This window comes from Somniosus microcephalus, chromosome 25 (genome assembly GCF_052327205.1).
Source record: "Somniosus microcephalus isolate GS21.2 chromosome 25, FLI_Smic_1.0, whole genome shotgun sequence".
Classification (NCBI taxonomy): Eukaryota; Metazoa; Chordata; class Chondrichthyes; order Squaliformes; family Somniosidae; genus Somniosus; species Somniosus microcephalus.
The window spans coordinates 56600745-56672833 of NC_141011.1; the positions used below are offsets into that span (position 1 = coordinate 56600745).

At 45.1% G+C, this 72089-nt stretch overlaps 2 protein-coding genes across 11 annotated transcripts in view; one reads left to right on the forward strand and one right to left on the reverse strand.

Moving 5' to 3' along the window:
- The first annotated feature begins 7766 nt into the window (after nucleotides 1-7766).
- Nucleotides 7767-25177, forward strand: LOC147100918 (Y-box-binding protein 1-like). Its single transcript, XM_085967526.1, is given in 11 exon segments — nucleotides 7767-7850; nucleotides 7852-7981; nucleotides 10507-10570; nucleotides 10827-10860; nucleotides 17761-17850; nucleotides 18264-18383; nucleotides 19538-19729; nucleotides 21745-21842; nucleotides 22372-22537; nucleotides 24350-24448; nucleotides 24822-25177. Coding segments are annotated over 10 exon segments (1032 nt in total). The 5' UTR covers nucleotides 7767-7781; the 3' UTR covers nucleotides 24419-24448; nucleotides 24822-25177.
- A 34852-nt stretch (nucleotides 25178-60029) lies between these two features.
- The window catches only part of rap1gapa (RAP1 GTPase activating protein a), a 226769-nt gene continuing 214709 nt past the window's right edge, over nucleotides 60030-72089 (reverse strand). For 8 of the 10 annotated variants that reach the window (XM_085967527.1, XM_085967528.1, XM_085967531.1 and 5 more), the window contains one exon: nucleotides 60030-60480. In XM_085967527.1, the coding sequence (XP_085823653.1) occupies nucleotides 60370-60480 (111 nt within the window). In that variant the 3' untranslated portion in view covers nucleotides 60030-60369. Of the gene's footprint in view, nucleotides 60481-61627; nucleotides 61704-66874; nucleotides 66917-72089 lie in introns of all 10 variants that reach the window. The other 2 variants (XR_015073588.1, XM_085967530.1) reach the window with 2 other exon arrangements.

Below are 72089 nucleotides of genomic sequence, written 5' to 3' on the forward strand. Positions count from 1 at the left end.
ATTTGAGGCTAACCAGTCGACATCTTTTTAGATTGATTGGTGTGGGTGATACGGAAAATTCGCCCACGCTGAACTCTCCAGTGGATTGGAAAATTGGCGCTCTGTCTGATCCACACGTCCGTGAGTGCAAATCCCAGCTCGGAGCGCAGGACTGGTGAATTGTGCAGATCCCAGCTCGGAGCGCAGGACTGGTGAATTGTGCAGATCCCAGCTCGGAGCGCAGGACTGGTGAATTTACCACATCTCTCTCCTTTGATGAATAATTGATGGTTTCACACTGAATTGGTGAGCCTGTGTAGATTTACCCTTTCCTCCTCAGGATCTGCATTTCGATAAGAGGCTTGATTTGCAGATTTTGACCAAATGGGATTTGCACGTAATTTGATACGGTATTAATATCACTAACGTTCTGTCTTCACAAAGGAGGACACAAATAACCTCCCAGAGATGTCGGGGAACATAGGGTCTGATGAAAGGGTGGAACTGAAAGAAATCAGTATTTGTAGGGAAATGGTGTTGGGGAAGTTGACAGGATTGAAGGCCGATAAATCCCCAGGGCCTGATAATCTACATCCTCGGGTACTTAAGGAAGTGGCCCTAGAAATAGTAGATGCATTGCTGGTCATCTTCCAGAACTCGATAGACTCTGGAACGGTACCCATGGATTGGCGGGTAGCTAATGTTACCCCACTATTCAAAAAAGGTGGTAGAGAAAAGGCGGGGAATTATAAACCGGTAAGCTTGACATCGGTAGTCGGGAAAATGCTAGAGTCCACTATAAAAGATGTAATAGCAGAGCACTTGGAAAGCAGTGACTGGATCGGACAAAGTCAACATGGATTTACAAAAGGTAAATCATGCTTGACTAATCTACTGGAATTTTTTGAGGATGTAACTGGTAAAATAGATAAGGGAGAACCAGTGGATGTGGTGTATTTGGTCTTTCAGAAGGCTTTCGATAAGGTCCCGCATAAGAGATTAGCGTGCAAAATTAAGGCACATGGGATTGGGGGCAAGGTATTGACTTGGATAGAGAACTGGTTGGCGGACAGAAAGCAAAGAGTTGGAATAAACGGGTCGTTTTCCGAGTGGCAGGCAGTGACTAGTGGGGTACCGCAAGGATCGGTCCTAGGACCCCAGCTGTTCACAATAGATATTAATGATCTGGACGAGGGAATTGGATGTAATATCTCCAAATTTGCAGACGACACAAAGCTGGGGGGGAGGGTATGCTGTGAGGAGGATGTCGTGAAACTCCAGCATGATTTGGAAAGGTTGGGTGATTGGGCAGAAACATGGCAAATGCACTATAATGTGGATAAATGTGAGGTTATCCACTTTGGTGGCAAAAACAGGAAGGCAGATTATTATTTGAATGGTAATAGTTTGGGAGAAGGGGAAGTGCAAAGAGACCTGGGTGTTCTTGTACACCAGTCGCTGAAGGTAAGCATGCAGGTGCAGCAGGCGGTTAAGAAGGCAAATGGTATGTTGGCCTTCATAGCGAGAGGGTTTGAGTACAAGAACAAAGATGTCTTGCTACAATTGTACAGGGCCTTGGTGAGACCACACCTTGAGTATTGTGTGCAGTTTTGGTCACCTTGCCTGAGGAAGGACGTTCTTGCCATGGAAGGAGTGCAGCGAAGATTCACCAGGCTGATACCTGGGATGGCAGGGATGACGTATGAAGAGAGATTGTGTCGATTGGGCTTATACTCACTGGAGTTTAGAAGATTGAGAGGGGACCTCATTGAAACCTATAAAATTCTGTCAGGCCTGGACAGACTAGATGCAGGAAGGATGTTTCTGATGGCCGGGGAGTCCAGAACCAGGGGTCATAGTCTAAGGATAAGGGGTAAGCCATTTAGGACTGAAATGAGGAGGAATTTCTTCACCCAGAGAGTGGTGAACCTGTGGAATTCTCTGCCACAGAGGGCGGTGGAGGCCAGTTCATTAAGTATATTCAAGAAAGAGTTGGATATATTTCTTAAGGCTAAAGGGATCAAGGGATATGGGGAGAAGGCAGGGACCGGGTACTGAATTTGGATGATCAGCCATGATCTCATTGAATGGCGGAGCAGGCTCGAAGGGCCGAATGGCCTACTCCTGCTCCTATCTTCTATGTATCTATGTAACGTGTCGAGTTCTTGTTTCTATGATTTTTCTTTGGTACAACAAAAGTAGCTTTTACCACTGTTCTTATAAAGGTGCTACACTTTGGCATTAGCCTTGCGCTAAGATGGTGTTTTGTTTCTCTGTATTAAAATCAATTTAAACAAATATTTAAATTAATTGTAGAAAATCCATTTTCACTTCGTGGAGTACACCGAACAGTTGGGATATTTTGTTCCATTGTCTTTCTGTACTTGGTCCAGTGGAAACCGGGCAGGTGGGCAGTTAAAATCGACCGGGTGACTTGCCCGTGATGTCCCGCCTGGGCCCCGCCGTCTTCGTTTTTAACCTGCTCTTCTGAATAGGTGGCAAAGGCACCTGCCTGAAGCCAGCGAGGTCCTTCTTTGAATAAGCAGATCAAGCCAATCACATCATCATATAGCTCACGGGTAACTCTGGTCAGATTTCCCATATAGTCGGCACAACAACAAGGAAATACTGGCGCCCACATTCAACTTCGTTGCCTCCATTTGTCAGGTGTGAAACGGGCGTAACAATGACGAATTTAGCAGTGCGATGGGCCGTGCCCGGTTTACGCCAGTGCACTGTTAAATTCGTCCTGAGATCTTTTTTTAGGTGGCCTTGGGCTGGCAACCACCTGCAAGGAACACAACATTGATACTGTTAAAATGAGGGTCCTGTGCTGAAATAATGACCCTTTTACTAAATTAGTGTGTGGGATTCACTGGGTCTTAACCATGGCCAGGAAGTCATTGCTTTAACAGTAATGCTGCAGAAATGGTATTTAAAGGGATGCTCCCCTCCATTAAGGTAACGCTTGGGTACTGGAGAGTGTTTGTGATTTTAGATTGTATTTCTGGCAACTATTTCACTGAACTTGGAGAGTGCTCTTTGGGAGGTCCTGCACTCTTTCAAAGGATTGCCTTCCCAACATTATTGGAACATGGGTATTCTGCTTGGCCTGTCTTTGGAGCTTGATTAGGAGGGGCGGTGGGGGGTGGGGGCAGCAGAGAGCTGCACAGGCTGCCTGAAGAGGGCAGGGCGGAGGAGGCCGTACACCACGAGGGTGTACAAGAACCAGATTTCCTACCTCAACTTCACAGAGCAGCAGTGTGTCTGGTGGCGGTGGCTCTGGTTCTCTGGGGAGGCAGGGTCTGTTTTCTGCCACCTGCTCAACTAAGAATTGCAGCGCAGCACCAGGGTGTCTGTAGCACTACCCGTGGCTGTGAAGGCCACGATAGCCCTGAACATTTATGCATCAGGCTCTCTTCAGCATTCAGCAGGTGACATCAGTATACGATTGCTGTGCACACTGCAATCAAGGAGGCCACTGTTTGCTGAGCGCCAGGAATTCATCACCTTCTCAATGGAGGCTGCCAAGCATGAGGAGAGTGTGGTGGGCTTTACAAGAGTTGCTGAATTTCCTCGGGTGCAGGGGGGGATCATCAACTTCACCCACGTGACCCTGCCTGCTTCCGTATAAGACCAAGCCCTCTACTACAACAGGAAGAGATTTCATTCATGAAATGTGCAACTTATCTGTGACCATAAGGAACAAATTATGCAGGTCTGTGCCTGATACCTTGGCTGATGCCTTCATCCTGTGCCAGTCCTCAACCCAGTCCAGCCAGACCATTGGGTTAGAGGTTGGCTGCTAGGAGACAAGGGCTATTCCCGAACACCTGGCTCATGACTCCTGTCAGGGACCCGGGCACAGACGCACAGCATACATATAATGCCAAAGAAATGAATTACATTTTTGTTTGTTTTCCGACAGCTTTCACCTCGCCTTTCTTAGAACTGAATTCTGTGTTCCTCTTGATAGTTCGAATAATTTCGAGTTTTGACATGGATGTGAAGCTGTGAGGTAAATCATAATATGCAGTGGTTTTGCTTTCTTATGACATTTTAAATATAAGTTGGGGGTGTCTTCATCAGAATTACAATGTTGCCTATCGATTAAAATATAAGAGTTTTGCCGTAAGTGAACAATGATCTTGATGTGTTTTATGTTCTTGATAGTAAGGAACTGAGTAAAATTGCTCTTCGCAGCTCTGGCCATTGTTGAATGCTGTTACCAGGTGATCATTGGTCATCAGCCTGCATAGAAAAGGCGTGCATTCTCTCTGAAAAATCCAGGATATCAGCGATACTGTATTGATTAACAGTGCGGTGCAACAAATGTGCACAGATATTTTACACACCTCCTTAGTGGAATAGTATAGGGCAGTGGGAAATCTGAAGGGCACTTATCTCAGACATTAGAAGAGCTGTGAAGGTTGAGTAGGGGAGTTATCAATCATGTTTTACCCATTGCTGCTGCCACCCTCAAGCCTTTCATTTAACTTGAGTGTATGGGAAACAATGAATGAGATTGAAGGAGTCATTCGAAGACCCAAGATAATTTGTACGCACATGAATGATTATATTTTTGTCATCACACATCACTTGGATATTTATGGAATTAAATAGTTTCTTACTTACGAATGCAAAGAGATTGTGATAATATTCATGTATCTTGATGTATGTGCAACCAGTAGCATGCAGTACCCTTGGGGAACTTACGGATAAAAGTGTTCTTGAGTTTCCAGTTGCTGATGCTGGGTTCTATGTAATTATGTGCCCTCTTGAATAAGGCAAATGTGACTGACTGCAGGTGATGTGAGTTGAGTAACTGATTCTTGCATAGTCCCTATTAAGTGCAGAAGCATAGAAATATATAACTACTAGCTGAAATTAAGATTGTAAATCACTGTGTAGTTCCTCGTAAGTAAATCGGGGAGTGAATCTACTGAGCCCAAATCTGCTCGGACTGTGTGTTAGGTATTTTCTCTTGCAAGAGTAATGTCTCTTCCTCACTCGGTTGTTCTTGTTCAGCTGATGTATCAGAGAGAGATCAATCATTTCTGCAGACTAAGAAGTATTTCTACTTCAAGTTAGTGTAAGTACCACTAGCAAATAACACAAAGTTGTACGCGCTTCTTCCTTCTGTTGTTTCTCCTAATTATGAGCTCAGTTGGCTGTTTAATCACTGGCGTTCGGTATTGCCACTGGTAATTATGGAATGGATCTGCCAAACTGGCAGTAAATATGCTATGTATTTATTAGCTGCTGCCATTAAAACTGATCAACTACTAGTGCACATAGGAAAATCTAGCCCTTTATCATCTTATTTCTGGCACTGCCGTAGGTATATCTTCATCATTGATAGAAATGTAGTCTTCATTTAATCAATGCTTACCTGTTCTGGGATGAAACTCCGGCTTGGTTGGAAGTGGAAACCTCCTGTATTCAGCCATTTACAACTGTTGAACAATACAACACAAAGCAAATGGAAACAACTCACCAAACTACTCTAAACATAATCCACTGCTTAAAATTCAAGCATAAGGTACCAGTTTCAGATTGTAATCGAAGGAGTGACAGTATTTGAACACCACAATGCAGTTCCACAGTTCAAACCATTGATCAGCGTTCTGACTTTGGTGTCAGGATACAATGACTATTTGGCCCAACCAGTCGTGTCGTTGTTTACCCTCCACACGAGCAAATATTTGGAATCATACTGATCATATTGAATGGCGGAGCAGGCTTGAAGGGCCGAATGGCCTACTCCTGTTCCTATTTTTCTATGTTTCTATGAATCATATTCTCCCGTCCTGTTCCCATATCCTTTCGACACATATGCCTTCATCCACCTATCCAATCTAATCTGATGAGATAGTATCTGCTTCCACCACTAACCCCAGAATTGAATTTTCATAATCTCTCAAATTTCTGTCTAATGAAATTTCTTCTCTCTGTTCTGGCCCCTCGGTCTTGACCCCTCAACGGATGGAAACATTCTGCTTCTACCTACCCTGTCCCATCCTTTCATAATTTTAAACATCTATTATATCGCCACACAATATGTGTTGCTCTTTTTCTTTTTAAAAGGCCCAATTTATCAAGTCTTTCTTCGTATTTGTGCTGTGGAAAAGTGTTCCAAAAGGCTGGGGCATAATGGCTGATGGCACAGTGGGCGTAGGAAACGAGGAATAGGCTAACTTAGTCTTCAAAAGGGAATTGGATAAATATTGGAGAAAAAATTGCATGGTTATGGGGAAAGAGCAGGGAGAGTGGGTCTTACTGTATTGCTCTTTGAAAGAGCCGGCGCAGGCTCGCTGGGCTGAATGGCCTCTAGCTGTGGTGTACTATTCTTTGATTCTATGAGTGGAGAATGCGTGTAGAGATGTATGGCTGGAGGGGATTGCTGAATTAGGATGGGGTAAGACCATAGAGGGATTTGAAGGACCTTTTAAGACAATTTGCTGGGGCATGTGGAATCAGTAGAGCTATGGGGGTCTTGGTGTGAATGTTCATAACATAACAAGTGTCAGCTGTGGCTCAGTGGGCAGCACTCTCTCCTCTGATACATCAGCTGAACAAGAACAACCCTGAGTGAGGTTCAAGTCCAGTTCTAGAGTCGTGAGCACAAAGGCTGGCAGTCCAGTGCGGTACTGAGGGAGTGCTGCACTGTCGGAGGTACCATCTTTCAGATGAGATGTTAAACCGAGGCCCCATCTACATTTTCAGGTGGACTTAAAAGATCCCATGGCACTATTCACAGATGAGCAGGGGGGTTCTCCCTGGGGTCCTGGCTGATAGTTATCCCTCAATTAACATCACAGAAATAGATTATCTGGTTATTATCACATTGCAGTTTGTGGGAGCTTGCTGTGTGCAATTAGCTGTTGCGTTTCTTACATTACAACAGTGACTGCACTTCAAAAAGTATTTCATTGAAAAGAAAAAAGACTTGCATTTATATAGCGCCTTTCACGACCACCAGACATTTCAAAGCGCTTTACAGTCAATGAAGTACTTTTTAACTGTAGTCACTGTTGTAATGTGGGAAATGCGGCAGCCAATTTGCACACAGCAAGCTCCCACAAACAGCAATGTGATAACCAGATAAATAGTTTTTGTGATGTTGGTTGAGGGATAAATATTGGCCAGGACACCGGGGATAACTCCCCTTAAAAGATCCCATGGCACTATTTCAATGTCCACCCGAGAGAGCAGCCGGGGCCTCGGTTTAACGTCTCATCTGAAAGACGACACCTCCGACAGTGCAGCACTCCCTCAGCACTGCACGGGGAGGGTCAGCCTAGCTTTATGTTCTCAAGTCTGAGGTTGTGAAAGGCGCTATAGAAATGCAAGTCTTACTATTCTTTCTTTAATGTGCTTTACCACAATCTTTACAGCACCTGGACTGGACATTCCGAGTTAACTTTAGTTTGTTAAACTCTGTTGGGCAGCAGCTGTCCATGTGGCCCAGCCTGGGGCGACTACTGCCGGCTGTGGAAGGAGAGCAGCCCGCCCAGCTGACAGCTGCAATCGGCCAATCAGGAGAGGAGGACAGGCCCTCCCGCTGACAATGGGGATGAGTCACGCATAATTGACATGCCTCTGCACCAATGGCGATGCGCGGCCGGATTGGAGCTCCCAATCACGGCCGTTACAGGTGGAATGTTGGGCGTGAAGAGGGATGATGGGCGGCCGGCTCGGCCAATGGCAGCCGCGCAGGGGGCGGCGCGCACCAATCAGTGAGCGGCGTGGGGGCGGGCCGCGCCGCGGTATTTAATTGAAATTCTCGCGAGAGGCCAGCCATGTTCTTTCAGCAGAGGGACGGAGCGGAGAGCGAGCGGAGAGAGCCCCACCTCAGAGCGGAGCGGAGGGGAGCGGCCGCCACACCACCACACACAGCCGGACAACACCATGAGCGAGGCCGACACGGAGCAGCAACCCGAACAGCAGCAGCAGCCACAGCCCGACAAGCCCAAATCCCCCGGGGAGAAGAAAGTCATCGGTGAGTGAGGGAGGGAGCGGGCCCGAGTCAGAGCCGGGGGCTGGGAGTCGGAGCTGGGCCCGGGTCCCGGGAGCAGGCGGGCTGGTGGAGTGAGTGAGTGAGCCCGGGCTGGCGGTTCCCCCTCTCGGGGAGGGTGAGGCCGGGTCCCCGGGGCGGTGAGTGAGGCGAGTCCGCGGCCTCCAGTAACGGCCGGCGCGGGTGGCGTCGCGCTCGTGTTTGATTCAAAAATCAACCGCCCCCGAGCGCGGGCCCGCGAGACTGGCAGAGCGCGCGCCCCGCGGACCCCCGCGCCCCCCCCCCCCCCCGGGAGCGCGCACACTCCGACCCCCTCCGCCCGCCCTGTGCTGGATGGCGGATCCCCCCCGGCCCCCCGATTCTTTTGTTCTGGCCGCAGTCCGCTTCCTGCCGGGCTCGGCCTCCCCCCCGGGGGTGGGCCCCGGACTGTGAGTCAGTGCCCGGGGGGGGGGAAGAGAGTTCCCGGAGCCGCGGCCTGTGATCCCCGGGGGCCACGTGCTGTGGGCCGCCTCACTCGCGGGGAGTTTGCGGCTCTCTGCCCCGGGGGAGAGCCCGTCTATCGGAATGTGGCTCCGTGTGTCGGGCTGCCCCGAGTGCCCGGGGCCTACTGCTGGTCCCCGGCTTCGCCGCGTGTCCGCCCTGGGACATGTGCCGCCGCCTCGCTACTTCCGCAAACTGGGCCGAGCCTGGAACCCGGCGCTCGGGAGCCGTTGGGCCGCCGCAACGCTCGCCATTGTTTTTCAAAAAAGTCCAAAGTTTGCAGCGAGCCGCGGCGGTTTGGGGACTGGAACTCGGGGCCTTCCACCCGCGAGAGCCCGAGGCTGATCCGCCAGTCCCTCTGCCAATACTGCTCACAGTGCGTTAGTGTTCAGGCTGGACAGAGTGCGGTGTTCCCTTCACACACAGGTCCTGCTAATTCAACACGAGCATTAATCCCAACAGCAAGGTGTGTGAACTGGACGTACAGTTAATCTGCCTGCCCTTCAGAAGATTTTTGAGTAGAGTAAGATACTCTTATCCTATGGAAGCTACTGCAGTGCAAATGTGCTACTATCTAATCTGGATTTTGCAGCTTTGTTGACATGGCAGGGTGCCAGCGAGGATCCGGGAGACTTAACTGGACAGGAAACTTTGGCAGTTGCCAAGAACAAAGCTCACCACTAAATATGTCTGCTGTTAGTGGTGGGACCATGTTGTAAGGGGCAGCTTTTAATAGTTTCTTTGTTTTGGGGTTTAATTCCTTATTAAAACACCCAAACCTGTAGTATCATGTGACCAAAGTCTAAATTAGATTCTGGATTCCTACATGTTTTGGTGCAAATGGGCGCTCATGTGGCTGCTCAGACTATAGCGTAGTCCTTCATCTGCTTAAAAAAAATTGAGGATAAATCGTGGATGGCCAATATAAATCGGTGATATTGGAAGATGAAACCCAAGGTGTTGAGCGGAACACTGGGTGGGTCATTCAGTGAAGCTTACTGCCATCTTGTCAAATCAGAAATAAGAGCAGGAGTCGGCCCCTCGGTCCTGCTCTGCCATTCAATAATATGATGGCTGATCTGATCGTGGCCTCAACTCTACTTTCCTGTCTGCTTCCCATAACCCTTGATTTCCCTTTCTTTCCCAAAAATCTGTCTGATCTCCGCCTTGAATATATTCAATGACTCAGCCTGCACAGCTCTGGGGTAGAGAATTCCAAAGATTCACAATGAATATCCTTGGCTACTGATCACTTCCGTTTGAATAAATGCCATTCCCTTCAACTATTTGGGGGTGGAGGAGCAGTTGAGTTGTTAATGACATGCAGGTAGTTCAGATGCAACAATTAATAAGCCAGATCATGTGATGTGGCTGAATTAAAAAACACAGTTGAAATGGCATGTCAGTTAACTTGGCTCTCACACTGCTGAGTTCAGTCCTTCACACTAATACTGATGTCATCTGCGGTCACTCTGAATACTGATATACAGTGAGCGCCCAATAGAATGATCTTGAGTAAATCTGGCAGTTCATTTAGGCTGCTTTTGGTTTGTCAACAGTATCTAATGGTGTTTCAGGTTAGCCATAAACCTTGATTTTGGCCATCTTCTATGTTTTACACACTTATGGGCTAACTTATTCAGCTAAAGTTTTAATTTTGAGGAATATTGGAGAGGAGCTTAATTCAAGGTCACATTTTAAATGTTTGTGAACACTTACTGTGTCTCTATTTTTGTTTGCTAATGACATCTAACATCAGTTACTTGGGTGTGTATTCACCTTGTGACCCAATGCTCCATGCACCCATCTCTATCCTGGTGAATTTGCAGCCTGGGGTGGTTTATCAGGGGTGTCCTTAGCAATAAACTGCTGCTTATGTGGTTTGGTTTAGCCGATCAGATAGTTCTGGAGGGATTTTTATTGCTTTGTGTATTCCTAAACTATATCGGATGTTGTTTGTTCATTGGGAGTTAAGTTCACGTATCAAAATCGTGACTCAAATATTGGAAGCCATATTTTTCTTTTTCCAGCAACAAAGGTTCTTGGAACAGTAAAGTGGTTCAACGTACGAAATGGCTATGGATTCATCAACAGGTCAGTAAACCGCCTCCGTGCATTGTATTCTAGTTTGGAGGCTTTTGTGGACTGCACTTTTTAATGCTGGATACTTCTACATGAAACTATGCATTGTAAAACTATCAACCATCAGTTTATCAGTGTTTTGAAATGTTGAGTTAAGTTACTGAGAATAAATTGCCCTGCAGATGTGACTGGGGGAAGAAAATTATTTTAGATAAGTGTTAATTTGTGGTACAAATATGTGAAGTATAACTCTTTTTTTGCTTTGTAGGAATGATACAAAGGAAGATGTATTTGTACATCAGGTGAGTGTATATTCTAAGGAATGCATTCATATTGTTAGTATAAGTCCCTATGACTGCTCTCGGGAAAAGTGACAATACTTATGCGCCAGTAGTACTCTAGCAAGCAGTGGCATGAGTCAGGCGGTCACACTTATGATAAATATGCAATATAATGGACATTTATGTAGGCAGGCATGTTGAATTAGTAAATAATGGATTGTATATGCCGAATTTGTTTAAATGTCCTGTTTTCTATGAAATCCTTCACCAAATCCATTTTAATGTTTTCCAATAGGGATCATGTTCACACTCCTGTCCCAGCACGTGCATGGATGTCTCCACAGTATGCATTAGGCAGAACACTAGTGAGCAGTTTTAAAATTAAGAACCCTAAATGTAGTGCCAAGGCCTATAGCAAAGGGCACCACTAGGCTTGAATGGGATGAGAGACTGATGAAAGAATGACTGACTGACTGAATTACATTTACATATCACCTTTCATGACCTCAGAACATCCCAAAACACTTTACAATGAAGTACTTTTTGAAGTGTAGTCAGTGGAACTAAATCAAGAAATACTGCTTTGGTCATTCCAAACTTGGACTGTTAAGTGTCCTCTAAAGCCCCTACATGTCCAAGACTAGGTTCTTTGGTAGGCTTCTCATCGTGGAAGAGGAAAGCAAAAAGAGCCTTCCCAATACAGGAAATTCTTTTTTATCCGGCATCGACGGGACCGGTGTGGTGCCTGCTGATCAAAAAGTCCAGATTACAGAGAGGTATACTGACCAAGGTACGAGAGCCCCGTACACGGCCACAGGTGCAGGAGCCCCGGTTACACAGCACTTGTGCAGGAGTCCCGGTTGCATGGCCACAGATTCAGGAACCCCGGTTACACGGCCACTAATATTGAGTAAAACTTACCTGAACCTACTCCTGAATTTTGTCGGCTAAGAGATTTCTGGATATTTAGGTGCTGGGTAGAAGAGTTTCCTGTATATTGCACCAATGGTGAAGATTAGGAGAGTGTTTCGATTGCAGAATATCTGGCACAAGAGGTAACCAGAGACTAAAGTGTCAAATGGACAAGAAAGCTTTCATAAGTAGGTGGCAGCTTTTTGTTCGACCTAGGAGTGTGAAACCCTACTTTTGACCCGTCTGGTGATGTGTTGATCAAGATAGTGGTTCAACTACTGCATTGAAGAATGGGGATTTGTATGCACTGGTGTCATGTGATCTGAAAAGTTTGTAGAGTGGAATGGCCAGCAGAGTTGGATGGTGATGAGACATTCACGCTGTCCGAAATCTAAGTTTCCCCCTCCAGATCCCTGATTTGTGGAATTCTTCTGTGAATGTAGGAGTGCACACTCCTGCTCCTGGCCTGGTTCCATTCTCTGTACCCTTCTATTGCTGTCCTCTCTGGCAGTCTGATGCTGGTTGTTACCCAAGTTGCCTAGCAACAGAATTTTCTTGATTCAAACCCTACTTGGGGGCTGTCTCTGCTCCTGAAGCTTCTCTAATCCAGTTCTAGGTTGGTGTCCTGCCTTTTGGCTGCAGTGGATGTTATTGTGGCTCAATCTAGAGTAGTATATTCACTTGCCCTGGCCTGCTCACACTCTAGTTCTTGTGACACTGTAACTGGTGGAAACTGGAACGTTCAGATTGCAGAGTGAGCTACAACACTTAATTATGAGCAGGACACGTCGGAATAGGAGTAGGCCATTCAGCCTCTCGAGCTTGTTCCGCCATTTAATTAGATCATGGCTGATCTGTACCTCCATTCCAATTATCCGCCGTTGCTCCATATCCCTTAGTACCCTTGCCTAACAATCTTATCTACATTTTGAGTGTTTCAGTTGACCTAGCATCAAGAGCTTTTTGAGGGCGGGTGTTCCAGATTTGCACTACTCTCTATGAAGAAATGCTTCCTGACATTAGCTCTAGCTTGGTTCAGAGCTCGAGACAAGGGGCTACAACCGGGTTATAAGAAAGAAAAGTTATGACCAATGTTCTCGCTAAGGTGCGCGGGCACGCAGTAATCTCCGGTCCCTCGCAGGCTGATCCCCGGCATTTGTATTGTAAATACCGCACATGTGCAGAGAATTAAAGGGACCGTGCATTAAAAGAAACCGGCCGTGCAGAACAAAGTACAGCTTTCGGGGAACATTGGTTATGACCAGATTTACCAGACTGGCTCTATCATGTGCAGTTTTTTATAGCCTCCTCATGTGAATACTAGGACCAATTCAAATTTAGGACTTAAATTCTATCATTGAAACATAGAAGATAGGAGCAGGAGTAGGCCATTCGGCCCCTCGAGCCTGCTCCGCCATTCAATGAGATCATGGCTGATCATCCAAATTCAGTACCCCGTTCCTGCCTTAGCCCATATCCCTTGATCCCTTTAGCCTTTAAGAAATCTATCCAACTCCTTCTTGAATATATTTAATGAATTGGCCTCCACTGCCTTCTGTGGTAGAGAATTCCACAGGTTCACCACTCTCTGGGTGAAGAAATTCCTCCTCATCTCAGTCCTAAATGGCTTACCCCTTATCCTTAGAATATGACCCCTAGTTCTGGACTCCCCAGCCATCGGGAACATCCTTCCTACATCTAGTCTGACCAGGCCTGACAGAATTTTATAGGTTTCAATGAGATCCCCCCTCAATCTTCTAAACTCCAGTGAGTATAAGCCCAATCGAAACAATCTCTCCTCATATGTCATTCCTGCCATCCCAGGTATCAGCCCGGTGAATCTTTGCTGCACGCCTTCCATGGCAAGAACGTCCTTCCTCAGATAAGGCGACCAAAACTGCACACAATACTCAAGGTGCGGTCTCACCAAGGCCCTGTACAACTGCAGCAAGACATCCTTGTTCTTGTACTCGAACCCTCTTGCTACGAAGGCCAACATACCATTTGCCTTCTTAACCGCCTGCTGCACCTGCATGCTTACCTTCAGCGACTGGTGCACAAGAACACCCAGGTCTCTTTGCACTTCCCCTTCTCCCAATCTATTGCCATTCAAATAATAATCTGCTTTCCTGTTTTTGCCACCAAGTGGATAACCTCACATTTATCCACATTATAGTGCATTTGCCATGTTTTTGCCCAATCATCCAACCTGTCCAAATCGTGCTGGAGTTTCACAACATCCTCCTCACAGCATACCCTCCCACCCAGCTTTGTGTCGTCTGCAAATTTGGAGATATTACATCCAATTCCCTCGTCCAGATCATTAATATCTATTGTGAACAGCTGGGGTCCTAGGACCGATCCTTGCGGTACCCCACTAGTCACTGCCTGCCACTCGGAAAACAACCCGTTTATTCCAACTCTTTGCTTTCTATCTGCCAACCAGTTCTCTATCCAAGTCAATACCTTGCCCCCAATCCCATGTGCCTTAATTTTACAAGCTAATCTCTTACGCGGGACCTTGTCGAAAGCCTTCTGAAAGTCCAAATACACCACATCTACTGGTTCTCCCTTATCTATTTTACCAGTTACGTCCTCAAAAAATTCCAGTAGATTAGTCAAGCATGATTTACCTTTTGTAAATCCATGTTGACTTTGTCCGACCCAGTCACTGCTTTCCAAGTGCTCTGCTATTACATCTTTTATAATAGACTCTAGCACTCATATACTGATCACTTAGGATTCTTTTCCAACTTCACACTAGTGCAGAACAAAGCACGGCTTTTTGAATATATGCCCCCTCATCCTACTCTTAAACCAGGAACATCAAATTAACTTCCTTTTCCATACATACAGTTGTATGAATAGCTTGTTGATTTCACAGAATCACAGAAACCCCACAGTGCAGATAGAGGCCATTTCGGCCCATCGAGCCTGCACCGACACATATCCCACCCGATCCCTGTAACCCCACGTATTTAATCCCCCTAACACTAAGGGTCAATTTATCATGGCCAATCAACCTAACCCGCACATCTTTGGACTGTGGGAGGAAACCGGAGCACCCGGAGAAAACCCACGCAAACACGGGGAGAATGTGCAAACTCCACACACAGTCGCCCGAGGCCGGATTCGAACCTGGGTCTCTGGCGCTGTGAGGCAACAGTGCTAATCACTATGCCACCGTGCTGCCCTGTTGTTCTCGAGCCTTGAGTGCTGAAGGCTGTAACTGACAATACAAAGGCACAGTAATATAACTTCAGTGCAAGAAATCGAAGTAACAGACAAATTTTGATCCACCTTTCTACTATGATTCTCAAGGTGGTACCTATTTCAGAGTAGCAGTGAAACTATTATAATTCCCTCGCGCTGTCAAAAGTTAAATCTATAAAGCATGCAAAATGCCAGTCTAACATGTGTGGTCACTTGGGCATTGTGGGAAGGCGAGGGCATGAAATGTCTGCTGTAGTGCTTGCTCCATTATTGGGTTAGGTGATTGGCAGGGCCCCAGGAAAATAGATTACATTATCCTACTATCTGGGAATTGCCTTTCTTACTCTGTTTCTGAATTTATGCTATTTCTGGCTCTTGGGATTGATCAAACTTTACACTTTTACTGGACTAGTAATCCAGAGGCCAGTGTGGTACAGGAAACTTTGTGTTATCCAGAGGCTAAATGTCCGGCAAGCTCGAGCCACCGGCAAAAATCAGGAGCCGTTTTGTTAGGTTTTTTTTTCTTCTCGTGGCTTTTTTTTCCCCAACAGTCAGGCTCTGCAAAGTCTCTGAAGCTGTTGTTAAGCTACAGAGACGCTTCCAAGGTACGGGCTGACTGTTTAGAAGCTGTTGCTAAGCAACAGTGTTTGTTGTCAGATACAGAGATGAAAAGCTCCGCATGCTTCCACATTAACGCTGGTGTGTCCAGCAGTTTTGAGGGAACGGCAACAGCTCGGTGCCGGATAGCGCAAAGTTTCCTGTACTATGATTCACTGGAGGAATAGAAAAGGGTGCAGTATGAATTGAGAGTATTGATTAACATTTTCTTTAAATAAATAATTTCCAATGGAATACCAATGCATATCCACTGTTGCCTGCAGTTTCTCCTGAAGTGAGGGAAAATGCTGCCAATTTGCATTGATCTTGGTAATCAGACATGATCCAATCTCTCCATTCCTACTGCACTTGTGTGTTTGCATAAAGGACATTTTAGACCACAATCTAGTTCAGTGCCCATGTCATCTTAGTACTGGTTTAGGATGTGATGCTGGAATCTGGAAATTCAGTAGATCTGATTATTCAGAAAGCTTTAAAGGATCATGGTCCATAGCTTACTACACAGCCAAAGTTGAAGGGTGATACTTGGCTTAAAAAGATTGTAAGTGGAAAGAAAGACTGAGGGAAGTAACTAGTTTCTTGGTTTAAAGGTCTTCGCATGAGGCTATTTCAACACATTGAGGATGATGGGGAGAGGACGGGCATTTACAAGTGACTATTTGAGCTTGAGAGAACTTGACTAGCTTGACCAGTGAAGTTGAGGATTAATGAAACAACTTCAAGGGTTCTGACAGATTAGAGGCTACAGGTGAGGGGAAGGTTTATCACGAGCCTTTTCTTTTGTCTAAGGGTGCAAGAAGTATTGGAAGAGTCTCTACGTGAGCAGCAGGTTCCGTCAATAGTGGTAAACCGAGACTTGGCATGTATGCTTCTGGCGGTTATTTAATTGATCAGTTATTAAACTACATGCTCATGAATCCAGGGTTCTGTTCCATGATTAGATTGGCCAGATGCTTCTGTACAATCACCTTTTCAGGTGGCATGTGCATTATTTTGTGATGTGGTCAGAAGGATGGTGGCAGTGTAGCTCGGATTTGAAAAATTCTTGAATCTGCAGTTTATCTAGAGTGCTGAAACTCCAACCGCTGCTTGACAGTTGGTGACCCTTGTCTCCCCTTAGGGGAGAGTCTGCACTTTATTGGGGATACAGAAACTACCTGGGTTATCTTTCAGTAGACTCGAGTATGGTGATGGATTTTGGCTAACTAAGTACCTGGAGTTAAGTTATATTTGAATTTTAATGCAGTTTGCAGTGCTCTGTAAACTCCATGGAGTCTTGTGGTTTGTGTCTGTTATCCCTCTTCCCTGCAGCAAGGGTTATTTTTGAACAGTGAGGTATCTTCAGACTCATTGGCCCAAAATTTGCGGTCAGTGGCGAAGCAACGTCAATCGCCGCTGACCTATTAAGAAAGTTGCCCACAAAGATCTTGCGATCTCTGGTGAAAACTAGCTTTCTTGACCTTTTAATTTGATTAAGTGCTTTCAAAGGGGGATCCTTAACATACAGCAGCAGTGATGTCATTAAACTGTCTAAAGCAGCCAAACACATTGAAGAATTTTCACTGACCGCAAACCAGGAAATAAAAAGCAACTTTTATCATTCACTTTTTAAATTTATGGCGAGCAAAATAAAGATTATGACCTAGACATGGGGTCAAGGTAGAAGCTGAAATAGGCACAAACTATAATTTTATCATAATGGAGAAATTTGACATTCCACAAATATAAAATTAGTTTTTCAGGGCCAGAACGGTTGTTCAGTCAATATGCAGTTTAAAAAAAACCAGTTACATCTCTTAACTTTTTATGGGGTGTTTAAGAGTGTAAAAGGGGAAGGATTCATAACTTCAAGTGATTTCACGGATTGCCGGCTATGGGGAGTTCCACAGCGCAGCCTGTGACAGGACAGGGAATGACTGACCGCAACTTCAGGATTTCCGCGTTTATCTACACGTGCGCTAAATCCTGAAATTACGGTCAGTTTCAGGTGGGTAATGATGGCGCACACTGACAGTTTCACTGTCGCTACCACCGCAGAATCCGGGCTCTTGTATGTTGAGTGATTTACTGCTGTTCTCCAAATAAGTTGCAGTTCCATAATTGTCTAAGAATAGCTGGCTGTGATTTGAAGGAAATTAGGCTTTAAACTGTAATTGACACACTGAACTCTTTTTACAGACTGCCATAAAGAAGAATAACCCACGGAAATATCTACGCAGTGTTGGTGACGGTGAAACTGTGGAGTTTGACGTAGTGGAAGGTGAAAAGGTATTGTGTGCGCTGTAACAGCTTCTCGGCAACTACATTACGTTGTAAATGGCTCAATGTGATTTTTATGCCCAAGTTCAAAACCTTTCTGTTGCAACAAGATATAAGGGCCAGAAGTTTTTAAAAACCCATTTTGACACCTACTGTGAATTGTGTAGTAATTTCTCTCGGTCGGTAATATCTCTGGTTTATAAAGTTACTAAAATAAAGTTTGTATGTCCTCAAATTAGGTCTACTAAAGTAGGATTTGTAACATTTAAACATTTGAGTTCCTACAGCAACACAAAATAAGAAAATACATGGCAGGTTTTCAAACTGAATAAGCACCACTTTAAGTTTGTTTTTTTGTCTGCAGATTTCTTTCTGGTTGTTCCTACATTCTTCAGTTTTAATATAGTATTTGTGCTTTGTAGGGTGCAGAGGCGGCAAACGTCACTGGTCCAGGTGGAGTTCCAGTTCAAGGAAGCCGATATGCCGCGGACCGAAATCGTTACCGTCGCTACAACCCTCGCCGCCGAGGGCCACCACGTAATGTTAGTGTAGAAACTTCTTGGGTTTCTAATTATTTCCATTAATGTTCTGATGGTCTCATTACAGACAGTCTTGCCCTCATTTGCGAGGGCAGCTAGGTACCAATGTTGCCTTGTGGATGTGCCTGAAAACGGAACTGAATACATTTGCTGTCTTCTGGATCTAACTGCAGGCACTACTGGAGATAGCTATGCAACCTGATGTGCATAGAACCTATATAAGCACCCTAGCCAGAGCAGTGGCCAATTGTGTAAAAGACCGCTGGGAATCCACAGCTGATGTACAAACCTATGCAACCATTTACCTTAATCCGACAGAATCTCATTTGTTACTTAATCAATCCTAGCATCTGTTCTTGAATGTACCTCAACACCCTTGGGGAAGGGCACATCTAAATTGAAATTGTAACATTTATTTTATGACACAACCATGTGTGTATTGTGTAAATAGAGGATATTAAATAACACAATGCCACCATGCAATCTTTGGTATATAGATATATACTTTCAGTGTAAAGATGTCTGCCTTAACCTTAAATTAGGGTTTTTCTATTTTGCCAATGTTGCTTTGCAAACATAGCTTAATTTTCCTCAGTGGCTAAAGAAAACAGTTGTGTCCATAGCTGATCTGATACAGTAAATAATTCATTTCTATAGTGCATAAATGTGAAACTGAGAATTAAGGCTAGTCTCAAAGGTACTAGACTGGAGTCCTAAATTACCAAAGTAGTATGTTAAATAGTTGAGTATATGGAAAAAGTTAATTTAATCTAGATTTTACTCTGGTTATGACATTAATTCTAAAGGTATGTGTGCTCAGAGCAGTAGCTTGGATCCTGTCTGTCTGGATTCTTTGCTTTTGTTCAGGAGAGAGTTCTGGATGCCTGGGTATATACACAGAAAGATCGCTCAGTAATTTGAAGTAAAGTAGGTAGAAAAATGTTCAATTGGACAGTTGTAAAACGGGTTTGACATTGCTCAATTTGCATTCCATGCAGTGTGACGATCAGATCAGTTGTGAGATTATTGCATCCAAGGAAAGTCCATCTTCATTTCAGAATTGGGTCATACAGATTTAACTGGCATGTGCTCGAATAGTGTTAGCAGTGTACCTTGGATGCAAAACAATAAATAGCTTCCATGTGATTTTTGATTAGTACCAACAGAACATTGAAGGTGGAGAGAAAGGAGATGGAGCAGAGACAGCAACAGATGGGGAAAACCAAGAGTATCAAAATCAGCAGCATCGTCCTCCGTACAGAAGACAGCGCTATCCACCTTACTTTGTTCGTCGTCGCTATGGTCGCCGCCCACAATATAGCAACCAGCCTCAGGGAGAAATTACTGAGGTAACATACAGGGGATATATTGAAGTGGAGAATATTCTTTGCAAATTTTGTCAGTTGGGTTATTGAAGTATTGGCTATTTTCCAGGTGACTAATGGGGCTGAAGCAGGTAACTTTTTGTTTGCATCCATTACACCTGGACAGGAGGAATAAAGGAATCCTTGCTAGAACCTGGCAATTCATTCATTTCATGAGAAGGAGCTGTTGTGTGACCTATAATTCTTGTTAAGGAAAACTATTTGATCCATTCTAGCTTATCCAGAAAAAACAATCTTTCCTTCCCTGTCCCCAGTCAGAAAGAAAGAAAAACTTGCATTTATATAGCACCTTTCACGACTACCGGACATCTCAAAGTGTTTTACAATAGCATCCCATTGTCTCTTGAACAATTCCATAATTTTTGTCTCGGCCCATCTCCTATATTGATCACTGACTAACTTTGATATCTGTCCTAAATTTGCTGTTCACTAGTTTGAATCTATTATGTAGATTTTACAGCACAGAAAAGGGCCATTTGACCCAACTGCTTTATGCTGTCTTGTATACTCAAGATCGCTTGGTTGAAAAGCCAGAATTCTCCAGTCTTTGCTTATCATTAACATGTGATCCGTCTCGTGGCTCTCCAATGCACTGCTTCCAGCACTTGAATGTCTGTCTTTCCTTGCCTTGATGACCAGCACTATACTGTTTGAGCATGACTTCCTCTTGTACTGTATTGTTTGGACTGTTTTAGTATGTTGGTTTTGTTTGCTCTGCATTGTTTGGACATGTTGTGCATCACGTCTACGACTCTAGTCTTAATTTTATCATTCATGGAGTACATGGGATTTATTTTGCCCAAATCACTTAATTTTTGGAGTTGCCTTCTTTGAATCCACTGGCTCCTAGTTTAGTATCATCTGCAAATTTGCAGAGTTTTTGAATGCCATTGATCTAAAAAGGTTGGAAAAAGTAGTGGTCTGCAACACCAACCCCCAAGGTGCAAATTTGCCTTCAGGAATGGCTGCAACATGGATTAGAGATGGTGCTCACAGGACTGGATACCAAAATGTGTATTTACAGATCTGAATTTCCTGTTGGATTTGTATCTGAAATTTGTTTCCCTGTAACAGAGCACTAATTTGAAGTTTGATATCTCTATGTTGACTTCAGGAAGGGGAGCTGAAGTTGAGTGGGAGGAGGATTGAGGATGCATTTTATGGGTGAGCTTGGAGGTATGGGGAAGGAACTGGATGACGGGAGTTCACAACTAAAGTGGGAGTGAGACGGGGAAGGGACACTGGCAGATGCATAAATGGTCTTAAACCTATGAACGCCTTGCATGTTTTAAGATGGAAAGGAGGTTAAGTAGGCGTCTGGTTTTAGAGAAGCGGAACTGAAAAGTGACTGGTTTTGGTTGAGAGTTGAGCCAGATCAGATGATGGATGGCTACGGCTGGTCGACAAGTTTGCACTCGGTGGGCTTGAGGAAACGCAAGTGGGAAGGGGTGGTAGCAAAGGGGAATTTGAGCCCATCTAGGCAATTTCTGTGGTCTCCCCTGAATTCTCAAGACAACTTAATCTAAAAACTGCTCCAGAGGAAATAACTATTTGCTTTCCCATACTAGTTTTTTTTTAAATAGTGGCTGCAAACTCTGGCTAGTAAGCAAGCAATGTCTCTTATGTTTTCATTTGTTCATTTTTGGCCGCATGGTATAGGTCACCATGCGGCCAAGGAGCAGGCTCGAGGGGCCGTATGGCCTACTATTTTTATGTCACCCTTCATTTTGTTTGCAACCTTGTGTTCACTTGAATTTCCTTTGTGATCTTGCCTGCTTATTTATGGATTCATGACTTGAAATTATTAAAATTATCGTGCAACTGCAATCCAAGCCATTAATAGTTAACTGTTTTATAACCGCCTGCAGTTGAAATTTGTTACTTGACCGTAATTGGTTAAGAATATTTATAATTGTGCCTTTGGGAACAAAGGGGGGAATGTTGATGTTCTAATAGTTTTTATTTTTTTGTATATAAAGGGTGGTGAAATAAATGAAAGCCAAGTTGCTGGGGAAGAAGGTGGTAAACCCAACAGAGGACAGAATCGTTTTAGGGGCTACCGTCCACGCTACCGCAGGTATGCTTCAATTGTGCTTCAGAAAACGAATGCAGGAGATGAAATGTTAGCCTTGCTGTATAGCTTTTATTTGGTTATTGAACTATGCATGCTTTTTGCATGACTCCTTACTGGAAACCTGTTGGTGCTCAGTTATGGTTGGTAATCCAGTAATGTTGGTCCATGTGCATCATTCTTAATGTCTGAAATTGTGTAAGCAACAACATTTCTTTAAACCGCCCTCTTTTTCTCTTTCCACTCTCTCACCACCCCATTGTTACTGTAGTTGAATTTAATTTATGCTGCTGTAAATACTCGGGTGGGAAGTAGGAATCTGTTGTACATCTCTAGCTGCAGTTGGGACCCAGGTCAGGTAGGATGGGCTTATTGCTATCTGTCAAAGATTGCTGGCACTTGAGTCAATATGGGTAAGATTGCTGAAGAGGGACGTGTCAACTTTCATTGAGCTATCAGTTTGCTGATGTTGGGAGTGCAGATATTGTATCTAACGCTGCAGTGAAATTAGTTTCAATGAATTGGTTTGTTGCAGAGGACCCCCTCGCCCACGTCCACCAAGGGAGGGAAGTAGTGAAGAAGATAAAGAAAATCAAGGGGATGGCCAACAAGACCAGCAGTCTCACCCCAGACGATTTCGCCGCAACTACAACTATAGACGTCGTCGACCACAAAACCCTAAACCAAAAGATGGCGAGGAGGTAAGATTACATGAAATACAGTATTTTAAGCACATGCACCTTTGAATCCTAAAATCAGCCATACCTCAGTGTTTTTCAATGGAGGTAAATTTGCTAAGCATATTGCATTTATATTTGTGCTCTTTCTGTTGTGGCTTGAAACTGCCTCTGCCACATTCTTCCCTTTCCATAACCCTGAACCCACATCTTTCACTAGTTCATTTTCTTGCCCATGAGACTCTCCTCCTGCTCTCTTGAGCACTTAACTTCTCTTCCTGGCCCCCATGCTAGCTGATACTGTAAACCGTTACCTCTCCTCGGGTACTGTCCCTCTTCCTTTCAAAGCTGCTGTTACCGCTTCCCATTCATGACTCCTCCTCTTGCAAACTACTATATCATCTCCATCCTCCTGTTGTTCAGCTAAGGGGGACTGGCCTTGCCTGGTTCCACTCTTGTCTATCCAGTAGTAGCCAGAGAATCTCCTGCCGTGGCTTCTCTTCCCACCCCCGCACAGTTAGCACCAAGTCCCCCCCGGATCTATTCTTGGCCCCCCATCCTATTTCTCATCTACATGCTGCCCTTCGGTGACATCGTCTGAAAACGTCTGGTTCCGTGCACACTGACTGTACCTTGCTCGCCCCACCCCACTATCTGCTGTCTGACTGCTTGTCCGATATCCAGTCCAGGATGAGCTGACATTTCCTAATTAAACATCGGGAAGACTGAAGCCATTGTCTCTGACCCCCACCGCAAACTCTGTTCCTTAGTCGTTGCTTCCATCCCCTCCCTGTCCACTGTCTCGTGCTTGCAACCTCTTGTGTCCTATTTGACCTTGAGCTGACTTTCCAACACACATCCTCTCCATCACAAAGACTTTATTTCCACCTCTAACATCACCAGTCTCTGCCCCAGCCTCGGCTCATCTGCTGCTGAAACCCTCGTTCGTGCTTTTGTTACCTCTAGACATGGCTCTCCTGGCCAGCCTCCCATCTACCACCCTCCATAATCTTAAGGTCATCCAAACTCTGCTACCTGTATCATACGTTGTTCCAAGTCCCGTCCACCCATCACCCCTGTGCTCACTGGCCTACATTGACTCCCACTCTCTCGTTTTTAAAATTCGAATCCTTTTGTTCAAGTCCCTCCTTATCTCATCTCTCTAACCTCCAGCCCTCCAAGATCTCTGCATTCCTCCTACTCTGGCCTCTTGTCCATCCCCCCCACTCCTTTCACCCCACCATTGGTGGATGTGCCTTCAGCTGTCTAGGCCCTAAGCGCTGGAATTCTCTCCCGAAACTTCTCTGTTCTCCTCCCTTAAGTTCTACCTCCACCTCTCCTAATGTCTCCTTTGACTGGGTGTCAGTTTTTGAGTGATTACACTCCTGTGTGCACCTTGGGGATATACACAGCTTTTTCCAAATATGAATGTTCGAGAGTTTAAACATGCTGAAAGCTGCTGTAGATGCTGGTCAGGATTGGGATACTGGTCCACTTTTTTGGCAGCTGGTATTGGCATTAAATACTCACAGGTCATGTGCATCACAGCAACAGGTGTGACCAAAAGCTTGTTTAGCAGTGATATCGCGATTTGCGGACCTTGCTGTACATCTGAATCAGATGAACAAAATGACTACAACAATCTTGTGAGTAGGATTTGGCCATTATCTACTGTATGTAGACTGTTTAGTCGCACATTTAACAGTCTTTCTGCATCCGGCAAGAATCCTTACAAAGAAATGGGGAACTTGCAGCATTGCCTAATTGGCCCATAGTTGATCTGCTATTTGTCAATTTCAATGAATATCCTTTATTGCGGTTACTTCTGTCTTTCAGACCAAGGCACCCGAAACACCAGCTGAGAACATCCCTGCTCCAGACACCGAGCAGGGCAATGCTGAGTAACACCAGCTCAGCATCTCTACCATCAAAAAAGTGAGTATTGTGATATTTGCATTTATCTTCATTGATTGTTGCACTGGCTGCACTAACCAATGAACATGTACCTCATGGGAATGAAGTAATATTGCATGGCATTATGGGCTTGTAATCTAGAAAATGGGTGACTTCATCCTGTAACTGGATCTACATGGTGCCAGCCACAGTATATGGCAGTATGTACAGTATTTTGCCTGTATTCAGAGTGGCTTGAGAGCAGAAAGCTCTTGTACGGATGACGTGTTCTAGGTGTTTTATGAAGGCAGCATTACCATGTGAATTGTTTCCTTGGAACACCCAGGGATAGATGTTTAATATTCAGTTGGTTGGTCCGTATGACTGTTATAGTTGATCTGCATTTCTCTTACAGTTTGTCATCAAACGGAAGACCATCAAAGTCAAATTCCAGCAATAATAAGAAAAGTGAGCTTTCGACTGTAATGAAGATCTGCAGTGCTTGCATACAGTTGACCAGATACCAGAACGTTTCACACTAGTAAACCTATGCAGCATGGTTTCTTAACCTTTCCTGAAACTGCTTTTTGGAACTGGCTTAAAACAGATTTTTGTAGATGGTCTATTTTCCTTTTTACTTCAGATGGTTTTTAAGCTTATTTGATATCTGGTCAATTTGAATTTTTGAAATACCAGTTTTTAATTTGTAAGCATTGTACACCTGAAATTTAAGTACAACCGGGCATCTAATAAAGGTCCGAAAGAACACCATTCATTGTCTTTTGAGATTTGTAGTGTGATAGCTATATTAATGCCTACATTAATGCTATGAAGCAAGTATAAAAGCATAGGTCTAATTGAGCTGTTGCCTTTTCCCATCTATATTGAATTTCAGTGTCTCTACAGCCATTTGAAGATGAAGTAAAGCTGGGGAGGTGTTAGTTGTACAACCCAATAAATTCTGCCTTTTAACTAACACATCTTTCCCCCCCTCCCCATAAAAAATTACTAATTAAAAAAAAAAAAAAAAAACTCTCTCTCCTGGATCAGAAGGTTGTTGTGGGTTCAAGTCCGACTCCAGGCTGATACTCCAGTCTAGTATTGAGGGAGTGCTGCACTGTTGGAAGTGCCATTTTTCGGGTGAGACGTGAAAGATCCCATGGCACTATTCCAAAGAAGAGCAGGGGTGTCCTGGCCAACATTTATCCCTCAACCAAAAATTGCTGTTTTGGATAAGCTTACACATTGGCTGCCACGTTTCCTGCACACACTTCAAGTATTTCATTGGTTGTAAAGCACTTTGACATGTCCTGAGGTCATGAAAGGTGCTATATAAATGTTTTTTTCCCATTAAAGTTAGAATTGTATATTGCCATAAAGTGACTGCAGAGAACAGTGTAAAATTCTACTGCCCAATATGTCCAGGCTTAGTAGTGAAGAATGGCCACTCCGGCAACGTACCAGAGGGCTGCCGTAGCGGCAATTCAAGCATGTCCGTGCTGCTGAGGGAAGCAGGAGATAGGAAATGCAATTCTCTTTGGTAGGAAATGACATTCATTGGCTTGAATTTTTTTTTTTAACCCTCTAGAGATGATTTGCCATTTTGGGGCTTAGAAAGAGACAATTTATGAAGCAATGACACTGGGGGTAATTGTAACCACCCCACCCCCCCCTCCCCACCAAAACAGGTGGGTTTGGTTTGGGTGGGAGGTTAAATAGTTATAAATTTAAAACAGGAACCCAACCTGCTCATTTCCTGTTTTACTGGAGGCGCGGCGAGGGGTCGTTGAAACCTTTTAAAGAGGCTGTGTGATTTTTAAGTGATTCTACTTTTAACTGTCGTCCAGGTTTCCCAGGCCTCAGAAACCCGGCAGGTGAAAGGAGATGAGAAGGGCTGAATCCATGAGGATACAGCACTGCTTGTGGGCCAGGAGAAGCAGGAGTGTTAACCACCCCCTCCGCCCTAACAATCTGTCTGCTTCCCACCCCTGCAATCGGACCCCCACCCCCGGCTGGCTGTCAGGCGGAAAAAGCAAACTAGGTGGGTCAAAAGTAACCATGTCAACACATGAATTTCCTAACACTTCTCTCAGCTGTGAGAAATTGACCCTATATTATGTCCCCTTTTAAGGTAGGTAAGATTATCCATGTTTTTCCAAAGTAAAGGCTCTTATCTCCCACACAAACTAAGATAGGAGGATGTTGCCAGTGTTTGTCACTGTTCTTGGGCAAAAACAAAGGCCATTTGTGCCTTAAGTAAACAGACACTTAACATTGAATGTCCCAATGTACATTGCCAAGATGTTCCCTCACAGGGAACAGCTCTCTGGTGTACAGACTTATGGAATGGCTCGTCATCTAGTCAAATATCCTTGTGGATAACTAGAATCCACTGCCAAGCAATGAAGGCTGTCTACAGTAATGCATGATGGGCTTTGCAGAAGACTGAATTTACTGACTTTTATTTCTCCTTTAGCACCTTAAACCACCTCTTTGTTTCCGGGCAATAACTTGGCCAAGCAGCCGAGTGTTCGTAACTGACTGTGGTTTAGGTAGCATTAACTTTGTTTTCTTCATGAGAATTATTGACGATCTCAGCACTACCTTTGGCTGCTGGTGTTGCTCTTTTTATATTTGATTGCTTGCCTTTCAGATGAGTTAACCATAGCTGTACTGCTGGTGTCGGTAAAAAGGAAATCTTTACTATAAAAGTAAATTGGGATGGTAGGACAGGGGACACCAATTCAAATTGGTAACCGGTAAACTATATCAGGAAGTTATTCACAAAAACAATGATCAACACACGGATTAGAGTTGTTGGTGGTGAAAACCTTGAAATTATTTAAGCTCATCCAATGTTCTGCCTGTACCCTATCCCACACCAGGTGTCTCTTCCACATCATCTCTATTCTCGCTGGCTTACATTGGCTCCTGTTCCTCCAACACTTCGAATTTAAAATTCCTATCCCAGTTTAGGTCCTTCAAAGGCCTTGCACCTGTATTTGTAACATCCTTCAATGCCACAGCATCCCTTAACTCCCCCCCGCAAAAAAACCAATCCGGCCCACACACTAGAAATCGCGTCCTAAATTCCTCTGCTTTTCCACCTCCCTGTCCTCTAAGACCCTCCTTAAAACCCACCTCTTTGAGTAAGCTTTTCATCACCCCATCTAATATCTCATCCTTTGGCTCGATGTCCATTTTTTTCTTTAATCTCTGAAGTTCCTTGGGATGGTTCTCTACTCAGTAGAGACAGAGACACAGTATCAACACAGATTGTCTATTAACACCACTGTTGGCCAATAAATTGGAGCACTAGTGGTACGGGACTTGCAGCAAATGACCTATTGTTCAGCAAAACAGCCTATTTACTCAACAGCAATCAGAGTCTATTTAATCAGCGAGCTAAAGCAAACCATATTTAAAGAGTCTGCAAATTACAACAAACACTAATGACCAGAACTGCAGCAACGTCTCCCGATAGAAGCAGGGTGAGTTCACCAGCAAAATGCAGTGAGTGGAGGGTAATTGCGTAATGCAAACTGCGTGTACAACAAATCAATTAGTTACAGCAGTGTGGTTGACGGGGGAATTGCCTAATCATCTCTGTTCTGGCCAGGAATGGTGGGGTCACTGTATGCAGCTGTTTTCCCAGGCTGGAGAGTCTAGAACTAGGGGTCATAGTCTCTATCCCAGTGGGCTATAGATGCTCAGTCATTGAGTATATTCAAGACTAGAGCATTCAAAAGATTCACAACCCTCCGAGTGAAGAAATTTCTCATCTCTGGCTGACCCAATATCCTCAGACTATGACCCCCTAGTTCTAAACTCCAACCAGGGGAAGCATCCTCTCGAGCACTCTGAATTTTATACGTTTCAATGAGATCACCTCTTATTGTCTAACTCCAGGGAATGTAGGCCCATTCTACTTAATAGATTGTAATTTTCTGACTGACTCAGCATAGCATTTAAAATGGGACACACCTGATTTCAGGTTCTGTTAAACAGGTTCGACAGATCAGGGTTTACAGGGAAACGAAACTTATTCCACGTCAAAAGCTCCTTACATGAGAATCAGCATTCCAACTCATGGCGTTTTGGGGATAATTACAAAGGGAAAGGAAAGTGTTGAAATTCTGCAGTGACTGATGACGTGATGACCTTTGTCCTTTTTATTGCGTGATCTGTTGTTTATAAATGGATCCAGGATATAAAATGAAGCAGAGAGATTCGAGAAATGGGTTCTTCTCGTTGGAATAGCAATGATCAGAGGCGATCTGAAAGAGGGTGACTGTGTGGAGTTTGCACATTCTCCCCGTGTTTGCGTGGGTTTCCTCCGGGTGCTCCGGTTTCCTCCCACAGTCCAAAGATGTGCGGGTTAGGTTGATTGGCTATGATAAATTGACCCTTAGTGTTAGGGGGATTAAATACGTGGGGTTACGGGGATAGGGTGGGATATGTGTTGGTGTAGGGGTTACGGGGATCGGGTGGGATATGTGTCGGTGCAGGCTCGATGGGCCGAAATGGCCTCTATCTGCACTGGGGTTTCTGTGATTTCTGTGAAGTACAGACATGTGAAAACGGACAGGGAAACACCAGCTAATTCATGGAGCTTGCCCCATCGTGGCATGGTATCACCTCGGCACATAACCACCCACCCCCCTGGTGACACCAGCAAAAGGGCGTGGTCGGGAGAATTTTATTTATACACCGGTTGTTAAAAGTATTTTACCACAAACCAGCTTATAAAAGGCAAGTGGATAAATATTTGGAGAAAGAGTTCAAAAGGAAATTGGTTCTCGACTTATCAACATATTCAGCGCGAGCTGCCAGCATGAGCTCTACCGGCAGCTCTGCCGACGGAAGACATCAATACCGGTCTGGCAGCAGCCTTCGGCCAAGTCCTGCGATAGGGGTATGGAGTGGACTGGGGGGGGGGGGGGGGGGGGGGGGGGGCGATGGCCATGCCTGTGGCCCCCCCGCACATTGCTGACTAATTTCAGCAAGGGGTCCCTCAACAGGTGTCGGGTCCCTAATTATTGTATTCAAGGAGTCTCATGCCTGTTTTAGGTGTCCACCCTGGGGGGAAACTCTCCAGCCTAATCCCACTGTCCAGCTCTTGGTCCGTAGTCCTGTAGGTTACGGCACTTCCAGTACTGTTTAAATGTGATGAGGGTTTCTGCCTCTACCACCTTCTCGGGCAGTGAGTTCCAGACCCCCACCACCCTCTGGGTGAAAAAGTTCTCCTCAACTCCCCTCTAATCCTTCTACCAATTACTTTAAACCTATGCCCCCTGGTTATTGACCTCTCTCTGCTAAGGGGAATAGGTCCTTCCTATCCACTCTCTCGAGGCTCCTCATAATTTTATACACCTCAATCAAATCTCCCCTCAGCCTCCTCTGTTCCAAAGAAAACAACCCCAGCCTATCCAATCTTTCCTCATAGCTAAAATTCCCCAGTCCTGGCAACATCCTCGTAAATCTCTTCTATACCCTCTCTAGTGCAATCACATCTTTCCAGTAATGTGACCAGAACACTGGCCTAACTAGCGTTTTATACAGTTCAAGCATAAGCTCCCTGCCCTCCTATTCCTTGGCTAATAAAGGAAAGTATCCCATATACTATCTCACTGCTGAATGGACGTGGTTTGTGGCTGTTTTACACCCGAAAAGCACGTCGCAACACCTACCAATCTTTACCACAATAGCTTTCTTTTTCATTATATTTGCGAACGGTTAAATGGTTCCATGGGTTCTATTAATTAATATAAAATATTTGTGTATTTCATGCTTGTTTGAGCTCCTGATGTTCCCTTAACCCGGTGCCCATTTGAACTTGATGTAATGTACTTTATTCTTTCACTGGGTGGTGCTATAATGAGCCTACCTGATCACAGCCACACTGCAGAATTGCCAGCTTTCTGGAACCAGTCATTACACAAAAATATAAAGTACATACAGCTTCTCAAAACCTTCCCCAGGCGAGGTTGCTGCTGAAAAGGGTCGCGAGTATATAAAATAAATTAGATTTTTCCCAAAAGCAACCAAACTAAGTAAAGATCGAGAAACATTCTGGTTTATCAGCTGATGAGAATATTTGTCTGGAATGATTTTCAAATGTACAATGTCGAGTTCATTAAATTTCATTTAGATTATGAAATTACAGGGAATGGCAATCCTGTGACTTGGTGGATCTTGATACAGGATAAGTGTGTTTTGTCTACAGATCGCAGGTGGAAATGCGTTGGTCTGCTTCAGTCACAGGTGCACAATTTTAAAATGTCCTTGTTTTCCCATCAGCCAAGGAGACTGAGTGAGCTAATTATCAAAGTCTGCTCCCACTTCTTTGATTTCTGTTCAGCTGCTAACTATCCATTTAAAAAATATAGAATCATCTGAGTTTACAGCAAAGCACGGCAGTGTCTGCTTGTTCTTTGGTAGATCCTCATGTGGTGCTGATTTTCAAAAAGGGTGGCAAGTCAGATCCAGGGAACGACAGGCCCACTAGCCTGACGTTAATCATGGGTGAGATGCTTGAAGGGATCGTAAAAGATACTCTCCATGATCAACTGGATGGGGAGGGTATCATCAGACGCACTCAATGCAGCTTCTGGAAAAGGAGGCCATGTCTAACTAATCTACTGCAATGTTTTGTGAAAGTCACCAGGTTAGTGGGTGAGGGCATCCCAGTAAACTCTCTACTTGGATTTCTAAAAAGCCTTTGGTATTGTAACTCACAATAGGTTATTCTACAAGATAGGATCTTGCGGCAATGGATTGCGACGTGGCTACATTTCTGTAAACAGAATGTTGTGGTTAATGGCTATGGATCTGCTTGGAGGCTGATTACTGTGGTGTCCCACGGCTGGTCACTGTGGTGTCCCACAAATATCAGCCGTGGGCCGTTTATTACTATTTTCATAAATGCCCGAGCTGTAGGTGTTGGGGGGATGATCCACAAGTTTGCAGATGACACTAAAAATTTTACGAGTGCCAGGACTTTGCAGAAAAATGAACATCTGCAAGCGGATCTAAATGTGCTGGGGGAATGGGCCAAACTCGGCCTTTAACTTGGATAAGTGCAGCGTAATGCACTTTGGTAGGATCAATAATTGTACTTAAACACTACAGTTGAGAGAGGGGGATCTTGGTGTTATTGTGCATAACTCAATGTTCATGACCTATGCCGAGAAGCTGTAGCCAAAACAAACAGGCTATTAGATTCCATAAAGAGCCATTCAATATAAATGGAAGCACGCCACCTTGTCCTTGTACAAGGCCCTGGTTTGCTGTGTCCAGTTTTGGTCCCCTCACATGGTGAGTGACGTTGAAGCTTTGGAACAAATCCAAAGGAGGACCATCAGGATATTCCCCTCAAAGAAACACAGTTATTCGGGAAGGCTTAAAAGACTCTTGTCTATTCCTTTTAGAACTGTGCAGACGTTAGGGTGATTTGCTAGAGGTATACAAAATTGTTGAAGGGCTTCATTCAGTGTGTTCCCTTGGAGAGGCTAATTCAAATAGGTAGGTTAGGGAAGACCAGCAGTCATGCATATAAGCTACGCAAGGGTAGGGCTCGGTTAGATGTTAGGTGGTTCTTTTCCCAGCAGATAGTAGACCTATGGATCAAGTTACTGGCTCACGTGGTGATTACCTTCAAGAGAGCGCCCAATCAGTACCTGATTGGGAAGAAGATCACGCCTTATAAAAGGTAGGTAAAATTCCAGATTTTGTATGAATGGTCTTTGTGGTCTCCTGGAGTAGTTTTGACCACCTAAGGAGGTGAGAGGAAATTCACAGCCTTTTTCACCCTAATTGGCCTTGTGTTCTTCCTGGGTTTTTTGTGCCTCTCCCAGGAGATTACATGGCTGTGGCCAGGTATTCTGGTGGGTATAGGTGCCTAGTTGTGATGCTCCAGATGTTGCGGTTGTGTGGGACAGGCTCAATGGAACAGCTGGCATTTCCTTCCGTGCATTTCGTATGGTCGCAATCCTCATCGACCTGTATCTTTCTCGGTTTCAAACGTTTATCCATTTTTCTCTTAAAAGATGCAATGGTCTCGGCCACAAATACTACTGGTGGCAAAGCATTTCCAGCTCAACAACCCTCTGCATCCTATTCTCCACCCTCCTAATCCCCTTTGAGTGTCCAGTTGAAATTGGTGACCCCTCTTCACTAACTACCCAAAGAAATTGTCTCTATTCATTCTATCAAAAACCTTCATAATTTTAAAAAGCTCTATTAAATCTCCTTGGCCTTCTCTGTTCCAGCGGAAATAGTTCCAGTATCTCAAGTCTCTTTTCATAGTTTCCCACCACTTGCGTTGCCTTGGTGAATCTACACTGTATGCTCTCTATGGGTTTAATGTCCTTTCTATAATGGGGTGCCCAAAACTGCACACAACGCTCTAACTGCCCTAATCAATTCCTATAGAAATAGATCAGCATTTCTTTACTCTGGTACTTCCTGCCCCTCTTTCAAAAATGTCCCAAAATGCTGTTGGCCTTTTATGGTTTTATTTATCCACTTTTATCATCTTTTCATGAAGCTTGAACCCTGTGGTCGATTTCTTTATCCACACTCTTTCTACTGAGTATATCGCTGTGATAACTGATCTTGTGATTTGTTTATCATTACTAATATTGAACTATATACCAATCATATATTTCTCTTGATTTTAAGTCATTGGAAAGACATGAGAGTAGAAGGAGATGCATAATAAAAACAGGTATATTTATGCTATTAAAAGTTCAGATTTGAATGCTGTGATAAAAATCACTGGCGATGTATTGAGGAGACATGAAACCAATAGCATAAATAAGTGAGATTTCAACTCAGTAAAGAGAAGTTGTGGCAATGCATGACCTACAAGGATCTCATTGCCAACCTGTTGGTTCTAAGCCCCAGATGACCATTGAATTCAATGCCCCTTGCAGCCAATTTTCTAGAATTTTTGTCTCCAAGTATTGTACAAATGTTACTGCTTTTTTGATTAATATGAAGAGATAGAATGCTGAAAAAGATGAGAATCAAAGCCCAGGGCGTTGGACGATTTGATAACACGACAATTAACACATTGTCCTTTCACCTCTGGGAACCAGGTTCAAGTCCAGCCCAGATTCTTTGTTAACTGTAAGGGTTCTATGTAAACGGGTATGGGCAGCCTTGGCTCATTTCCCAGTGTGCCCACAGCACAAAATCTACTATAATTTAGCATTAGATTAGCAGAACTGAAGATGGATAAATCACTGGCTCTAATGGCTTCCACCCTAAAGAGGATCTTAGTAGGTGTACAGGAAAGAAACTTTGTACTTGAAAGCTTGAATATGTGCAAGCTTTAGATAAGTTATCTCAACTGAGTAAATACACACGTTTCCTCTTATTTCCATCTATTATTATTTCCATCTATTTCTATTTCTGTCTTTAAGTGGGCAGAGATTTGGTAGATGGAATACAATACTGGAAAGTGTGAGGTTATGCACTTTGGCAGGAAAAATCATAGAGCAAGTTATTATCTTAATGGCAAGAAACTGGAAAGTACTGAAGTACAAAGGGATCTGGGGGTCCTGGTGCACGAAACTCAAAAAGTTAGTATGCAGGTGCAGCAAGTGATTAAGAAGGCCAATGGGTTGTTACATAGAAACATAGAAGATAGGAGCAGGAGTAGGCCATTCGGCCCCTCGAGCCTGCTCCGCCATTCAATGAGATCATGGCTGATCATCCAAACTCAGTACCCCCGTACCTGCCTTCTCCCCATATCCCTTGATACCTTTAGCTCTAAGAAATATATCTAACTCCTTGAATATATTTAAAGACTTGGCCTCAACTGCATTCTGTGGTAGAGAATTCCACAGGTTCACCACTCTGGGTGAAGAAATTCTTCCTCATCTCTGTCCTAAATGGCTTGCCCCTTCTCCTTAGACTATGACCCTTGGTTCTGGACTCTCTGACCATCGGGAACATTCTACCTGCATCTAGTTTGTCCAGACCTGTCAGAATTTTATAAGTTTTGATGAGATCCCCTCTCATTCTTCTAAACTCCAGCGAGTATAAGCCCAATCGACCCAATCTCTCCTCGTACGTCATTCCTGCCATCCCAGGAATCAGCCTTGTGAATCTTCGCTGAACTCCTTCCATGGCAAGAATATCCTTCCTCAGATAAGGTGACCAAAACTGCACACAGTACTCAAGGTGTGGTCTTACCAAGGCCCTGTACAACTGCAGCAGGACATCCTTGCTCCTGTACTCAAACCCTTTCGCTATGAAGGCCAACATACCATTTGCCTTCTTAACCGCCTGCTGCACCTGCATGCTTACCTTCAGCGACTGGTGCACAAGGACACCCAGGTCTCGTTGCACTTCCCCTTCTCCCAATCTATTGCCATTCAGATAATAGTCTGCCTTTCTGTTTTTGACACCAAAGTGGATAACCTCGCATTTATCCACGTTATATTGCATCTGCCACGCTTCTGCCCAATCACCCAACCTGTCCAAATCGTGCTGGAGTTTCTCTCTATCCTCCTCGCAGCACACACGCCCACCCAGCTTTGTGTCGTCTGCAAACTTGGAGATATTACATCTAGTTCCCTTATCTAGATCATTAATGTATATTGTGAATAGCTGGGGTCCAAGGACCGATCCCTGCGGTACCCCACTAGTCACTGCCTGCCACTCGGAAAAAGACCCGTTAATTCCTACTCTCTGCTTTCTGGCCGCCAACCAGTTCTCTATCCAAGTCACTACCTTGCCCCCAATCCCATGTGCCTTAACTTTACACGCTAATCTCTTATGCGGGACCTTATCGAAAGCCTTTTGAAAGTCCAAATACACCACATCTACTGGTTCTCCCTTATCTATTTTCCCAGTTACATCCTCAAAAAATTCCAGTAGATTAGTCGAGCACGATTTACCTTTTGTAAATCCATGTTGACTTTGTCCGATCCTGTCACTGTTTTCCAAGTGCTCAGTTATTACATCCTTTATAATGGACTCTAGCATTTTCCCCACTATCGATGTCAGGCTTACCGGTCTGTAATTCCCCGCTTTCTCTCTACCACCCTTTTTGAATAGTGGGGCAACATTAGCTACCCTCCAATCCATGGGTACAGTTCCAGATTCCAGCGAATTTTGGAAGATGATCAGCAATGCATCTACTATTTCTAGGGCCACCTCCTTAAGTACCCTGGGATGTAGATTATCAGGCCCTGGGGATTTATCGGCCTTCAATCCCGTCAATTTCCCTAACACCATTTCCCTACAAATACTGATTTCTTTCAGTTCCTCCCTCTCATCAGACCCTATGTTCTCCAACATCTCTGGGAGGTTATTTGTGTCTTCCTTTGTGAAGACAGAACCAAAATATGCATTTAATTGGTCTGCCATTTCTTTGTTCCCCATTATAACTTCCCCTGCTTCTGACTGCAAGGGACCTACACTTGATTTCACTAATCTATTTCTCTTCACATATCTATAAAAGCTCTTAGTCAGTTTTTATGTTCCTTGCAAGCTTACTTTCATATTCTATTTTCCCCGTAATTAATCCCTTTGTCCTCCTTTGTTGAATCCTAAACTGCTCCCAATCCTCAGGGTTACTGCTTTTTCTGGCCAATTTATATGCCCTCTCCTTGGATCTTATGCTATCCCTAATTTCCCTTGTTAGCCACGGTTGAGTCAACCTTTTTGTTTTATTCTTATCCCAAACTGGGATGAACAACTTCTGTAGTTCATCCATGCGGTCTTTGAATGTTTGCCATTGCCTATCCACCGTCAACCCTTTGAGTGACATTCCCCAATCAATCCTACCCAATTCGCGCCTCGTACCATCGTAATTTCCTTTATTTAAATTCAGGACCCTAGTCTCCGAGTCAACTACTTCACTCTCCATCCTAATGAAGAATTCTATCATATTATGATCGCTCTGACCCAAGGGGCCTCGTACAACAAGATTGCTAATTAATCCTCTCTCATTACATAATACCCAGTCTAAGATGGCCTGATCTCTGGTTGGTTCCTCGACATATTGTTCCAGAAAACCATCCCGTAAACATTCTAGGAATTCCTCCTCCACAGTATTTTTACTAATTTGGTTAGCCCAATCTATATGTAAATTAAAGTCACCCATGATGACTGCTGTGCCCTTACTGCATGCTTCTCTAATTTCCCTTTTAATGCCATCCCCAACCTCCGTATTACTGTTTGGAGGTCTATATACCACTCCCACTAACGTTTTCTGCCCCATGATATTTCTCAGTTCTACCCATACAGATTCCGCATCATTAGAGTTAATATCCTTCCTTTCTATTGTGTTAATCCCCTCTTTAACCAGCAATGCTACCCCACCTCCCTTTCTTTTTTGCCTATCCTTCCTAAATATTGAATACCCCTGGATGTTGAGTTCCCAGCCTTGGCCACCCTGGAGCCATGTTTCTGTAATCCCAATCAAATCATATTCGTTTACCACTATTTGCGCAGCTAATTCATCCTCCTTGTTCCGAATGCTCCTTGCATTAAGACACAAAGCCTTCAGGCTTGTTTTTTTAACGCTCTCAGACCTATATGAATTATTATTTACTGTGACCATGTTTGATTTAAACCGTTGAGTTCTTTGCCTTCTAATTTTGTTTTTCTCCTGCCTGTCTTTTGCTTTTTTCCTTCTTTCCCTTTCCTCTGTCTCCCTGCTCAGGTTCCCAACCCCCTGCCACTTTAGTTTAAACCCTCCCCAACAGCACTAGCAAACACTCCCCCTAGGACATCGGTCCCGGCCCTGCCCAGGTGCAAACCGCCCCGTTTGTACTGGTCCCACCTCTCCCAGAACCGGTTCCAATGTCCAAGGAATTTGAATCCCTCCCCCTTGCACCATTCCTCTAGCCACGTATTCATTTGAAATATCCTCCTATTTCTACTCTGACTAGCACGTGGCACTGGTAGCAATCCTGAGATTACTAACTTTGAGGTCCTTTTTATAAATTTACCTCCTAACTCCCTATATTCTGCTTTTAGGACCTCACCCCATTTTTTACCTATATTGTTGGTGCCTATGTGCACCACGACAACTGGCTGTTCGCCCTCCCCCTCCAAAATGTTCTGCAGCCGCTCCGAGACGTCCTTGACCCTTGCACCAGGGAGGCAACACACCATCCTGGAGTCTCGATTGCGGCCGCAAAAACGCCTATTTATTCCCCTTACAATTGAGTCCCCTATCACTATAGCTCTTCCACTCTTTTTCCTCCCAGCCTGTGCAGCAGAACCACCCATGGTGCCAGGAAGTTGGCTGCTGCTGCCTTCCCCTGATGAGTCATCCCCCCCAACAGTATTCAAAGTGGTATATCTGTTTGAGAGGGGGATGGCCACAGGGGATTCCTGCACTACCTGCCTGCGCCTCTTACTCTGCCTGCTGGTCACTCATTCCCTTCCTGCCTGTACACCCTTTACCTGCGGTGTGACCAACTCGCTAAATGTGATATTCACGATGTCCTCAGCATCGTGAATGCTTTTATTGCTAGGGGGATAGAATATAAAAATAGGGAGGTATTGTTGCAGTTGTACAAGGTATTGGTGAGACCGCACCTGGAATACTGCATACAGTTTTGGTGTCCATACTTAAGAAAAGACATACTTGCTCTCGAGTCAGTACAAAGAAGGTTCACTCGGTTAATCCCGGGGATGAGGGGGTGGACATATGAGGAGAGATTGAGTAGATTGGGACTCTACTCATTGGAGTTCAGAAGAATGAGAGGCGATCTTATTGAAACATATAAGATTGTGAAGGGGCTTGATCGGGTGGATGCGGTGAGATGTTCCCAATGATGGGTGAAACTAGAACTAGGGGGCATAATCTTAGAATAAGGGGCTGCCCTTTCAAAACTGAGATGAGGAGAAACTTCTTCACTCAGAGGGTAGTAGGTCTGTGGAATTTGCTGCCCCAGAAAGCTGTGGAAGCTACATCATTAAATAAATTTAAAACAGAAATAGACAGTTTCCTAGAAGTAAAGGGAATTAAGGGTTACGGGTAGCAGGCAGGAAATTGGACATGAGTCTATGTTCGGAACGGTCATGGCCCTGTGGGTAACGGAGCGGGCCCAGCGGCCGTGTAGCCTGGTTCTGCTCCTACTTCTTGTGTTCTAATTCTGTTAGATTTCAGGAAATGGTTCTATTCCTGGTCCTGGCTGGGGTGGCGATCACCTTTCACAGAAGGTAAGTACTGTAGTACTGATCTCCTGGACGAGTTTCGATCGCCTAGATGGGTCGGAGAGGAATTTCCCAGATTTTTTTCTCCCAAATTGGCCATTGGTTTTTTAATCTGGTTTTTCGCCCCTCCCAGGAGATCACATGGGTTCGGGTGGGATGCAGAGTGATAGTAGATTTGAGGTTAGGATCAGATCAGCCATGATCTTATTGAATGGTGGAGCAGGCTCGAGGGGCCGATTGGCCTACTCCTGCTCCTATTGCTTATGTTCTGTTTTATATGTATGTCCATTCTTCCCTGCCTGTCTACCTTTCTTTGGAACGACCATAAAGTAGATGGTGCAGTAAAGTGTTATCCCACCCCACTGCCTATCGTGCACTTTCCCAAATCCTCTCCCTACAGAACATGTACTTTAAGTTGGATCTCAATGCAACTTTTTATTTCAATTCAGATAGAGACATTTACCAAAGCATTCCAAACAGAGGCAACGTTCAGTGTCAGTTATGCAACTGTCTGGAGAATTAAAAATGTTATTTGTGAGATTGGCTAGCCCTGCCTGCTCTCCCTGTACCCTTTATTATCCATTTCCTCTGGTCCCCCTCCCCTTACTATATAGAGAGTGCATGAGTGGCCCCCATCTCTCCTGTTATGTGGTGATCCTACCTCCCCCCCCCCCCCCCCCCCCCCCCCCCCTCCCCCGTCTGTTCTCTGCTGGTTCCTCTTTCTCGTCTCTTTTCCCTTCAGTTCAGGGCCTCTGATGTGGTCATTGTGTAAAAGCTGATGCGAAGTTACAGTGGTGTGCGAGACTGCCTCCTCAAATCACACTGCTTGCCGGTATTCGATCTGCAGCTTGACTCCTTGGTTATTTTACACCAATTTTGTTGGTACGAAGCCATAAATTACTTCTCGTCGATGCAAACTATGTTGTGTAACTGGCTTGTGACGGAAATACAGAGCATAAATATTTCCATGGAATGGATAATGGGAATATATTTGCATTAAAATAAAGATTTGAATGCAGATTAGTGTGTAACATTGGTGTGAAAATATAGCAAATTGAAATGTTAATCTTTTTCAACAAAAAATATAACTTGCTTTTCCAAGTTATGAAAAGTATAAAGTGAGCTGTGGGACATGAATATGATAATGAGTTGCTCTGTCAGCTCTCCAGCTGGTGACTCATTTCCAAACCTTTTGGTAGCATGAATGTTTAGTTGGATGCTTGGCTCTGATTGGACATGGCTTACACAATGCATTGTAATCACAGCTATAAAAGATAAGTTTCTGTTTTTATTTCAGATTTCCAGTCCCACAGTCATTTTGCTTTTGTTTAAGGTAAGTGAGAGTACGCCTACAGCAAGGAATGTGTTCAGATGTCAATCCAGTTAATCTCTCTAACCACAGTCTTAATTTTTGTTATTTGTTCCTGGGATGTGGGCGTCGCTGGCAAGGCCAGCATTTATTGCCCATCCCTAGTTGCCCTTGAGAAGGTGGTGGTGAGCCGCCTTCTTGAACCGCTGCAGTCCGTGTGGTGAAGGTACTCCCACAGTGCTGTTAGGGAGGGAGTTCCAGGATTTTGACCCAGCGACGATGAAGGAACGGACGATATAATTTAAATGACTTGTTCCCCTGGATCTAGAGGTTCTCAACTGAACTGCACTTTACAGTCAAACGAAGCAGTGTCGCCTCACGTATGTCAGTCCTGCATTGACTATATTTGAAAAACCTTTTATTTCAAAACTGTTTCCAGCTAAACCGACTGCAAGAAGTCACCTCTACAACTGAGGCTTAAAGGCTAGTGTCAGTTAGATCGAGCTGGTGTCAATCTGTCACTGATAATGTTTACTGACCAAGAATATTAAAAACTCCTAAAATAGATGGCGGTTTCGCTTGTTGTAGTTACCACCGGGAGCCAACCCAACCAGGAGTAGCATCGAGGCAACTATTACTGGCAGGACCCACGGGACCTTTTCTTCCCACATTCCTGTGTTGGGAATCCCTGTCCTTTACTGTCCAGTTTCTCTGGGCATTAGCACCAGATCCTCATACCATGGGAAGCATTCTCCCAACACTCCTCTAAATGCTGGGACAGTTGAGTTAGCAATAACATCATTACTCTCTGCGATCTCACATATAAATTGTCAATGATGTTACTAATGAGCTTCTATTGAACCTTAAATGGCCTTAACTGGCTAAATGTAAAGGAACCTGAGGATGATTTGATGACTGCACTGTTGAGCAGTGCTATTTAGCATTCACAAGTACTGTACTGTACGGAGAATGTCATTTTGGGCGTGGACACGATGGGCCGAAGGGCCTCTTTCTGTGCTGTATAACTCTCTGACTCTAAAATGGATCCATCGCACCACAGGCCTTTCTCCTCTCATAGGTCCCAGAGGAGCTTTTTTATTGAGGGCCCCGGCTTCAGTTTGAAACTAAACCTCAAACGGCTCCCATTTCCTCAAAGCATCCCCCAGGAATAAAAGCAGAATCTCGGATTGAATGCTGAGGATTGCACAGACACGTTAAGTGAATTGGGGAAAACTGGTTTCACTGGTCGGTGAGTCAATAACATTTAATATCATGAACAAAAGAGAATCCTTTTTAATGCACAAGGTTATTAGGACATGGAATGCTCTACCAGATAAGAGGTGGGTGCCCAATCCATAATAACGTCAAAATGAAAGGGTTAAATATTTGAAAAAGAAAAGTATAAAAGAGTAAGGGAAAAGGGCAGTGAAATGGGACTAAGTGGATAACTACCTGGAGGTGGGAATGGTGCAAGTGTGGATTCTAAGCTTTCTGCATGTACCCCTCTCTTTACTCATGTTGCGATGGAACTGGTTACACATAAGAACATAAATAGGAGCAGGAGTAGGCCATTCGGCCCCTCGAGCCTGCTCCGCCATTCAATAAGATCATGGCTGATCTTCTACCTCATCTCCACTTTCCTGCAGTATCCCCATATCACCTTGATTCCCCTAATATTCAAAAATCTATCGATCTCTGGCACGAGCCTTGATTGCTGTTCGCATGTCTGGAAACTGCTGCAATGCACACGAGCGAGAGAAATTTGCAGCACGGGTCCGTCGAGGATGCTGTCGAAGCTGGCAGAATGAGTTTTACGGTTTAGCCAGCCTCGAGACCAACAGTTCCCTCGATTTACTGAGCACCAATGCTGTTTCTTCTCCATTAACATTTCAGGGCGTACTTGGCAAATCAGCTGACCTGCAGCTCCTGTAGTTGAGGGAAGTCGTCTAGCTGCGGTTCTAATCTGCACCCTGTAGTGGCCCCAATTTGGGAGTGGTCCTTGAAGCCAGGGGAGGAGGGAGGGGGTGGAGTTGAGAGAGCATTAACAGTGGGGTTTGGGGCTGTTCCTAAAACTAGTTAGAGGGAATCTTAGAATCATAGAATGGTTACAGCACGGAAGAAGGCCATTCGGCCTGTCGAGCCCCTGTCAGCTCTTTGCAAGAGCACCTCAGCTAGTCCCACTCCCCCGCAGCCCTGCAATTTACTTTCCTTCAGATACTTATCCAATTCCTTTTAGAGAGCCATGATTGAATCTGCCTCCACCACCCTTTCAGGCAGAGGATTCCAGATCTTAACCACTTGCTGCGTAAAAAAAGTTTTTTCTTGCATCACCTTTGGTTCTTTTGCCAATCACCTTAAATGTGTGTCCTCTGGTTCTCGGCCTTCCACCGATAGGAACAGTTTCTCTCTATCTACTCTATCCAGACCCCTCATGATTTTAAACACCTCTATCAAATCTCCTCTCAATCTTCTCTGCTCCGAGGAGAACAACCCCAGCTTCTCCAATCTATCCACGTAACTGAAGTCCCTCATTCCTGGAATCATTCTCGTAAATCTTTTCTGCACCCTCTCTAAGGCCTTCACATCCTTCCTAAAGTGTGGTGCCCAAAATTGGACACAATACTCCAGTTGGGGTCGAACCAGTGTTTTATACAAGTTCATCATAATTTCCACACTTTTGTACTCTATATACCTCTATTTATGAAGCCCAGGATCCTGTAAGCTTTTAAACTGCTTTCTCAACCCGCCCGGCCACCTTCAACGATTTATGCACACATACCCCCCAGGTCTCTCTGTTCGTGCACCCCCTTCAGGATTGTACCATTTAGTTTATATGTCCTCATTCTTTCTACCAAAATGTACCGCTTCACACTTTTCTGTGTTAAATTTGATCTGCCACGTGTCCACCCATTTCACCAGCCTGTCTATGTCTTCTTGAAGTCTATCACTCTCCTCCTCACTGTTCACTATACTTCCAAGTTTTGTATCATCTGCACGTCCATTAATATATATCAAGAAAAGCAGTGGCCTAGAACCGACCCCTGGGGAACCCCACTGTATGCCTTCCTCCAGTCCGAAAAACAACCGTTCACCACTACTCTCTCTTTTCTATCGCTTAGCCAATTCTGTATCCATGCTGCCATTGTCCCTTTTATTCTATTGGCTTCAACTTTGCTGGCAAGCCTATTATGTGGCACTTTGTCGAACGCCTTTTAGAAATCCATGTACACCACGTCAACCGCAGTGCCCTCATCAACCCTTTCTGTTACCTCATCAAAAAACTCAATCAAGTTAATTAAACACAATTTGCCTTTAACAAATCCGTGCTGGCTTTCCTTAATTAATCCACACCTATCCAAGTGACTGTTAATTTTGTCCCTGATTAGTGTTTCTAAAAGCTTCTCCACTACCGAGGTTAAACTGACTGGCCTGTAGTTGCTGGGTTTATCTTTACACCCTTTTTTGAACAATGGTGTAATATTTGCAATTTTCCAGTCCTCTGGCACCACCCCTGTATCTAAGGAGGATTGGAATATTATGGCCAGTACCTCCGCGATTTCCACCCTCAATTCCCTCAGCATCCTAGGATGCATCCCATCCGCTCCTGGTGATTTATCTACTTTAAGTACAGCCAGCCTTTCTAATACCTCCTTTATCAACTTTTATCCTATCAAGTATCTCCACTACCTCCTCCTTCATTATGTCTATGGCAGCACCCTCTTCCTTGGTGAAGACAGATGCAAAGTACTCATTTAGTATCTCAGCCATGCCCTCTGCCTCCATGCATAGGTCTCCTTTTTGGTCCCTAATCGGCCCCAACCCTCCTTATTGCCCTTTTGCTATTTACAAGCCTATAGAAGACTTTTGGGTTACCTTTTGAGGGACAGGGTCACTGGCAAGGCTTGGAAGCTAAGCAGAGCCAGGCCTGGTTAGTACCTGGAGGGGTGACCATCAGGGAAGACCAGGTGCAGAAGGTCACGGAAGGAGCCCCGAGGAGGGGCGGCTGGTGAGCAGGCCCGGGCATTGGGCTGAAGATTGTCGGACAGGAGGAATGGTGGAAATGGAATGGCGGCGCGCACAGACGCAGCGGCTTTGCTTCTCCCAGGACGGTGCTATTTACGTTTAATGTTAATGTTATTTGTACTGGACTCATGGGAGCTTGCAAGATCACATTTCGTTGTTCATGTACTTGTGCATTGTACAATGACAATAAAGTTGAATTATTATATATATAATATATATAGCCTGATTCTCTCATGTATTTGCAACCTGACATCTGTCATACACGTTCTTTTTCTGCTTCATATTCTCTATCTCTTTCGGCATCCAGGGAGCCCTGACTTTAGTTGCCCTGCCTTTCCCCCTAGTGGGAATGTACCTCGACTGTACCTGAACTATTTCCTCTTTAAAGGCAGCCCATTGTTCCATTACAGTTTTGCCTGCCAATCTTTGATTCCGGTTTACCCAGGCCAGATCCATTCTCATCCCACTGAAATTGGCATTCCCCCAGTTAAACACTATTACGATCCCAGTCTCTATTAGGATAGTTGAAGTCCCCCATTATCACTACTCTATAGATCTTGCACCTCTCTGTAATTTCTCTTCAAATTTGCTCTTCCATATCTTTCCCACTATTTGGTGGTCTATAGTGTAATGGCACCTCTATTATTTCTTAACTCTAGCCAAATAGATTCTGTCCTTGACCCCTCCAGGACATCCTCTCTCTCCAGCACTGTAACATTCTCCTTGACCAATGCTGCCACACCACCTCCTATCTTTCCTTCAACACTTTATAACCAGGAATATTTAATACCCAATCCTGCCCTTTTTTGAGCCAGGTCTGTTATTGCCACAACATCATATTCCCACGTGGCTATCTGTGACTGCAGCTCACTTACCTTGGTAACTACGCTTCGTGCGTTCACAGACATACACTGTAAACCCATCTTAGACCACCCTGTGTTCTCTCTTTGTTTGACCCCACCTAATACTTTACTATTTCTTACTTTAGTGCTCTCTCTTTGAGCACTTTATTCCCCCTTTCTAAAGTTACATCCTGGTGCCCATCCCCCTGCCAAATTAGTTTAAACCTTCCCCAACAGCACCAGCAAACCTCCCCGCGAGGATATTGGTCCCGGCTCTGTTGAGGTGCAACCCGTCCGGCCTGTACAGATCCCACCTCCCCCAGAACCAGTCCCAATGCCCCAGGAATCTGAAGCCCTCCCTCCTGCACCATCTCTCCAGCCACACATTCATCTGCTCTATCCTCCTATTTCTATACTCACTAGCACGTGGCACCGGGAGTATTCTGGAGAGTGCTACCTTTGAGGTTCTGCTTTTTAATCTCTTTCCTAGCTCCCTGAAATCTGCCTGCAGGACCTCATCCCTCTTTCTGCCTACATCGTTGGTATCGGAGGGAGCAGAAGAAAGCTGGAGCACTTGGGGCAAGCCGAGGTGACCTTCTGTACTGTAAAAATTCTACAACTCTTTAGCTAGTGCCCTGTTCTGAGATGTACTGCTGGAGAATGATCCACTGATTCAGTCCCTGCTGGTAATAAATTAGGTCATTGTGTCTGGCATAAGTGTTTCAAGTAAACCAAGATGCCTCATCCTCCCATCCCACAGCTCAGATTAGAATCTATCGGGGACAGAGTTCCTGAACAGAGTTTTCTTAGAAATCTGTCCTCACAGTCTTTAAATACAAATGAGTTCCCTCATGTATGTTCAATCATTTGGTATGAAGCATTGAAAAATCTGAGGTCGCAAGCCCCTGGTGAAGTATTCACAAGTCAACCTTAGTTCTACATGATTACTCTACTGACGGGGGTGGGGAGAGCTGATATTTTGCTTTTAATCTGATCTCTGGAGGTTTTGCTCTGCTATCTGACAGCAAAAGTTGGCCAGAACCGGTTTAAAAATCGAGCTCCTTGTGTGCACAAAATAACTTGACCCCGGTGCCAACAAGTGGAAATGCGTCCTGAGAACCCCTTGCCTGACCTCAGGGACATTTAAAGGTCTGTCTCTTCACTGTACAGAGGAGCAGCCAACACCAGTGGAACTGTGCCCTTCCCAAACCTGTGACTTCAGGAGAGGAGCAGAGAGAACTGGAAGAAGACAAATTGGCAGCGCAGGTATGTTTATAAATACAAAAGACCAAACTGCGGATGCTGGAAATCTAAAATAAAAGAAAATGCTGGAAATACTCAGTAGGTCAGGCAGCATCTGTGGAGAGAGAAACAGAGTTAATATTTCAGGTCGATGACCTTTCATCGGAACTGGAAAAAGTTAAAGATGTAATCGGTTTTAGGCAGGGGAAGGAGGGAGCGGAGGAAAGAACAAAAGGGACGGTCTGTGATTAGGGTGGAAGGCAGGAGAGGTTAAATGATAAAGCAGAAGGAGATGGTAATGGGATAAGTAAAGAAACAAAAGATGAGTCTAGGAGAGGTGTAAATGGGAATGAGAGAAACATCAACAGCTGCCATGTTTAAAAAAAATTTAAAAAAATAGGGGATGGGGTTATGGCCTGAAATTGTTGAACTCGATGTTGAGTCCAGAAGGCTGTAAAGTGCCTAATCAAAAGATGAGGTGCTGTTCCTTGAGCTTACGTTGAGCTTCGTTGGAACAGTGCAAGAGGCCGAGGATGGAGAGGTGAGAGTGGAGCAGTGAATTAAAGTGACAGGCGGCCGGAAGCTCAGGGTCACACTTATGGACTGAATGGAGGTGTTCCACAAAGCAGTCACCCAATCTGCATTTGGTCTCCCCAAAGTAGAGAAGACTGCATCGTGAGCAGCAAATACAGTATACTAAATTATTTATAAATATATTATGGAATTACATTTATCTTAACTTTGATATATTCTTGTCTGAGGACATTTTACAACCCCTATGAGGTACTGTGTATGAAGCTTGCTACCTTTTTATGAAGTTACAAATCTTTTTGTCCTGCAGCAAAACATTGGTGTGAATATCTGGGAATGGAATTCAGAATTCACAGTCGACTGTTTCAGAATGAGTAAATGTGCCTGCTGTTCTTGTGTCAGCCACTGAGAGGCGCTGCCTCCCCTTACTCTGGAATAAAGGGCTGGAACCTCACCCGGTGGGAATGGGAATCATCTTCCCAGGTAAGCTGATGCAGTTGGTGGAATGTGATCCCCCGTGCTCTGTCCAATCACCAGCGTGAACCAAACGCTGTCACTGCTGCCTCATGGGACTGTTACAAATTCAGAAATGTGACAGGATTAAATGTCTGAATTATAAATTGGGCCAAGTTGTAATTGTGGCTGTCTGGCTGAAGAAATTTCAAATTTTTGGAAATCACTTTAGTGGTTGAAATAAGAGACTGTACTGGATTGGCGGTTCAGTTTATTACAGATTTCTGTTCCTGAGCTGAGTGTAATCTTCTCCTTAGGCAGTCCCTCGGAACCGAGGATGACTTGCTTCCACATTAAAGATGAGTTCTCAGGTGACTGATGAGTCCAATGCGGGACCGACAGTCTCTGTCACAGGTGGGGCAGACGGTGGTTGAAGGGACAGATGGGTGGGGTGCTTGGGTTGACGTGCGCTCCTTGCGCTGCCTGCGCTTGGCTTCCGCTTGCTCCCGGTGAAGAGACTCGAGGTGTTCGGCACCTTCCCGGATGCTTCTCCTCCACTTTGTGCGGTCTTGGGCCAGGGATTCCCAGGTGTCGGTGGGGATGTTGCACTTTTTCAAGGCTTTGAGGGTGTCCTTGAAGTGTTTCCTCTGCCCACCTGGGGCTCTCTTGCCATGTCAGAGCTCCAAGTAGAGCGCTTGTTTTGGGAGTCTCGTATCGGGCATGCGGACGATGAGTGCAGTACGCCACCCGTGGCTCTTCGTGAGCCAGCTGCTAACGCAGCTTGTCGTGTATCTTGGTCTTTCTGTCACAGGGGCTGTAACAGTGGGCAGATCAGAATCCCGAATGTCTACTTCTGTATCTGTTAGGTGCAACTTGAAGTCTTCTGTACCTCACACAGAACCTTGTGTGTGAGCTGGGGGTCGATGTTGCAGTCGGCTCGCAGGTGAGCACATTCACCGGTAATTGCCAAAATCTGAGCCACAGTGTTGGATTATGGCCACTGGAATTGGATGGGATTTTACATCGAATGTACAGCACAGAAACAGGCCATTCGGCCCAACCGGTCTGTGCTGGTGTTGATGCTGCTCTCGAGCCTCCTCCCACCCCTCTTCACCCCATCAGCATATACTTCTATTCCTTTCTCCCTCATGTACATATTTAGCTTCCCCTTAAATGCATCTCTGCTATGATGTTGCCAGAATCTAGTACTATTGTCCTGTCAACTTAGACTTTTCTGGACATAACACTGTATTTAAATAACGTTAAGAGAATCCAAGGGGAATATGCCTCAATGTAGAACAGTTCTTTCATTCATCCCTTGAGTATTGTGCTTGGACCCTTATGCAATAAATAAAAATAAGGTTGGTGGTGAAATTCCACAGGAAGGGCCCGTTGCCATGGTAACAGGCTGGCTCGGTGAGACATGTGCAGCTTTACCTTTCAGAAAGGTCATCACTGCTTCATCATTTTAAACACCTCCAATCGCTCTGTAACCTCTTGTGTTCTGTGATTGCACTGGAGGAGGTGCGGAGGGGATTTACGAGGATGTTGCCAGGACTGGGGAATTTTAGCTATGAGGAAAGATTGGATGGGCTGGGGTTGTTTTCTTTGGAACAGAGGAGGCTGAGGGGGGACCTAATTGAGGTGTATAAATTCTGAGGGGCCTAGATAGAGTGGATAGGAAGGAGCTATTTCCCTTAGCAGAGGGGTCGATAACCAGGGGGCATAGATTTAAAGTAATTGGTAGAAGGATTAGAGGGGAGTCGAGGAGAACTTTTATCACCCAGAGGGTGGTGGGGGTCTGGAACTCACTGCCTGAAAGGGTGGGAGAGGCAGAAACCCTCATCACATTTAAAAAGTGCTTGGATATGCACTTGAAGTGCCGTAACCTACAGGGCTACGGACCAAGAGCTGGAAAGTGGGATTACGCTGGATAGCTTTTTCGGCCGGCGCGGACACGATGGGCCGAATGGCCTCCTTCTGTGCTGTAAATTTCTATGATTCTAATAAAAACAAGTCTGTCTTTCTATTCCCTCACACCAAGCAGCATCCTGGTGAATCTGCTCTGGGCCCTCTCTATTGCCTCAATATCCTTTCGATAGTGTGCGACAATAAATTGGACACACTACTCCAACTGTGGTCTTACTGAGGGTTTATATAGATTCACCGCCACATCTGGACTTTTATATTCCAGATCTCTTGCCAAAGAACCCGGTATTCCATCAGCTTTCTTTTTAAAGCCTTTATCCACTTGAGGTGCTGCTTTGTGTTGTGACCTGACATCCCAAATCCCTCTGCTCTTCCTCATCTCTCATTCAAAGGCCGCTGCTGACCCTCCTCCATCTTCCGATTGCCGTCCCCCTCCCCCACCAATTGCTATCGCCCTCACCCTCACTTACCTGGGAGCAGGTGCGACGCCGGCAGCGGCCCAATCTTCAATCGCGCTTCGCCCGCGAGCTGCCTGCTGCTCTCCGCAGCTCGCTGGCTCGACAGAAATCAGGCCCGACGCCCAATATCGGGGGCACTTTGGGCCTCACCATTCAGGCGCAGGGACCGCTCCCTGGACGCACCTCTTTCTCCCCCCCCCCCCCCCCCCCCGTGTGCCCAAAAGTCGGCGCGCCCAAATTTCTAAGCCTATATTCATAACTCAGCTTTCCACTGAAATATTCAAAAATAATTGCCCAAAAATATTGCATTGCGTTTTCGAGCATGAATTCAGTGATTGCAGTTGGCAGCTGCGCACGAAGGAGGTTCAGGGAACCCGCACAGGTGTTGTGTGGAATTGCTGAAGTTACCCTTGTACTGACCGATGCTTTATCTTCCCCTCGGGTAACTCCCTCCACCTCACCCCAGATGTGCAACTTGGCTGCATTAATAGACAGGATAGATTTAGAATCTGAGAACAGCACTCAACTTTGCAAACAAGTGTTGTCATCTGCTGATGCTGCAGTGTTGTGAGTGATAGGCTGGACTCGGAGCAATAAAAGTGACCACTTTAAACTGAATTCAACAAAACTTTAATTTTAATATTTTTGTAGTGGAACAAATTGAAACTGTAGTTTGTTGGCTGCGGTTACAGCTTATGGTAAACATTATATTAACTTGCACTTGCAGAACGCCATCCTATGTCCCAAAGCGCTTCAACATAATGGTTAACACAGCTTTATGATAATCTGTGACTAGATCAGCCCTCTTTACAAGATACTTTCCCCCAATAGATGTCTCCATTAATTAGATTGATGGCAGTTTTAGCCTTGAGTAGTTGAGTGATTGCCCATCTTGCCACAGCGGTCACGTTTTAAGTGCTGTCGTGTACATTCTGTTATTGGAACACATACACTGCGAGTTTCAGCTGCTTTGTTGTCACTGTCAGTAGGAGTGACAATCGGAGTCACTTTGTTATATAAAGAAGAAAGCAAGATCTTTCATTTCTCCAGCGCCTTTCACAACCTCGGGACGTCCCAAAGCATTTTACAGCCAATGAAGTACTTTTGAAGTGTCAGCAAGGGGAGGATGTTCGGACCTAGAATTGTATGTAATTTTGCCAGCATGCATTCAATTCCAATCTATATTGTAATAAGGGAGCAGGTTCTGGCGAATGGTTTAACAAGTAACGTACTGGACAAGTGTACAGAACCAAACGGTATTTTTAAAAAACTATAACCTTCTTATAGCTTTTGGGCGCAAAATTCGGTTATGCCCTGTTTGGGGGCGGTGACCGAGTTAAGGCCGGAAATTTAGCGCCCGGCGAGGAAGTACTGCTTCAGCCGCTAAATTCGGCTTACCGCCCCGCACCGGACGTGGAGCGCAATCTCGGGCGGTGACCGAGGCGATGTCGGGGCGCAATCGGCAGCGCTGCCACATTTCACTGCCCCTGCCCTTCAGTTAAAGGGGAGGGCCATTGCGCTGTCTGCAGGGCGCCTCCGATGGCCCACACTAGGCCAGCAGGGCGCGGTGCCGGGCTGCGCAATGGCGGCCAGGACCAGGCCACGGCCCACCACGGAAAATGGCCGCCCGGGTCGCGGCTGCACCTCCCCTTTAAATAGCGCCCCGCAAGTGGAGGTCGGCCCGGCCCATGACCTGTGAGGCTGGCGCTGACATCGCCTGTGGTGGCCTCGCGGGGCGCAGCCGAATTTCTGCCGCGGGGCGCTAAGGGATTGCGGCACCTCAGCAACACCCTGCCGAATTTCTTGGGAGGTGCCTTTTTTTGCCCCCCCCCCCCCCCCCCGGACGATTGAGCCCACTGCGTCCCGTTAGCGCCCCCCAGTGGCACTAATGGCAGGCGCAAAGAAGCCGAATTTCTAGCCCATTTGGGAGTGGGAACCTTGCTGAATTTTCACTCCCTCACACTTCGGAGCCCAGAGAGGCTGAGGCTGATTGAAGTGCCGCTACTGCTGTTCCAGCTCAGATCAGCGAACACTGCACAGACTGGGGTTTGAGAAAAAGTCCTGCTGCAGAAATACTTCTGCAAGCATTGGAATAATTTAAATTTACCAAAAAAAGTGTAATTAAATAGTTATTAAATTATATGACATAATAAGGAACAGAAGAAAAGAGAAACTAGTTTTGATTCTGATATTCCCACAAATTAATAACCTAAAACCATCGTACAATCCTTTAAAAGGTCCCGAGGGAAAAGGACATTTCCAGCTATGGAAGGTACATTGCTTGTTAACTGCAATTCTGAGGAGTTTATTGGGCAACTGCAGATCCCTCGAGCCTTTACCTGACCTGTCTTTTAGAATTGGAGGGGAATTTCCCAGAGTTTTCCTGAATTGGTCATTGGTGGAATATTCACCATTACTAGATGGCCATTTTCCCATCAGACCCTGCCTGTGTACAGCAAGTTAAAAGTTCCTTGCGACATGCTGGCTCTTGACGTAATAGCTGAGCTTGCAGATAACAGGTTTTGTTTGGGAACAAACTGTAAGAACCAGATGACAATGACAAGCCTGTAAGACAGAGATGGAAGTAGAGGAGATTAAATGCTACGCAAACAGCTCATCTTCAGTTGGTAGCGTGACATCAGCTTGGTGGCATAATTAATAACTGGGAGATAAGGACAGAGCTGTGTGCGAGCAGCCCAAGGCAGCCGAATAGAATATAGAGCATTCTCCATCCAAAGGTTCGAGCTCTCGGCACAGTCGGAGGTTCACAACCTCGAAGATCAAGCCTGATCACCTTGAAGTCTGCGGGAAACCAGATTGTATATAATTGTTTGTCATTTAGTGTAATACTATAGACCAGTTGTATAAGAACAATCCTGTTACTAGTCAATATATATTAGAACAAAAGAAAGACTTGCATTTCTATAGCGCCTTTCACGACCACAGGATGTCCCAAAGCGCTTTACAGCCAATGACTTACTTTTTGAAGTGTAGTCACTTGTTATAATGTAGGAAATACGGCAGCCAATTTGCGCACAGCAAGCTCCCACAAAAAGCAATGTGATAATGACCAGATAATCTGTTTTTGTTAGGTTGGTTAAGGGATAAATATTGGCCAGGACACCGGGGAGAACTCCCCTACTTCGAAATAGTGTCCGTGGGATCTTTTACGTCCACCTGAGAGAGCAGACGGCCTCGGTTTTAATATCTTATCTGAAAGACGGCACCTCTGATAGAGGGGCAGTGCTGAGGGAGTGCTGCACTGACAGTACGGCGCTCCCTCAGGACTGCACTGGCATGTCCGCCTAGATTTTTGTGCTCAAGTCTCTGGAGTGGGACTTGAACCTACAACCTTCTGACTCAGAGGCAGCTGCTACTCTAATTGTTGTTTAAAACCACTCTGGCCAGAATCACATGGAAGTTATTGTTGTAGGTCCAACAACCCTTTATCGCGACAGTAGCCACAGGAAATCAGTCTCTTTTTTTTGTGTCTCTGTTTATTTGCGGATTGTGTAGTTAGGAGATGGGTATCTCTGTTTATTTGCGGATTGTGTAGTTAGGAGATGGGTATCTCTGTTTATTTGCGGATTGTGTAGTTAGGGGATGGGTATCTCTGTTTATTTGCGGATTGTGTAGTTAGGAGATGGGTGTCTCTGTTTATTTGCGGATTGTGTAGTTAGGGGATGGGTATCTCTGTTTATTTGCGGATTGTGTAGTTAGGGGATGGGTAATGTTGCACGAGCCATCGCCGTATATGGATCGGATGTTATTTTCTCACCCTTTTCACACATTTGTTTCTTCAGCACCTTCCAGCAGAGGCGGAATGCTGGGAATTCTGCCAGATTGTCTCATCCTGCAAAGAGGGCGGACGTGGGAACCGAAGGAAATAGCGCGTCCAAAAAGGTGCGTACCGCAGTGACCAAGCATTAACGGGTCGTAATTTTTCACTCCACCTGTCCAAATAACACCCTTACTACATCACAAAAGCCGAGTGTTTCCGGGATAATATTCCCAGTGAAAGGGACCCAACCATGCAAAGTTGTATTGAAGTCTGTACTTTTTCACCAATTTAAAATATTTGTCACGCTTTTTCAGGATAACTTATTTTTGGGTTGATTGGCAGAATTGCAACAGACTCCAAAAAATGTCAAAGATCCACATATTCTGGAGAGACCCCAGATGTCCTGTATAGAAAGTAAATCTTTCACTTCCAGCCTCCACATCCCCAGTCAGACACACAATCTGCTGCAAAATGTGCTTTCGTGTACTTTGGTTTTTATCGCCCCCTGCAACACACCTGGTGGAACATCAGGTAACCTGCAGCTCGAGCTGCGACAAGCCCGCGTCCCACTGCACCTGCCGACATCATAAACCCGGTATCCAGGGACGTTTTGTGAGCGGTTCACTTTCCCATATCTGTGGTAGCTTATTCTTTAAAGCGGATGGTTAACGTGCTGATTTTTGAAGCTGGCGATGTGCTGGTGCAGAGGGAATGCCTGAGTGAGTTTAGGCTGCCAGACCAGTCTGAAGTTGCTGCCTTTATTAAAATGAATGGAGCTGGGATGGAGTTGGCTCCTCCCCATGGGTGATGTTGTGTATGTAATATGTGTGCTACTTTGAACCTATGGACAGGACTGCACTACTTGTAGGGCGTAGTGATACGCAGTACCACTCCTGGCCATAGGGGTATAAATAGTACTGTGGGTACTGATCTCCCCTCAGTTCCTGCCTGTGGGCATGAAGTAAAGACCTACGTGTAGTCCCTACCTCCAACCAGTAAAGACCTGTTTTATTGTTACTGATTAAGTCTGAGTATTAATTACTTGAACAACTCACAGATTTAACACTGGCGACGAGTCTGATTCGGACCCTGCGGCAGTCACTCCACGGCAGCTTCGTCCACAGCCAGGATGTTGCAGAGAGGTTTCCACCCTCTCCACCCCACTGGAAGACATCCTGACCTCGGAGCCTCCATCGGCGACCGTCTGCTTCTTCTCCAGCTTGGTGGTGGGTAAGCCGTTGTCTGAGCCGGGCAGCGACGCGACAGGCAGTCGACCGCGTTGGCCGCACGAACGGGGCTGGGGGAGCTGGAGGAATAGGGTGCGAGAGCCGCTTCGAGCGGGAGGCGTTTCAACAGAGCGATCGCATCTCCTGATAAGAGCCGAGAGCCGCTTCGCGATCCAGCGATCGCATCCGCTGATAAGGGCCGCACTCGGGCGATCGCGGCGAAGATAAGGGCCGCACTCGGGGGCTGAAGGGAGACGGCGTCGGGGGACGGGTGAAGACCGCCAAGCGCGGGAAAACCGCCATTTTGTGGGCGGAGGACGACGGCAAGAGCGGGAAGCCGCCATCTTTGATAACAAGTAAAGAAAAGAAAATCTGAGAAATTGCAAATCTACAATGCCTAAACACGGGAATATTAGCACCTTTGATAGTGACCTCGAAGATTGGGCCATATATGTTGAAAGAGTAAAAAATTATTGTAAGGCCAATAAAATTCGTGACCAAGATAAAGCTCTAACATTATTAAATTTAATGGGTGCGAAGACATACGGGCAATTGAAACACCTGTTATCACCAGATGAACCAGCGGATAAGACGTTCGATGAGATTGTTACTGTCCTGAAAGATCATCTAAACCCCACGCCGCTGATGCTAGCGGAACGATTTAAATTTTACGACAGAAGGCAGCTACAGCATGAAAGCAATGCTGAATATTTGCTGGAATTGCGTAAATTAGCGAAATATTGCCAGTTTGGAACGGGACTGACAGAGGCACTTCGAGACAAATTTGTGTGTGGTTTATTTAAACAGGATACACAAAAGCGACTGCTCGAGGAGAATGAGCTGACGCTTGAGAAGGCAGTCACTATGGCAGCAGCACACGAAGCCGCAGCGAGAGGCACGGCAGTAATGCAGCTACGGTCACCGGAGCTCAGTGCACACAAATTGGGTGTGAGTTCTGGCAAATGTTATCGTTGTGGAAAGACAACGCATGATCAGAACCAGTGTTGGTTTAAAAACCAAGAATGTAGAACTTGTGGTAGGCTTGGACATATAGCTAGAGTATGCAGGTCAGCGAAGAAGACCAGCAACAAGAAGTCACCGCAAGGAAAATACGCAAAGGTACACAAGGTGACCGAACAGGAGTCCGATTCAGACGCTAGCAGTAATGAACTGGCTAGCTTAAGAGTACTCAACGCTGGTAAGGGTGCAGACCTCCAGACAATTTGGGTCACTCTTCAGATAGAAGGAGTCCAAGTAAAACTGGAATTGGACACTGGATCGGCATTGACGGTCATAAATAAGAAAGATTACGGAAAGTTATTCCAACATATTCCCCTACAGTATACGGGGATTATATTGGAAACATACACGGGGCAAAGAGTGTACCCCATCGGGAAAATAGAGGTTGCAGTGGTCCACAAGGGCGAAGACAGTCAAATAATGGACTTATATGTGATATCTGAAGGAGGTCCTCCACTACTAGGACGGGAGTGGATTAGGAAAATGAATATGGACTGGCATTTCCTACAAACAATAACGAGTGCGAACTCGGTGAAGATAGTCGGCCCAGACTCTGGAACGGATGATGGTAAGCCCAACTCAGGTGCAAAAGACAAAGTTTCAGCACAGAATTCCACTGAGCAACAACAACATAGTTTAACTGTGGATTCTGAGTCTGGCAAGTCTACTGATGTGCCCATTTCTGAGGGACACCGGGCTCGAACTCAACTCCATTTCAAACTACAACAGCAATTAGAACAAATGCTTCGCCGTTTTGAGCAAGAGTTGAATGCAACGAAAGAGTTCTTTGATATAGAGTTGGAGAATCTGGAAAGACAACAGAAGCAGCTGACGGAGAAAATGGAGCAGGAGCACACAAAACGTCTGATGTCAGAGGAGTTAACGGTCAGCCAACTCCTGCATATGCTGAAGGACAGGACTCTGAAATGGGAAAAACTTGAACACGAACTTCAATATTCAAACGAAAGGGGTTCGGAGCTCTCAAAGGTTATTGGAAGAGCTGAGGTGGCAACACAGACTGAGATGACTGCAACAGAGCAGCCCTTGGATGCCAAAAGTACGCTGACTCACGTCAACGTAGAACAACAGACCGCTGAAACAGCTGCTCCGGTAGAGGGATTGAATAGTCCGATCAATCAATCTCCAAAAGAAGTTGAAGTAGTAAAATCTCAAATGAGGTCATTAGTAAACGACTTGCTGAAAGCCCAGAAAAAGCTGGATGAAGAGGTACGCATGAAGAAGTCTCTCCAGGAAAGATGTCTGGACTTGGAACAAAAGCTGGCTAATGCCCAGCTGGGTATGGAGGAAATAGAAGACCCTCTCGCTGGCCTAGATCAGGACGACACCGAATATTACTATGTCCTGTCCTACTTGTAACTTCGACTCCCACCATACAGAAATCATGGAGGAGCACCGAAAGTCTACGGAACATCGGGAGAAGGTGGCTCTACTACGGAAAAAGGAGGAAGAGAAGGAGGAACTGCGCATGCAGCTGACAGTGGAGCCCAGAGAGTCTCCAAGAAGCAGAAAAGGAAAAGTCGAAACAGAAGATGACCCATCTGAACCATTATTACCTCTACCAGATCACACACGTGGTCCCTCCGAACGGAGCCAATTCAGTTCGGAAGTTCAAACTGTTAAATCCATGGAAGGACTATTGAATGAGTCACTCCAGCAACGTGAACCGACTACACCACAGAGATTGAATCTGTGAACTGTTTTCCGCAGAGATCTGTGATCTGTTTTGACATGAAGTTATCTATGTATCTATGTTATTCTGTTATGTAAACCTGAAGTTATATATGTATATATGTTATTACGTTATGTTAAATGGGGAGATGACTGTAAAGCTAGGAAGGGAGGAATGTTGTGTATGTAATATGTGTGCTACTTTGAACCTATGGACAGGACTGCACTACTTGTAGGGCGTAGTGATACGCAGTACCACTCCTGGCCATAGGGGTATAAATAGTACTGTGGGTACTGATCTCCCCTCAGTTCCTGCCTGTGGGCATGAAGTAAAGACCTACGTGTAGTCCCTACCACCAACCAGTAAAGACCTGTTTTATTGTTACTGATTAAGTCTGAGTATTAATTACTTGAACAACTCAGATTTAACAGGTGACATCATAGAATTGCACAGAAACAGGCCATTCGGCCCCACTGGTCCGTGCTGGTGTTTCTGCTCCACACCAGCCTCCTCCCCCCCCCCCCCCCCCCTCTTCATCTCACCCCATCAGCCTATCCTTCTATTCCTTTCTCCCTCGTGTGTTTATCTAGCTTCCCCTTAAATGCATCTATGGAGGTGCTGAGGAGCAGTGTGGAAGGACGTTCGATCCATACCGGGGGTTGGGGAGATAATCTGCTGTTTCTTTCTTTGTCTTAATGTCAAGTGTCACGGCAACTGTGTCTCTTTTTATCAGGAACTAAGGTTTACCTCGGTGGGTAATTATCTTTTTTAAATAGAATGTTATTTGCCATTTGTTTTTCTAGTAAATTCACAAAGGGGATTTTTTAAATGGTAAAATGCAATTCTTTTGTGAGAATATGATTGGGCAATAACCATTTAGAAAACAGAAAACACACACTTCAGGCACTGAACCAATCAGGACAAAGGAAACCGCAAACTATATTTTCATAGACTTTGAGGGAGTTCGGTGAACTTTTCTGACCTTTTAGGCAAATGTTTTGATATGTTTGGAATCTAATCATTGCTGTAACTATGAAGTTAACTTACGGCTTAAATTTTATCTTGAGCTTTGAAAATGCTTTGAGGCAGTCGGTCTGAGTATTGAGCTGTTGGAATATCACAAACTCACATTTACATTCATCCTTAGTATGTCTGTTGACATTGGGCAGACAGCCAAGAAATACAAACACTGAAGCAGTGTGTTACCTCTCGTGGTAAAGAGTGTAGCTTCTGCGAGGAGGCGGAGAGCATTCACCCTGTGTGAACTTGTAAGATACGATTGAAAAGTGTTTAGAACGGCCTCCCGGCCCCCTCCAGCAGACACGCCCACTGGGCCCGTGCCAAAGTGTTGTCCGGAACCGCCTCCTGATAGAATCCATCCTTGGCTCACTTCTCTCCTTCCTTGGCTCACTTCTCTCCTTCATCAAGATTAGAGTTGCAGATCTGCTCGGATTGTCAAGCCGCACCCTCGTGCTCAGTACCAAGGACCAAAGCGAGCCCTGAACTCGAGTGCAACCTCACATACAATATCTGGTCATCTAGCATTGGCCGGGGTTTAACAGACAACCCTTGTTACTGTAACCTGCTTAATGGAAATGATCGGTATTCCTAGTCTTTGGAAAAACTCAATAATAATCACTGTCAGGCTGTGAAGCTTTGGCTGTAATCTGTGAATCGGGTTTATTAAAACGTAAAAGTTCAACAGCTGAAAGTTGAAACAGCTGGTTTCATTAACTTTTTAAAATTTGTTCTCGGGATATGGCCGATGCTGGTAAACCCCTAGTTATCCTGAACAATGACGGACAGGTAAAGACCCACTGGTCCACCCAGCCTGTCTCACATAACTGCGATGCCTTGTGCTTCACAATATACCCACCCCACCCGCAGCAGGTGGTGAGCTTTCGAGGATGATTATTTCTACAACTGAGTGGCTTCTAAGCCATTTCAAAGGACATTGAGTCAATCATGCAGCATGGACTCGAGTCACACGTAGGCCAGACCTTCCTAAAGGACTTGAGTGGACCAGAAAGATCAGCAATGTTCACTGTCACACCCACAAATTACTAGATTCGTTGAATTTAACTTCACAACTTGCCCTGGTGGGATTTGAGCACATGACCCTCGAGTTACTAGTAACCTGCTACGGATGGCCCAGGCGTGGACACTCTACGGTGCTTTGCGGTTCACCCCAAGTGATCAAAAATCACTGCACAGATATGGCTATTGAAGTCTCCCAGAGTGACCTTGAGCAGGACACTTGGTATACATTTAAATAATAGCTTGACAGATGTTAGTGTTCAGATATTAGACTTCTTTCATCAGCAGGCCCTGTGAGATCGCACATGAGTTTAGAAGCTGATGGAGGACTCAATCTCACATTTTAGTGTCACTGAGTCACTCCTTGATTTATCTGGTCTGTCTTCCTTCTCTTTTCAGCCTTCATTGTGTCTTGTACTATGGGCGCTTACTGGATTCCTCAAATTAAGTAAAAAAGCAGTAGGTGATGTACTCTAAAGGAGCAGCAACAATCTCTCCAGTTGCCGGATCATGACCCAAGGCATGAAATGATTGTGCCTGGCAGTTGAACTTGATTAGTTGGATGAAAAGAACCTGAATAGTTTCCAGAAAACCTTTGATCGACAGTGAAAAGAAAACTTCCTGCAACAAGCGGCTCAGCCTGTAATTGGATAGGGACCACCCATCCTAAAGGCCTCACTGTAGGGGGATGTATCTCTGCTCTCGGTGGTGGGCTTGAAGGAAGCATCATTAATTTAAGTAAGTGTCTCCCACACCTTTATGACATGGTTTTAACATGGTGACCTGACTCTCCGGAGGTGAAGGGCAGTATCGGAGACTAGTCTTCTCAGCCCCAGTATGTACAGCTCATACCTCTAGGGGACAGAGTTTAAAAAAAGAGAAACAAGTTGGATGATTTTGATTGTAACATTTAAGATTTTTAATTTGCATTATTTACAAAAGCATATTTACAATGTCCCCATTCAGCAGTAATGATATTTAGCTAGCTTTAGTGATGATCACCAAAACACAGTGACAATCTCCATAAATAGCAGCTAATGCAGTGTTTTCAAGGTTTTGACAGTGCTTCACTAACTTCACCATTTGTGCTTTTAGACGATATCCAATGACAATATTAACACCAATACACAAGAAATAGACAATCACAAACAGTTTCTACACAGAAATCTCCATCAATCAAAGTGCAATGCAGTTTGAGAATATATTTCTAAGTTCTGAATAAACTCTGTTCATTTTTACAACCCTGGTTTCTGCTGGTTTCCTTTAGAGAGTAAGGCCTCATCTTCATTAGTGGCAAACATTCGGGTTCTCCTCAGCTCCATCAGCTTGTGTCTCTTTTGGTAATTCTATGAAATCAGAAACATGATGATTACTCCCAGTGTGATCGATTCAAGTTAATACAAGCCCAATAATAGACCAGCTGAATATAGGCTGTGAAGACCGGAGGCACATTGGGAAGTTTCTTTGAAAACAAATTCCTGATCATCATTCCTGTGGTTATGTTATGTTTTGGGTCTTTTTAATAATCTTACCCTAGAATATTTTGACTCTTCTTTCTTAGATCACTCTCTTGGGTGAGTCCCAACTCCCCCAAACCTTTTCAGTGTCTCTAATCTTGCCTTTTGGTATCACGCATGAGTAAATCAACAACAAACCCTGTTTAGTAATTGCATCACAGCAGAGCAGATCCCATTTAAAGTTTAAAATACAAAGCAATTTTATCAAATAAATAATGAACATGCAGGTTAATAATTGGTTGGGAGATGGGGAGTAGGGATAAAGAGAACATTCTCTGATTGGCCGGGCGTGATAAGTGATGTTCCCCAGGGATCTGTACTGAGGCTTCAGCTTTTCACCATATTTATGAAGGATTAGAGAGTTGTGTATCCAAGTTTGCTGATGACACTAATCTGCAACTGCCTGGTCCCATCTACACAACTTACTAAGTGACGGGCAGAAGTGTAGCAGATGGAATCCAATGTGGGGAAGTGTGAGGTCATCCACTGGGATCCAAGTAGACAAATCAATATATTTTCTTAACAGCAAGAGACTAAGAACTGTGGAGGAGCAAAGGGATTTGGGGGTCCAGATACACAATATTCCCAAGTTTAGAAGGTTGATCTAATTGAAGTGTTAAAAATGATAAAAGGATTCGATAGGGTAGATACAGAGAAACTATTTCCTTAGGTAGGCGATACCAGAACAAGGAGACACAATCTTAACAATAGAACCAGGCCGTTTAGGGTGAAATCAGGAGCACTTTTTCACACAATGGTGGAAACCTGGAATTCTCTTCCCGCAAAAGGCTGTGGATGCTGGGGGTCAATTGAAATTTTCCAGAGTGGGATGGACAGATTTTTTAGTAGGGAAGGATATCGAGGGATATGGATCAAAGGTGGTAAATACAGTTGAGGTACAGATCAGCCATGCTCTAATTGAATGGCGGAACAGGCTCGTGTCCCCGTGTACAGTACAGAATAAGACGTATATTACCTTTACTCCTGATAACACTGCCCCGTGCACGTTTGAGGGGCTGAATGGCCTGTTCAGGTTCCTATGAATAGTCTAACTGTTAAAATAGTTATATATTTACCTAACTCCATAGTTGGTAACATTTATAGAAGAATCACAACCCTAGGAGAAAATCTAAGCTTTTTTAAAAAAAACATTTATACAGTATTTCACTTTTTCAGGAGTTTTGACCCATAATGTCTAAGATTTTCAAACAGTCTCATGAGATTTTCCAACTGCGCACTCGACCAGAAACACAATTTTTTCATGAACTGGTAAAAAGAGTATTTGGAATATCTGATACCTCAAACAAATGGGAACTGACAGCCAAATACAAACTGAACCAAGGCCACACACACCTGCCAATTGTGCGCTGGTCCGCTTCGCAAATCTCTTACCACAAAAACAAACCTTCGGACATTGTATTGAGGCAAGCCTTACTCCAACTGGCTGTGAAACTCCTTGCATAATAACTGAGTTTCAAAGAGACAATCGCTAAATCAAAACTTAAGACAGAATAATACATGATTTTTGCCTCGTTTGTTTCTGATGATCGATACACTGGCTATTTCATAATAATTGTCACAGTAACTTGTTAGCCTTTTAAAATGTGAGTGTCTCTTATCAGGAGACCTTTAAATAACAATAGCAAGTTCAGTGAAACCTGTAAATTGACACCTTCGGGACTGGCATCAGCTGTCTTTTTTTGCAGATCTCCTTATTTTCAAAATGGTCATTGTATGGACTATAAAAACCTTCAGTAAAATTGTGGAGTTCTGCATCCGCAGCGACAGAGACCGCTCTCTCCCTGGGATCGAGCTGTGCAAGCATTCAATCGCAGAGATAGTGCCGTTTCTCTGCTGGGCACTCTGGGCAAGGGGCTCCTTATTCCATGAAAGCCGTTCCTTTCACAAAACACGCTGACCTGTGTGTCTTGTGTTTTAAGTTGTAAACGGGCTCAGTGCATTGAAGGCGGTCCAGAGTTTGTCATTTTTGAGTGCTGTGGTTTCAGAATGCCTCCTGTATATTTTACCAGGTAGGTTATTTGTGTCCGTCAATGAGGGGCCATTTTTTGGGAGTGTCCATTTATACAGGTTTCACTGTACTGACAACATCGATGGGGAACTGAACGAGAGCATTGAGAGAGCGTGCGGGTGAAAGAGCGAGAGTTAATGCACAGATATAATAACACAATTGCTGAAGCACTCTAGGCAATTGCTAGTTCTTGCACTGACGTTAGATGGGCAGCTCGTTGGCCAACCTTGTTCTCTTTGGGGAGACAGCGGAGTGCCATCATTTCTACCGTAGTGATATCCCGCACAAGCCACATACTATTGCATCAACACTGTTTGCGTTAACAAATAAGTTTGCCAAACACTGTGAAAGCAGTGTCCCGTTAATTTAGCTCATGCGTGGTGCCTGCTTCAGTCATTTCCCAGCTAGCTCTCCCACTGGGGTAGTTTTTTTTTATTCATTCATAGGATATGGGCGAGACCAGCATTTATTGCCCATCCCTAATTGCCCTCGAGAAGGTGGTGTTGAGCCGCCTTATACAACCGAGTGGCTTGCTAGGCCAGTTCAGAGGACAGTTAAGAGTCAAGCTCATTGCTGTGGGTCTGGAGTCACATATAGGCCAGACCAGGTAAGAGCAGCAGATTTCCTGTGAACCAGATGGGTTTTTACCACAATCCAGTAGTTTCATGGTCACCATTACTGATACCAGCTTTTTATTCTAGATTTATTTAGTTAATTGAACTTAAATTCCCCAACTGCCTGAACTCATGTCCAGGCCTCTGGATTACTAGTCCAGTAACAATCACTATGCTACTGTACCCTATCAACAATCTCGGGAGGTAGGTAAACTGCACAGGGTGGAGCTGAGCCAAGACAGCCCCAGGTTTTATGGGGCCTATGCTGAAGTAGCTGATCTCAAGTAGGGCGATAGTGGGGGTCCCCGTCTCCCTGGCCTTGAGAGGAGGGCTTTTGCTCCTAAGGCAGTGAGTGTTGAATGTGTGAGGACATTGGGTGAGAATAAGAGTGGGCTCGGCTGTCCAGCCCGACACTTGCAGTCTGGGCTCACACACCCAGCAGGGCCAGTTAGAAACAGGACTGGAGGACGACCGTCAGCCATGGATCTGAGCTGCAGGACCAGTCGGTGTTTTTAGGAGGGGAATTTTTCTTTAATATATAAGAAAACATTAGAAGTGAATAAAGTTACCTCTTGTAAGTGAATTTAGACAATTCCAGTCGTAAGGACTTGCTCCAGGTTAGCATCAGTTACATGACCGACTAAGGTACTCGATATATAAAGTTGCTGAAGGGGCTTTTTGGGGTTCAGCCCTGACCTGCATTCTAATCAGTCAATGCACAGAAGAGCTTCCCAGAGTTATTCAAAATCTCAGGGTAGAAACTAATGAGGAGGAGGGGGCGTTGGAGAGCGCAACCGCAGTGACTCTGGAGTCCGGGGAGAGGGAGAGACGATCGCGAGGATGGAGGAGTCGACGGTAGTGCGGCACTCTTGCTCCTCTGGTCTCCACAGGATTCCCCCCCACCCCCACTTTAAATGAAAACTAAACACCTTTCATTGGCGGCAGCAGCTCTGCTCATCAGAGGGGTCCTTACAGGCCCCGACTGAACATACGCAAGGGGCCGCTCAGGAGGCCGAGATTTGGGCCAGGTGAATTCAGCAGCAGCCTGAATGCAGGCGCAGGCCATCCCACTGCTAAATTCGTCAATGTTTCGCCTGTTTTATGCCCAAAACACAGTCGTAATGTAAACCAATTTCTACCCCATGGCCTCTTATTATGAAACCTCAGTGAAAGAGGCCCAAACATTTGGAACTTCAGGATTAAATCAAACTGTGATTGGCCATAATTATTTTATTGATGTCAAAAAAATCATTGTAAATTTTAATTATTCAATATATATTAGCAATTCTGTCTCTTTAATAAATAAGGAATCGTTGATAGATCTGAATATTTTATAATGTTCCCTTTTATTATTCAGTGCTCTTGGGGAAATATAAATTACACAATTACACAACACCTACTGTATTGTAATTATTGTCTGAGATAATGTCCCCCGAAAGGTGGTTACTTTTCTATGTGAACTTAGAGTTAACCCTTTGGGGACCATGCATCTCATTATGACCTGGGCCATCGGATTCAATTACTTCTCAATGTGTTACGGAAATTTCTTGTGATCTTGAACATATTAGCATCGAGAGGGAGGAGGTGCTAGCGGTTTTAGCAGGCCAAAAAGTGGATAAATCCCCAGGCCCGGACGAGATGTATCCCAGGCTGCTGTGGGAGGCAAAGGAGGAGATTGCAGGGGCTCTGACACAAATTTTCAGAACCTCTCTGGCCACAGGGGATGTACCAGAGGACTGGAGAACAGCTAATGTAGTACCATTATACAAGAAGGGTAGCAGGGATAAACCAGGGAATTACAGGCCAGTGAACCTAACATCTGTGGTAGGGAAATTATTGGAAAAAATTCTGAGGGACAAAATTAGTCTCCACTTGGAGAGGCAAGGATTAATCGGGGATAGTCAGCATGGCTTTGTCAAGGGTAAATCATGTCTGACAAATCTGATTGAATTTTTCGAGGGGGTGACTAGGGGGGTGGATGAGGGAAATGCTGTGGATGTGGTTTACATGGACTTCAGTAAAGCTTTTGACAAAGTCCCGCATAGGAGACTGGTCAAGAAGGTAAGAGCCCATGGGATCCAGGGTGCCTTGGCGCGTTGGATCCTAAACTGGCTGAGTGGCAGGAGGCAGAGGGTGATGGTCGAAGGTTGCTTTTGTGACTGGAAGCCTGTGTCCAGTGGGGTACCTCAGGGATCGGTGCTGGGTCCCTTGTTGTTTGTGATCTACATAAATGATTTGGATGAGAATGTAAAAGGTATGATCAGTAAGTTCGCAGATGACACGAAAATTGGTGGGGTGGTAAATTGCGAGGAGGAAAGCCTCAGGCTACAGGACGATATAAACAGGTTGGTCAGATGGGCGGAAAAGTGGCAAATGGAATTTAACCCTGAAAAGTGCGAGGTGATGCATTTTGGACGGACAAATAAGGCAAGGGAATACACAATGAGTGGTAGGACCCTAGGAAGTACAGAGGGTCAGAGGGAACTTGGTGTACATGTACATAGATCCCTGAAGGCAGCGGAACAGGTAGATAAGGTGGTTAAAAAGGCATATGGGATACTTGCCTTCATTAGCCGAGGCATAGAATATAAGAGCAGGGAGGTTATGATGGAGCTGTACAAAACGCTGGTGAGGCCACAGCTGGAGTACTGTGTGCAGTTCTGGTCGCCTCACTATAGGAAGGATGTGATTGCTTTGGAGAGGGTGCAGAGAAGATTCACCAGGATGTTACCTGGGATGGAGCGCCTCAGCTATGAAGAGAGACTGGACAGGCTGGGGTTGTTTTCCTTGGAGCAGAGAAGGCTGAGGGGGGACCTGATTGAGGTGTACAAAATGATGAGGGGCATAGATAGGGTAGATAAAGAGGAACTTTTCCCCTTAGTAGGGGGGTCAATAACAAGGGGGCATAGATTCAGGGTAAGGGGCAGGAGATTTAGAGGGGATTTGAGGAGGAACTTTTTCACCCAGAGGGTGGTTGGAATGTGGAACTCAATGCCTGGAAGGGTGGTAGAGGCAGGAACCCTCACAACTTTCAAGAAGCATTTGGATGAGCACTTGAAATGCCATTGCATACAAGGCTATGGACCAAATGCTGGAAAATGGGATTAGACTGGACAGGGATGGATGGGCGGCGCAGACACGATGGGCCGAAGGGCCTCTTTCTGTGCTGTAAAACTCTATGACTCTTTGCCTAACTGGGTCCCGGCGGGGGGGGACGGAGAGGAGAGAGGTGTTGTGCCAGCACCAGTGGAACTACAGGGGCGATTGTGATGCGCCACACCCAGCAGGGAAACCACACACACAGGGAAGTCTGATTCACCAACCCATGCTCCCTGGTCACCCTCACAGTTTACTGAAATGTGACCATGGTCTCATTCAGTTCATTTGCCATCATGCAGCTGGTACAGTTGCCAAGATCTGATGTGCGACTGACAGACGGACTAACCCCTGTTGAAAGCAGACAGCACAAAGCACTTAGACAGACAAAAGCAAGCAAATACAAAAATACCAACTTAATTAGACGTTAGTTTATAGAGCTGCAGAATTTTATAAACTAAATTTATTCCAGTTCCAAACTTACCTTCTTGTTAAACTGCTTCAACATTTATTTCTCCAGATCTTGCTGCAAAAAAGTTACATTAAAACACATCTAATTTTAGTCTAAGGAACAGCCTTTCATTTCAATTCCTAAGATTATTAAAATTGATCAAACATTTGCAATACGCGGGTGTACAAGAGCTAAATATGGGCTGCAAAGCGTCAGCCTGCACGCAGATAAAACTTAACATTGATACACCAGAAAATGCATTTGAATAACCGCAGGGATCAGTAACAACAGGCTAATGGTTGAAAAGTAAAATAGATTGAAAACAGCAGCACGATGTGATTATGGTCTGCAAGCCAATGGCTTCAATAGATGGAATTACCCTTTATTTTAAAATGATTTGAATAGTTGTTGATGCACTGTTGGTGCTTTGTGTAAATATATGTGTGTGTGTTTAGTAATGTCATGTGTTTGCTATCCCTCTCACAGGAGTGCCTTTTCCTTATTATTGTACTTGGATTTAACTTAATATTCTTTGATTCTGATGTGATTTTGCTTTCTGCCTGGTGCAACATGATTAAAAGCACAAAACAAAATGACTTGTTAAAAACTGTTTAACGCTCATTATCTACGCTGGCATCCTGCTATCTCTAATTGTATCTTTCCTTTTTACAAATGAGGGTGAATGTTGCGCGTGCCCACATGTCACGGTAACCCGTTTGATGCAACGGCCATTGACCGGCACAAAATCACAAGCAGCAGGCTCGCCATTTTCTGAGATGAGCTCATTGTACGAGGTACTGCATCGCCAGCCTTTCATCCCATTATCCCTTTATTTACTAGCTCCGTTCAGCTTTTCCCAGTTTTTTGTTACAAATTTATTTGAACTGTGCTGCATTTTTTCCCCCCATTCAATCATATTAAGCGGTTCTCCCACAGCTTTTAGTTCTGGTATGTCTCCACTGGTATTGTTTTGTGCTCCATTCTTCTGCATTTTTGAGGCAATTTTCCAATCCTTCGGCTTGCCTCATTCCCCATCCAATCATCTTTAGTTCGACCACACCTTCCCCATTACAGCAACCTTCCTTACCTCAGCAACATTGGGTCAAACCAATTTTCCCTCGTTATTTAAGTTGGCCGACAGCCTCATTCACTGTTCAATCATCCGCCAATACAACAGTAGGACACTGCTTCACTAATTTGCTCCTCACTGTAACACCACCATATTCAGCTGTGTTGACTTCCCTTTCCTCTCAAGTCATTGAACGTGTTGTCACCTCCCAAATCCGTGCCCATCTTTCCTGCAATTCCATGTTTGAATTCCTCCAATCAGGTTTCTGCCCTTACCACAGTACCGAAATAGCTCTCATCAAAGTCACAAATGACGTCTTTTGTGACTGTGACAAAGGTAACCTATCCCTCCTGAGTCATAGAGTAATACAGCACGGATAGAGGCCCTTCGGCCCATCGTGTCCGTGCCGGCCATCAAGCCCTGTCTAATCTAATCCCATATTCCAGCATTTGGCCCGTAGCCTTGTATGCTATGGCATTTCAAGTGCTCATCCAAATGCTTCTTAAATGTTGTGAGGGTTTCTGCCTCCACAACCCTTTCAGGCAGTGAGTTCCAGACTCCAACCACCCTCTGGGTGAAAAAGTTCTTTCTCAAATCCCCTCTAAACCTCCTGCCCTTTACCTTGAATCTATGCCCCCTAGTTATTGACCCCTCTACTAAGGGAAAAGCTCCTCAGCATCCATCCTATCTATGCCCCTCATAATTTTGTACACCTCAATCATGTCCCCCCTCAGCCTCCTCTGCTCCAAGGAAAACAAACCCAATCTGCCCAGTCTCTCTTCATAGCTGAAGCGCTCCAGCCCTAGTAACATCCTGGTGAACCTCCTCTGCACCCTCTCCAACGCGATCACATCCTTCCTGCAGTGTGGCGACCAGAACTGCACACAGTATTCCAGCTGTGGCCTAACCAGTGTTTTATACAGCTCCATCATAACCTCCTTGCTCTTATATTCAATGCCTCGGCTAATGAAGGCAAGTATCCCATATGCCTTTTTTACCACCTTATCCACCTGTTCCGCCGCCTTCAGGGATCTGTGTACTTGCACACCCAGATCCCTCTGACCCTCCGTCTTGCCTAGGGTCTTACCATTCATTGCGTATTCCCTTGCCTTGTTAGTCCCCCCAAAGTGCATCACCTCGCTCTTTTCCGGGTTAAATTCCATTTGCCACTGTTCCGCCCATCTGACCAACCCATCTATATCGTCCTGCAGACTGAGGCTACCCTCCTCGCTATTTACCACCCTACCAATTTTTGTATCATCCGCGAACTTACTGATCATACCTTTTACATTCATATCCAAGTCATTAATGTAGACCACAAACAGCAAGGGACCCAGCACCGATCCCTGTGGTACCCCACTGGCCACAGGCTTCCAGTCACAAAAACAACCTTCGACCATCACCCTCTGCCACTAAGCCAGTTTTGTATCCAATGTGCCAAGGCACCCTGGATTCCATGGGCTCTTACCTTCTTGACCAGTCTCCTGTGCGGGACTTTATCGAAGGCCTTACTGAAATCCATGTATACCACATCCACTGCGTTACCCTCATCCACACACCTAGTCACCCCCTCAAAAAATTCAATCAAATTAGTCAGACATGATCTTCCCTTGACAAAGCCATGTTGACTATCCCTGATTAATCCTTGCCTCTCCAAGTGGAGACAAATTTTGTCCCTCAGAATTTTTTCCAATAATTTTCCTACCACTGATGTTAGGCTCACTGGCCTGTAGTTCCCCGGTTTTTCCCTACTTCCCTTCTTGAATAATGGTACTACATTAGCGGTTCTCCAGTCCTCTGGCACATCCCCTGTGGCCAGAGAGGCCCTGAATATATGTGTTAGAGCCCCCGCAATCTCTTCCTTTGTCTCACACAGCAGCCTGGGATACATTTCATCCGGGCCTGGGGATTTATCCATTTTTAGGCCAGCTAAAACCGCCAATACCTCCTCCCTCTCGATGTTAATATGTTCGAGCATATCACAGTCCCCCCCGCCCTATTTCTATGTCTACATCGTCCTTCTCCATAGTGAAAACAGATGCAAAAAATTCATTTAGAACCCCTCCTACATCTTCCGGCTCCACACACAGATTGCCACTTTTGTCCCTAATGGGCCCTATTTTTTCCCTAGTTATCCTCTTACCCTTAATATACTTATAAAACATCTTAGGATTTTCCTTTATTTTGCTCGCCAGTGTTATTTCATGGCCCCTCCTTGATCTCCTAATTTCTTTTTTAAGTATCCCCCTGCACTTTTTGTACTCCTCTAGGGCTTCCTCCGTCTTTAGCCTTTTGTATCTGCCAAAAGCCCTCCTTTTTTTCCTAATCCATTCTCGTATATCCCCTGACATCCAAGGTTCCCTGTGGTTTTTGGAACCACCCTTGACCTTTACGGGAACATGTTGCCATTGTATGATCTCAATCTCCCTTCTGAAAGCCTCCCATTGCTCCGATGCTGATTTTCCTACAAGTAGCTGATCCCAGTCCATTTTGGCCAGATCCTGCCTTATCCTATTAAAATCGGCCTTCCCCCAATTTAGAACCTTTATTTCCGGCCCATCCATGTCCTTTTCCATGACCACCTTAAATCTTACCATATTATGGTCACTGTCACCAAAGTGCTCACCTACTAGCACTTTTTCCACTTGGCCAGCCACATTCCCTAGAATTAGGTCCAGTACCGCCCCCTCTCTTGTAGGACTTTCTACATGCTGGTTCAAAAAGCTCTCCTGGATGCACTTTAAGAATTCTACACCCTCTGAGCCTTTCACACTCTGACTATCCCAGTTAATATTGGGGAAGTTGAAATCCCCCATTATTATTACCCTATTATTTGCACATTTCCCTGAGATTTGCCTACATATCTGTTCCTCTATCTCCCCCTGACTGTTTGGAGGCCTATAGTACACTCCCAGCAAAGTGCTTGCCCCCTTTTTGTTTTTAAGCTCCACCCATATGGCCTCATTAGAGGAACCTGCTAATATATCATCCCTCCTTACTGCAGTAATTGACTCCTTAATTAATATTGCGACACCCCCTCCTCTTATACCTCCCCCTCTGTCTCGCCTGAAGATTCTGTACCCCGGAATATTGAGCTGCCAGTCTTGCCCCTCCCTCAACCATGTGTCCGTGATAGCAACAATATCATATTCCCATGTGTTTATCAACACCTTCAGTTCATCCACCTTATTTGCAAGACTCCTTGCATTAAAATAGATGCCATCCAGCCTTGCCCTTATATGTTTGCCCTGTCTACCAAGCTGACTTGTTTTTTTCTCTATAATTGGCAGCACATCACCCCCTATTTCAGCTCCCCTCTGTATCCCATCCCCCTGCCAAGTTAGTTTAAACCCCTTGTCTGCAGCCTTTGACACGGTTGACCACTCCATCCTTCTCCAACGCCTCTCCACCGTCGTCCAGCTGCGTGGGACTGCACTCGCCTGGTTCCATTCTTATCTATCTAATCGTAGCCAGAGAATCACCTGCAATGGCTTCTCTTCCTGCTCCCGTATCATTACCTCTAGTGTCCCCCAAGGATCTATTCTTGGCCCCCTCCAATTTCTCATCTACATGTTGCCTCTTGGCGAAAACACAGCGTCAGTTTCCACGTGTACGCTGACGACACCCAGCTCTACCTCACCACCACTTCTCTCGACCCCTCCACGGTCTCTAAATTGTCTGACTGCTTGTCCAACATCCAATTCTGGATGAGCAGAAATTTTCTCCAATTAAATATTGGGAAGACCGAAGCCATTGTTTTCGGACCCTGCCACAAACTCCATCCCTCTCCTTAACATCTGTCTGAGGCTGAACCACACTTCGCAACCTTGGTATCATATTTGACCCTGAAATGAGCTTCCAACCACATATCCGCAGCATACTCCCACCTCTGTAACATCGCCCATCTCCGCCCTTGCCTCAGCTCATCCACTGCTGAAACCCTCATCCATGCCTTTGTTACCTCTAGACTTGACTATTCCAACGCACTCCTGGCTGGCCTCCCACATTCTACCCTACGTAAACTTGAGGTCATCCAATACCCGGCTGCCCGTGTCCTAACTCGCACCAAGACCCGTTCGCCCATCACCCCCTGTGCTCGCTGAGCGACATTGGCTCCCGGTTGAGCAACGCCTCGATTTCAAAATTCTCATTCTTGTTTTCAAATCCCTCCACGGCCCC